Genomic DNA, 60353 nt, shown 5'->3' on the forward strand with positions numbered 1-60353 from the left:
CATATTACATCAGCTACCTGCCAATAAAAGTCCCGTCAAAATCGGACCAACCATTTCAGAGATTAGCCGAACCAAACAAACAGACAAGTTTTAAAAATGTTATTTTGGCATATGTACCGTATTTATATTCATATGCATGTAGTAAAAAACGGTTATTTGAATATTACAAACAGACACTACAATTTTATTTATATGTAAAGATAATGCTGTTCTTGTATAAATTCTAAACTTATAATGAAAAGTTTAGATACCATAGAATTTAGAGCCTCATAAAATAATCTATTATTTTTATAATATTGACAATGACACGAGTCATATCCGTGCATGACGTCCAAGTCATTCGAGTGTCAATTCGAGTCTCGATCGAATTGGTAGAAATGGTCATTTTTAAGTCTTTTATATAGGATCAAGAAACTTCTATAGTAATAGGATTTTTTGATCACAAAAAATGTCGTGTGGAGGGTTGGTGACTATGGAGAGAGAATAGAGAGAGCCCCGCGTGTATATTTCATATTTTAAAAAATAAGACCAGAATCAATTATTTTGGACTGAAAGATAGACTGGCGTGCACGTAAAATAGACATAGAAGATGCCGAGGTCGCTGTCCACGCCGGCGAGGACGGTGTCGAGTGTTTCTGTGTGATAGTGAGTAAGATGGAAATAATGTTGATTTGTCTGATGTGTGAAATGTGAAAGTGAAACGTATGGGTTTTGATCTTTAATATTTAAGGGTGTTTTTTTTTCTGATTTCTTATATTGAAGTCAAACCCTATATGGGTTTGACTTCAATATAAGAATCATACATCATACAGTAATGATACTTTATCATCATCATACAGTAATGATACTTTATCTAGTCTATCTAGTAAACCTCTTTACTAGGGTCATATAAAATTTAGAAGGTAAGATATATTGGGAGGGACCTGGTGATCCAAGACGCAGGAATCTCTGGATACCTAGAACAGTTACCATTTCCCCACAGGTTTGTATTTTATCATTACCTTTTTATGCCCAAATAGCTCTGTTACACTGTAAATCCTATAAATAGAGAATCCTCCTTAGTGGAGAAAAATAAATATGATTATTATTATTATTCTCTCTCATTGGCATTGGGTATAATTTGATTAACCATTTTCTTAATTGTAGGCTATGTTCTAATTAATATAAATCTTAATAATAAACTTATATTATCTTATATATATTTAAATAATATGATAAGTCAGCCTGTGACCATTAACTTAATTATTAACAGATCATAATTATTATCACACATTAGTTAAAAAAAATTAAAATCCAATATGACTAGAAATGTAAATAACCATTAAATAAAATAAAAAAGGATGTATTGTCAATAAATAAACATTTTAAATTATAAAGCAATTCAATAGATTCATTTCAATATACATATAATTATTCTGTATGTTACCCAACTGAAAGGGATGGTTCGATTTTGATAAAATTTTGTGTACATAATCAATATATCCAGATAGATGACAGCAGAATTGTACCTGGTAGGTAAGTAGTGACTTTAACATCAATTCTTGATACTGACGGTTCTAGGTAGCAAACTTTGAATATAGGTGAGCACAACAGATTTCAATTCAGACAATAGCCCAAAACCCTGAATAAAAAAAAATTACTAAACAATTAATATAGCGCCATGTAGTCCCACGGTAAGCAGAGCTTGTGTTACGGGTACTAGACAACTGATATAAATACTAAATTTTTTTTTTAAAACATAAGTTACATAGAAAACATCAAGATAGATACAAACAATCATACTCATGAATACAAATGTTTGCACCATGTGAGGAATCAAACCCGCAACTATCAGAAGCAAAGTGGTGTGCTAAACCTCTAGACCACCGAAGCTATCAATGGTATGAGTGTATTAATTTAATAGTAGTATATTTACAGATGAGTGAATTTGTGTCATTTACTGTTACAATGATTATTTACATTTTTAGATTTTACTGTAAATAAATATAACTATTAGTAAGATACGGGTGGCACCTGAGGCATCATATTAGTATATACACACTGGTTTTCCAACGGTTTCATTTGCTGCATCTGCGGATGGGGCATCACATTTGGTACGGGCTGTACAGGCACAGGATTCGGCTCTGGAGGCTTCTTATTCTTCTTCTCACACTTCTTGAACTTAATACCAAGCTTATTCAATAAAATCAACCGTAGAGATTCTTTACCACCTCTATAATTCAATTCGTGTTTTGCAGCTGCTAATATTTTCCCTAATGTAGGAACCTCTTTTCTTAATGAGTAACTATTCACGATACCCCTTAAAGCACATAATTGGAAATAGTCAAGTTGAACTTTAGTTTTTCTTATCCGTTTCTTCTTGGGGCCAGCCATTTTTGTTTGTGTCTCTTCAGCGCGGAGACCGTCCCTCTTTATACGTTTTATAGTACTTTCTGAGAGGCCTGTCGCCGCGCAGGCCCTTTTCACAACATTTTCCACGGGAAACGCGTAACCTCTACTTTGTTTCTCACTTTCGAAGAATTTTATAACCTTAAAAATTATTTCCCGCGCTTGGCCCTCTATTGCCTCTTTCTTTTTTTTCTCCAATTTTGGTTTTCTATCATTACCAGGCAACGGCGGTGGCTCCGAATGATGAGTTGTGTTTACTGTTTGCACGGCTGCATTTGTGTTCGTTATTATATGTTGTTGTTGTTGTTGTTGTTGTGGTTGCTGGGGTTGCTGGGGTTGTTGTGGTTGCTGCGGCTGATGCATAGGAACTAATAGATTCAAAACTGGCACCTCTACCTCATGAAGTTGTTGATGGCTAATGGGAACTCCATGGGTCGTCATTATGCCGTTTTATAACAGTATAAACCGCTACTGGTTACGTGACACTCGCACAATTCATTTAAAACACAGTCTCTGTACTCGATTCTTCAAACAATTCATTGAAATAACTAAGAATTAGCAACAAAAATATATTCTTGAAAGAAGATCAACAGATCAGACGCCATTTGTCGTACATGTCGTATTTTTTTTTAAAGTATTAGAGCACAGATTACTAATATCCGTGAATATCCAGAGACGCTATATACGTATAGGAGTGTGATGATAATGAGGGTCGGATAAGAAATGTTTTTTTATATTTAATTTTATCACAGAATTTTACTTTAATAAAAATTTTGAATATAGTATAAACATAAGATTTAAGAGCAGTGATATGAAATATATACTAAAGTAATAATATACATAACCTTCACATAAAAATTGCTTATGCAATGTGTAAAAGTTCTTAAATAATAATACGTATATAAATAAATAAAATAATACATATATATATATAATATTACAGCATTACAAAAAAAAATGTCTGGCTATGATAGCTCATGTTATAAGATATTAGGTATCGGTTAGTAAAAATTTAATTTATTTTAGAAATTCTATAAAAAAAAATTAAAATCAACGCAAACGCCGAAAAACAGCGAAAAATAGCCGGTAATAGAGAGTAATTAATAATAATACGAAATGTTCGCAGTATAAAAATAGTATTTTCCTTATAGTTTTAATATCCAATTTTTAAAAAAAAGTATATGGTCATGTCATTACTACAGTGACAATGACAAAGTGTTTTTGTTTTGTTTTGTTATAAATTATTTTATTGTCCAGGAGCTAACCGAACGTATTTTCTTACTATATTCTCATTACAATTATAAATATTTATTTTATTATAATGTTAGCACCGATAGATAAGTACTATGAATTATTAAAAAATAATTTAGGTCCGGATTTGAAACAAAACTACACGAATGAAAATAGGGTATGAGAATGTTTTAAAATTATAATATTTTATCTATTCATTATTATTGTATTGATTAAATTTGTAATTATTGTTTCAATACCATATAATAATGAGTGTTAGAATTGTTTATTTTTTGTTTATAATTGATATATTTATTAAATTAAATGTATGAAAACTTATTATTATAAATGGTATAGTCAAGTATTTGCTTTTAATTTCTTTTTCTAATCTCAAGTTGACAGTAACTTTCTGCTTTAATAATTAAAAGAAAAATTAAAACATCAAATATGCTTCTTAAACTTTAAATGACTTTTTTCACATTATTATTATTCCTTTTAGAACCTCCTCATATGTTGGGAATGTCAGATTATATTTAAAAAATTTAAGGATTTCTTGTCAAAACTGAAAAAAGCGCAAATCTTCTTTAAAAAAAAATTGAATGAAAATAGACAGTGTTGAAAGAAAATGAGGTAAGTTAAATAAATCCTATAATTTTCTTATATTTACATTTACCACAATATTGGCAATCAAACATACAGCTAACCTTATGGTTAGAGGAGCCTATTTCAATTACTCATCTTTCTATTTCAGTGTATAAGTTTGCCAACTTTAACAGCAACAACCAAACTTAATTTTGATTATTCCTACATGTATGAATTAGACGCGATAAAAATAGAAAAAGCAGAAACAGTATCAAATAAATTTGTAAGTGATATTGAAATAATTGTTGAATGTAAAGCAGAAATTGATAAATTAGAGAATTACAACAACACTGGTAATGCTCTGGAGGATGGCCAACATTCAAATATAGAAAATGACAATTTCAATGATTGGATTGATACTGAATTAGTAAATTATGATAATGACATTACTAGTAATAAAAACATTGTTGATGATGTAAATAGAGAAAATACTACAATTAAAGAGGAAATTAGTGGTACAGACAAAACTGAAGACAAAGATTTTATTAAAGTATTACAAACTGAGGTGATTGATGTAAATATAAAAAGGAAAAAATCTCATCTTAAAATACCCGAACCACAAAGATATAAAACTGTATGTATATCAAATTATAATATTAATGAGAGTAGAATGAGATTTTATAATAGAATTCCTATTAATCATGATGAAGTTCAGTTTTGCCTAGATAAGGAAAAGAATAGTAAAGGTATTAAAGGCAAAAGGAAGTTTAATTGTGAAACATGTGTTGGTTTTGAGGTGGAAAAACAACTTTTACAGCATAATGAAGAGTTTCATTCAGTAAGTTTAAAATTTTTTAGAATAACCTGAGTTTGTGTTATTGCACTAGACAACTGATAGATTTTTTTGTATATACATGTATAATACATGTTGACTAAGGGGGAAAGAGATTATAAGTAATGTGGAGTAATAACCCCATTGCTAACAATGTATTGTGTCAGGTTGATCTCCATGTGGTTCCCCCTGGAACTCATGGTAAATGGTGATTTGCCAAGATAGGTTAACTGACCTAACTTCATGTTTATTTCATTATCCTCCACTGCTGCCACGCCTGTGTAAACCGTTACCATCATTGTCTATATAAAGAGCATCCAGACAAATACCAACAATCCTACATTTGTTGTTTGTTATTGAGTTCTTTTGTTGTTAAATATTAAATTTAATTACTTATCTTTTTTAAAACTTGTAAATCATTGTTTGTTCTATACTGATTTCAGGATAAAAAGCATTATGCGACATGTGTGGTATGAGACTGGCGACGAATTCAGTAATGGCTACACACTGCAGTGAACATTACTCGAAATTAAAATGCGTACTTTGTAACTACACAGCTTGCAGAATGTCGGAGTTTGATGATCACATAATAAGCGTTCACCATACTGTTACCAAATGCTTGATTTGCAGAGCGATATTTCCGTAAGTTAAAACTTAATATTTCATAGTAACTAAAATGATGATGATGATGATAATGATGATGGTGGTGATGATGACAATGGTGATTCTTCACGAGGTACTTCATGGAGACAATTGTTTATTATAGTACTGTCAGTGGCACTCAATGAGGAAGTAGCCATTATTATTGCTAAAAGTTGCATATAGATGGCGTGATTGGTATCGATGGAATTCTTCATAGTTTTGCAAACGTTTTAAAAAACAAAACTGTGTTTTCAAAAATGTTTAATCAATTTTTAAAAAGTTATATATACATGTTAAAATGAAATAATGCGTTTAGAAAAGTAATTTTCATATATTTCCTCATTTTGTTATTTTCCAGTACTTAATTACACTTTAATCAGTGCTAATATGGGGCTCAATGTTTTCAAAATGCTTTCATAGATGGCATTGTCGTCATTTGTATCGGCCTAATTAAATGTCTTTTTTATATTTTCCAATAATAAGCACTTAATATATTATTATTGTAAATTAAACATATAAAAAATTTTTAAGTAAATTATAAATAGCCGAACAAGCAAGTAATACTATTTCCAATAATACTTATGTATGAAGTGTTGTCATATTAAAAATAAATACATGTATTATCGATTTTTTTGAATAATCGATAACAGGATTTTATTACAGCGCATTATTCGATGATGCTTTTAATGAGTCGTTGTGAACAGTAAATTTTCATTATTTTGTATTATAGCAGTGTTCCGTTTCAAAGAACGGAATATAGTAGTACATTATTAGTGTCGTTGGTTATTTACATTTATACTGAAAAATCGATTACATAATAATTTAAAATATCGAGTACGAATCGTAGCTGTCTTCGAATACTGGCAACTGGTAAGATTAAAATAGTATTTAAAAAAAAGAGAGATATCGACCCTAACTCGAATACCATAAAGTTGATTTTCCTTTCTCATTAATATCATAGCAGTTTGTTTTTAACTTGCGTATGACTCTGTGGTATGATATTTAACGTGTATTGTTATTGTACGGTGCATACATTTCAAAAATTATATTTTAATGTAGGTACATACATTTCTTTCATACATTTCATACATGTCAAAAATTATCTTTTAATGTAGGTAAACACATTTCTTTCATACATTTCATACATGTCAAAAATTATCTTTTAATGTAGGTACATACATTTCTTTCATACATTTCAAAAATGAACTTTTTATGTAGGTACATACATTTCTTTCATACATCTCATACATGTCAAAAATTATCTTCTAATGTAGGTACATACATACATTTCTTTCATACATTTCATACATTTCAAAAATGAACTTTTTATGTAGGTACATACATTTCTTTCATACATCTCATACATTTCAAAAATTATATTTTAATGTAGGTACATACATTTCATACATGTCAAAAATTATCTTTTAATGTAGGCACATACATTTCTTTCATACATTTCATACATTTCAAAAATGAACTTTTTATGTAGGTACATACATTTCTTTCATACATCTCATATATTTCAAAAATTATATTTTAATGTAGGTACATACATTTCATACATGTCAAAAATTATCTTTTAGTGTAGGTACATACATTACTTTCATACATTTCAAAAATTACATTTTAATGTAGGTACATACATTTCTTTCATACATTTCATACATTCCAAAAATTTCATACATTTCAAAAATTATCATTTAATGTAGGTCCTTACATTTCATACATTTCAAAAATTTCATACAATACATTTCTTTCATACATTTCAAAAATTATCTTTTAATGTAGGTACATACATTTCACACATTTCAAAAATTTCATACAATACGTTTCTTTCATACATTTCAAAAATTATATTTTAATGTAGGTACATACATTTCGTACATACATTTCTTTCATACATTCCAAAAATTTCATACATTTCAAAAATTATCTTCTAATGTAGGTCCTTACATTTCATACATTTCAAAAATTTCATACAATACATTTCTTTCATACATTTCAAAAATTATCTTTTAATGTAGGTACATACATTTCACACATTTCAAAAATTTCATACAATACGTTTCTTTCATACATTTCAAAAATTATCTTTTAATGTAGGTACATACATTTCATACATTTCAAAAAGTATCTTTTAATGTAGGTACATAACACCCCATGTCAGACCCCTTGTATTTGGAAGAAACTTAAAAATAATGCCAAAAATATTAGATGAATATATTTTTAATACGAATATTGTTTTATTTTTGTTCATCAACTTTATCCCTCACTAACAATACTAGTAGTAGTACATAACCTGGTTTATACCGCTAAAGATATTGAAAGATATACGAGTAATTCAGAATGTTATCAAGTTCAAAATAAGCACACATTACTTGCTTAGATAACAGAGTAATATTACTCGTAATAAAAACATTTGTAACACCCATATGTATACTACGTATGTATAGTAAGTACTTACGCTGCGGCGCCGTGAGACTCGTCTACCTCATCTACTCATCTACATATATTTTCAATGTAACATTATAAATAAATAAAAAATTGTCCATAATACAAAAAAATATTTTTTCGGGGTAGGCCACCCCTATGACTTAGGGGTATAAAAAATAGATAACAACCCTACCTCAGACCTGGCAAGTATACATATCAAATTTCATCAAAATGTGGGAGAAATATGGCAACTAACACTGTGATACAAAATTTATATATAAGATATAGCGGAATTCTCATTAGGTAAAAGAGGGGTACATCGTAGAATACATGAGGTATATACCAGTAAATTAATTGTAGCTAAAATCAGTCTCATACATATAACGATTGAAATAAAAAATCGTATAGCCCGATTTTGATACGTACGAGTATAAACGTATCAAAATCAGGCTATACGTATAGCGCAGACGCGTTACAACATATCAAAAAAATAGGCATGGAATGTAAAATAAACCATAACATAATAGGTATATACATTGGCACATAAGCCATATCTGCAGAGTGTCGGCTAACGATATTATACCTACACATTTACATTGAATCTTGAATCGTCCCTAATGAGGTACACGATACAGTTACCTACATATCTATTATATACATATCTTTGCAAAACAGATGTCATGTAGACTGAATTGACTGCCATCTATTTTCATGCTTTGTTACTAAGCACCCACTAGTAATCCGAACTGCTTCAGATCTAGCGACATCTAGCGGCTACGGTGGCGAAATAAAATAGCCCGAGTTAGGAAGGAACCATTTTCTTGTATGGGATGGGGTATCTGTATGTAATATTATGTTATCTGTGGTACTGTATATTTTTTATGCAACTGATGATAAACAATTATTGTGCCTATGGATGCCTGAAATACTAGGAGCGTCACATGCACATTGGAGACCCTTAAGAAACCGTAATATACCAATGCTGTAGTCTCTAAAAGAAAACATTGCACCATGCGAAGAATCGAACCCGCTACCATCGGAGGTAAAGCATTGTGAACTTACACAAAGGTATATCTGCGATTACTGCGGAAAGAAATGCACCAAGAAAAGTTTTATTGAGAGGCACATGTAGTACGTATTCCTGTATTTTTTAATTATTGAATCTTTAGTGTATTCCACGGAATTAATAGGAATTTTATGATTTTGCGCCCCCTCCCTCGTCCTCATCATAGCCGGTCACGTTTGTAAAACTCCCCGCTTGCAAGAGATGGCATGTATTATCACACTAATACAAATACAAAATGTGTGACGTCACAGGGGAACGTCATGTGGGGGAGAGTTTTACAAATCTGCCCAGCTGTGTTAAAAAAAAAGGGGATCGGGTAGGAAACTAATAATTATTATAATCCTAGCAAAATTCACACAGCGCCATCTAGTCTCAAACTAAGCAGAGCTTGGGTTGTGTACTAGATAACTGATATAAATATATAAATAAGTTTAAAAAATACATACTATGTATAGAAAACACCCAGACCTTATCCACATTAGGACAGGATAATATCTGTCGGGTTGGTTACTTACCAAATAAAATTTGTATAGTTTTCTCTTGCTTTTCAATTATTATAATGAATAGACAAAATCAAAATTTTTGTAAGTAGCCAACCCAACAGACATTATCCTGTCCTAATTATGGATATGGTCTGGGTAATCTATTCATGTAGGATATATTAGCCGCTTATGAACATATTTTTTTTCTATTAAGGCAAGAAATTCAACTGAATTTCTTTTTTTTAAAAGGCAGTTTATTTACATTATAAACTTATATGGTCTATATATCTAACATTAAATGAAAATCCCGTTCAGGAATAATGATTGCCATGTGCAATTTATTATATAAATAATTTAAAAAGCGCAGTATAACATAACTTTACATGTTTCTAGTATTTCCTGAACGGGCACGGCCTTCGACGGCATACCGAGATTACACATAAGAAATCAAAATCGAAGAATAAAATCTGCTATTTATGTGGTCGGGGATTTAATGTAAGTACACACTACATTTCATTACATAGTATAAAACAAAGTCACTGTCGCTGTCTGTCCGTCTCTACATATGCTTAACTCTTTAAAACTACGCAACGGATTTTGAAGTGTTTTTCTAATAAATAGAGTGATTCAAGAGGAAGGTTTATATGGTATAATACATGTACAACCGGGCGAAGCCGGGGCGGGTATCTAGTTTTGAATAAACCTTAGCTTATTATCATTAGTTCTTATGTGTTATAATTGGTGAAAACAAGTTGACGGCCAACCTGATGGTAAGTGGTAACGGTCAACTATATACATGAACAGCATGAAGGTGAACAGGTGAATACACAGAATTCTGATGGAGATCTGCACGTACTTGCGCACTTTCCAACTTAAACCTGGTCGTAAGTTCAGATCTAGCTGAAAACTGGGAATATGTATTTATAAAAAAATGAGATGTAGTATAACTTTGTTGCAGACCAATCGGATATTGAATAATCATATACGCACGTACACAGGGGAGCGCCCATTTCTGTGCACGCAGTGCCCAGCAGCATTCGGACAGAAAACGGCACTGGTGGCACACACGCGGGCCATACACAAGGAAGGACGCTGGAATTGATTATTATTTTTCAAGCGACTTCAAATAAAGGAGCAAGCTATCAATTCAATTGTGTTTTTTTCACCAGTCCCAGCTGCCAAGCAGCATGCTGTAAGCTGTGTTTTAGCTATAGGGAGCAGATTAGGCAATGAAATTACAGAATAAAAGGCATGTGCGATGGTAGGGCAAAGGCCCCACCATGCCCCATTGTCGCTATGCCCATGGGCATAGGCTATTTTATTATAAACACATCCTATGTGGTTGTAGCCCACTCTGGCATAAACGAAATATCTTTGAGAAGTTTACACTATCCTGAGGAGATAAAAACCATCGCTTCTAAAAATATGCTCCATGCGATTCTCCCAGGAAAATATCGATAAATTCATTGCGAATTTACCACGATGGGTTTACTGACATGTTCATCGTATAATTCTCCACTGGCCCCGCCAGCGTAAACAGTTAGCGCAGACGGTTGTACCATTTTATTATATTCATAATCTTAAAAATCTTAATGTAATACAATTATTACACCAGTACACTCACTACCTATATAGTACAAATATTAATAAAGAAAACAAAGAAGCGACACCTCATCACATAATACATAACGCTAAAGTGATGAGGTGATACCCATCATGCTACACCGCATATTTAATAATTGGTTCTTTTTACATAAAAAATCTAATAAAATTGTCTATCTATTTGTTCTTGCTAATCTTTTTAACGGCTGGACTAATTTTGATGACACTCGTTCACCGATAGCTAATGTTTTAAGGTACGCCTTAAGATATTAGTTGTTGGGGAGTGAAAATTACTTAGGTTAGGTTACTTTAAAACTTATATTTATTTTAATAAAAACAGTTAAACTCCACCCGTAGGGAATTACGGGTAATACGCTAATAGCTAGTAATTAACAATAGTGAAAAGCACAAAATATCCGCCATGTAGAAATGATCTATGGTTTATTTCGACATTGTTTATGGTGCTGTCATTGTCATTTTGACAGTGGCAAAACATAATGATGTTTCGTATATTTTATTGTCCAAGAGCTGACACCACATCTATCCATTGCATTATTTTCATTAAAATTACAAATATTTTCTTCATTCCAATGTTCTGTAATAAGCTGGAAGACATGAAAGTATGCCAGGGTTGTTTGTGTACAAATCGGAGATTAGCACCGATAGATAAGTACTATGAAATATTAAAAAAGAATTTAGGTCCGGACTTAAAACAAAGTTACAGGAACGAAAATAGGGTAAGAGACAATGTTTTAAAAGTATTTGCTTGTTTAATCTATGAATTTTTATTATTATAATATTAATTACTACTTAATCAAAAACTAATAAGTTAATACCATTTAGTGATGCGTGGGAGAATTTATTTATTTGTGACCACACTGTCAATATTCTTTATAAACAGAATCTATGTAAAACGTTTAGTTATTTATAAGGTACATACAAACAAATTCTCAACTTTTAATTATTATTTTACAATCTCAAGTTAATAATAACTTTTGTCTCCTTTTAATATTCTAATAATAAAACATATATATATAGTGTATATGTTTGATAGTGTATTTGTTTGAGAGATACTTTTTTTATTAAGTATAATCCATTTTTTAATTATTCCTTTTAGAACCTGCTCATATGTTGGGAATGTCAGATGGTATTAAAAAAATTTGACGATTTATTGCTGAAAGTAAAAAAAGCGCAATATTTTTTCAAAAAGAGAACAAAAATAAACAAAGTATTAAAAGAAGATGAGGTAAGTTAATGGAAATATAATAAAAATAAAGCCTTTGGTTTTACTTATATTTACCACAATATTGGCTAACATGTGGCCAGCCTTATAGTTAGAGGTGTCTATAGGAAATAAATATAATATAATCTAAATTTACTTAAATGACTGTGTATTATTGTTAACAAGTACAACATTTTTTTTAAAAGAATATAAACTGGGTTTTTTTCTCAGTTTTTCTCATCTCGAAATCATTCCGAACTCACAGTAGATTTGACATATTATAAGAGTCTGTAATAAACCTACATGCATAAAGATATTTTGAATTTACATATTTTTATGTACCTACCAGGTGTTCAAGTACTCATTTTGAAATAGTTTTATATATCTGTTAAGTTACAATTTGGTGAATTATTATGAATATTAATATGTTTTTATTACCAAAATAATATTGGGAAGAATATATGTTTTTTAAATGCATATATTTATTTTCTATAGACATCTCTTACTATAAGGCTGGCCACATGTTTGCCAATATTGTGGTATTAGTGGGACCACCAGCAACATAATAATGTGATATTCATTGTACTGTAAATATACACACATATATACATTGTTTTGCCATGTAAATTAAGAAAAAAAATATTTGTCAAAATAATGTTAAATCACTTAGGGCTGTGAAAAATACATAGTAGCCGTTTCTCTGATCTACTTATTTAGTAGATGATTTTTATATAAAAATCAGTCAAGCCGTTTCGAAGGAGTAATAACTAATATTGTGATAGGATTTTATATGTAAGATAGTAATTTTTTATTTACATTAATAGATACATCATTATAATAATGGTCTAGGATACAGATATAATATTGTTATAGTTATACATAGAGTTTCCTTTGAGTGAGCTTACAGATCTATGGGTCCTATGATCACTAGGATCGAAGAAGATAGAATAGAAGATAGACGATAGAAGTGTGTGTACTTCTACTAAAAAGTAATATTGTAATATATTAAAATGAAAAAAAAATTGTCTCCTATTACAGTGTATAAGTTTGTCAACTTTAAGAGCAACAACCAAACTTGATTTTGATTATTCCTACATGTATGAATTAGACGGGATAAAAATAGAAAAAACAGAAACAGTATCAAATAAATTTGAAAGTGATATTGAAATAATTGTTGAATGTAAAGCAGAAATTGATAAATTAGAGAATTACGACGACACTGGTAATGCTCTGGAGGATGGCCAACATTCAAATATAGAAAATGACAATTTCAATGATTGGATTGATACTGAATTAGTAAATTATGATAATGACATTGCTAGTAATAAAAACATTGCTGATGATGTAAATAGAGAAAATACTACAATTAAAGAGGAAATTAGTGGTACAGACAAAACTGAAGACAAAGAATTTATTAAGGTATTACAAAATGAGGTAAATATAAAAAGGAAAAAATCTCATCTTAAAATACCCGAACCACAGAGATATAAAACTGTACGTATATCAAATTATAATATTAATGAGAGTAGAATGAGATTTTATAATAGAATTCCTATTACTTCTGATGAAGTTCTGTCTTGGATGAATAAAGAAAAAAATAGTAAAGATTTCAGCAAAACGAAGTTCTATTGTGAAACATGTGTAGCTGGTTTTGACGTGGAAAAACAACTTTTACAGCACAATGAAGAGTTTCATTCAGTAAGTTTAGCTAAACATTTTTTTTATTATATCCATAGACTATTCACACAGCCATCTAGCCCTAAGATAAGCTAAGCCAAGTACCCATAGCATATGTTAATACTTCTAAAAGATCTAGGCCTGTCTAGAACAGTGATTTCTACACAGAACGTGTATCTAAATCTGCACTAACAGGCTACTGCTAGATTTGTCTGGGCAGGGAAAGAAACAAGGGAGATGAAGGTGATTGTTGATGTCGGCAAAAGGTCCACTTAAATCTACATCCGAGTCATAAGTTCCGTGATCTGCTCGGAGTTTCCCTCACTGCCACACAATGGACCCGGCACCCGCACTGTAAATTTATGCATGAGTTCATCACACAAAACACCCAGACCAATACCAACAATCCTATATTATGTTGAGATTTATTGTTATTAAATATTATTACTATCTATTATCTTTTTGTTTGAAATGTTATATGCTTATTTCAGGATAAAATGCATTATGAATGCGACATGTGTGGTATAAAACTGTCGACGAATTCAGAAATGGCGACACACTGCAGTGAACATTACACGAAATTAAAATGCGTACTTTGTAACTACACCGCCTACAGAATGTCGGAGTTTGATGATCACATAATAAGCGTTCACCGTACCGTTACCAAATGCTTAATTTGCAAAGCGAAATTTCCGTAAGTTACCTTGTCTATTGTAATATATGTGGAAAAGAGAAGGAAGCATTATGTCGTCTCTAGCGCAAACTGCTGGCATCATGTGACCATTATGTTGTAACCGGCGATCAAGAACAGTGGTGTGTGCCAACCATACTGACGTTGCCGGCCTGGGTGGTCTAGCAAGTTGACAAACCGTTTTCTGTCCTATGATTGTGCTTAAAATTATCGTCAAAGTTGCCAACCTTATAATGTTAGCGTATAATGTTAACTTATAATGTTAGCGTTAGTTACTGTGATGTGGCTTAGAACAAAAAAAAATGTGATATTTATTGAGTGTATGATGATTTTTTTAAATTATTTCAAATTTTGCTTGATTGCAGGAGAATGTTCGAGTACGTCAAACATCACAAATATTTTCACAAGAAGTATATCTGCGATTACTGCGGAAAGAAATTCACCAAGAAAAGTTTTATTGAGAGGCACATGTAGTACGTATTTCTGTATTTTTTATTAATTGAAGTTTCTAGGCATCCATTACGTACAAAATTAAAGTAGGTACATATAAGAATTTCATAATTTTTAAACACGGAGAGTGTTGAGCATTCTTGTCACAGTCGGTCACAATTTGAAAGATTACCCCCTCTCTAATATGATGTCTTGTATTTTGCATTTTTATACTGGTATATATACTTTATTTTTATTGAGGTCTCGATATTTCGGCAGTGTTTTTTCGACAACCGCCATGATCAAGGGTAAACTGAAGCGCAGCGGGTAGATGGTAAAAAAAATCTTTTATGGGCAGACATATTCGTTTACTTTCACACGCCTTCGTTTGTTGCTATTATTGAAACTCGATATTCATCTCGGCAAACTATACTCACCTTTTTCATATCTATTTTTCTTTTTGTTTAATTAAATTTGTAATATGTTGTTTTTATATTTGGTTACATTTATGTTATTGTTATTTTATTTCCTTGCAGTAGTCGACACTCGGATTATAAATGCAAAATATGTGGAATACAATTAAAAACATATGTAAACCATAGAGCACATATGAGAAGGCAACATGTGAAGAATCCGACCGAGGAAACATTCTGCGTTGAGTGTAACATACAGTTCGACAATATAGATAAATATAAGGACCATTTCAAAGCAGTTGTTAGACATCGGCCGCCGGTTAAGAAAAGGTAAATATCATATCCAACTCAAGAACATAAATAATCATATTCATAATCATAATTAAATATTCTTTATTGCACTTAAATACATTTGTAAGTATATTAATTACAACTAATGTTAACAAAGGAGGACTTATCTCTAAAAGAAATCTCTTCCAGTCAACCCAATAGAGCGTGGTATAGGAAGTGTGAGTGGGACAAAATGTGCAAATAATTATTTTTATAAAAATGTCATAATTAGGAAAACATAAATGCATGTAGCGCGGTCGTTATCCTCATCACTGTAGCGATACATATATATGTTGTGATGAGGTGGCGCTACAAAATAAATTATTTATTGTAGTATGTTGGTATAGTATACCGGTAAAATGATTGTACTAATTATTAGACATTGTTAAGTTTATTGGTAGTGTGCTACATGGCTTATTAGTAACGCGTCCAGTCGACGCGGAGTCGGGCCGTGGACTCATTTTACACTTAACTTAAATCTATGTTAGTGGAGACGTAAATTAATGGAAGGGTGTCAAGTGTCGACAGAAATATTACAAGTGTAGGCACATGCATTTACTAATTATTGAAAGCCCAAGGTCAGTGGTTTAGCACACCGCTTTACTATCCGATGGTCGTTGGTTCGATTCCTAGCACGGTACAAACATTTGTATTCATGAGTATGATTGTTTGTATAAACAACAGTATAAACAGCTAGATCATGGAGACCGTCAGTTACTTTCTGGTATCATGTAATGTGCTAATGTTTTATCGCAGCTTCCCTTGCCCAGAGTGCGGGAAGACCTACAACAAGAAGATCACAATGAAGTACCACTACAATTATGAACATCTGAAGAAGACGCAGTTCTACTGCACCAAGTGTGATCGGGTATGTATTTTTTTTTATTTTTTAGGAGGTTTGGGCTATTGTCAGGTGCTTTGGATCTGTAGCACTGCGACCTACATAGATCTATTGCTCGCTACCTAGACCCGTCAGGGAGAAGAATTGAAGGATATTCTTAGAAACGATGTTTATGTCCAGATATAACGATGATTCGGTTCAGATATGTAAATTCAAATTCAAAATATCTTTATTCATGGAGGTCTATTACAGACTCTTATGATATGTCAAATTTACCGTCAGTTCGGAATGATTTCGAGATGAGAAGAACTGACAAGAAACTCAGCTCGTATTTTTTTCAAATTATAGTGGAACATGTTTATAATAATATACAGTCATTAAAATTCAAATTTGGGAGAATAGAGTGACCACCAGCATATGCTATCGCAAAGAACAAAAAATTTAATCAGTGTTCACAACCTGAACAGACCAGTTCCCACAAGCAACACCCGTTCACGAGTATGACGTATGAGTCAGCCATCATTGCAGTAATTATTAGCCACAAATTCACACAGCGCCATTTAGGCTTATGCTGAGCAGAGCTTGTGTTATGGGTACTAGTTAACTGATATAATACATAGATAAGTTTGTTTTGAAACGTATTATACTTAGAAAAGACCCAAACTTATACAAACAAATTTTCCAAAAAATTTCAGGAATACAAATGTTTGTACCGTACTAGGAATCGAACCCATGACCGTGAATATGTCATATCTCGGTGTATAGAATAGTTTTGTCTGTTTCCAGTATTTCCTGAACGGGTTCGGTCTTCGACAGCATACAGCTAATATACATGATAAGATAACAAAACCGAAGAATAAAATCTGTTATTTATGTGGTCGGGGATTTAATGTAAGTACATACTGTATTTTTTATTCATATATATATATATATATAGTAGGGCCCACCCCAAATAATGGGATAAAGGCAAGGCAATCATGATATATATATATTAGCCGTACACGCGACTTCGTCCGCGTGGAATTTAATAAAAGAGGTAATTAGAGAATTCTTCTAAAGCCTAAGTTACATCAGCTACCTGCTAAAAAAAAGTCCCGTCAAAATCGGTCCAGCCATTTCAGAGATTAGCCGGAACAAACAAACAAACAGACAAAATTTGTAAAAAATGTTATTTTGGTGTACGTACCGTATTTATATTCATATGCGTGTAGTGAAAAACGGTTATTTCAATATTACAAACATACACTCCAATTTTATTTATATGTATAGTTTTAAATCAGGCTACAAATACCTTATATATTATCATACATATGAATAATAATCTTATATATAAAATTCTCGTGTTACAATGTTGGTTACCATACTCCTCCAAAACGGCTTGACCGATTTATATGAAATATGCATATTCAGTAGGTATGAAAATCGGCTACTATCTATTTTTCATACCACTAAGTGATTCCTTATCACTTGTCCACACAACATTAACACATACTAGTAAAACTGTTTTAATAGTGATTTTAATTTATATGGCAATGTTTACGGGATGAACTAGTATATAGTATATTCAAATGACAATGTTTTTCATTATATCGTTTTTTCGTGGGTTGGGTCGCTAGTTATGTAGTGTCCAACCTTTAACCATGAAAAATCGGGACGACTCGCCATAATATAATTTTGTTGCAGACCAATCGGATATTGAATAATCATATACGCACACACACAGGCGAGCGCCCATTTCTGTGCACGCAGTGCCCAGCAGCATTCGGACAGAAAACGGCACTGGTGGCACACACGCGGGCCATACACAAGGAAGGACGCCGGAATTGATGCTGTTGTCTATGGTCTAGCGATTTAACACACCGTCCTAATTCCGATGGTCGCGGGTCAGAGTCCTCGTACAATACAAACAAAAATTGTATGTACTCGTCTGGATCTAACCTATGTATGTAAGAGGGTAAATGGAATTGTTAGTAATGTGAATTGATGATCTCATTGGTAGTAGGTACCATGTCAGGTTGACCTCCACGCGGTCCCCTCTGGAAACCATCGTGATAAATTCCTAGTGAATTAACCACGATGGGCTAACTGACCTGACCTCATGCTCATCTTATCATCCTCCACTGTTGCCTCACCAGTGTAAACCATTAGCGCAGGCGAGTGTAGCATTCCATTATCATCCATTAAAAAAAACCTATGTATGTATATTTACAAAAAATGTATTTGAGTCTTTCTATCAGTTGTCAATTACCATTGTATTATTACTCAGCTTGGGACTAGATGGCACTGTGTTAATTGTGTAAGGTGAAACAAAAATATATATTTTTTAAAAATGCTATGTCATTGAATACCTGCATATATTACCATCATTTGATTTTAATTTATTATTATTATTAAAAATAATTGGTAATTATTATTTCATTATAATTATTGTGTTAATTTATTATGTAATTTTTACCTTCATATATTCGTTTGTTCGTTTTAAAGTATGTTTTAATAGTTGATTATATGAAACTTATACTTTGTGAATATCTGTACATATATACCTAAGATGTTTATAATAATTGTAAGTTATATGAAATATATTGTTTTTACCGATACTATTTATTTTTATTCAATTCAGACTACTATAATATAGTGCCTCTTATTACAAATATCATAGAGACGAATATATATGTCCTACTGGCTGTGTTGATGTAACTACCTAATTAATTTAATTTAACCGAGGTACTCTTTGTATCTTACAAAGATTACCTCGGTTAAATCTTCATGGGTAATAATATTCTACTCTATTATTACAAAAAGATATGGATGCATAGTTACATACAAAAATAGTAATGTTGAAATTATTGAAGAGCGAATAATATTAACGCAAAATTATTAATTTTAAAATGAAGAATGTTGCCAGGCAAGCCTGGCCATCAATCTAATCCGGTCATTAATGATCTGTGGTATCCATACTTAAAAAATAAACACTGTCGACATTGACATTTGAAATTCTCATCTGTGCTTTAAGAGAAACAATTGACAGCGTAAACAAAATTTATAAATAAATGTTTTGATTCTTTAACTTTATTTATTCTTAGGTTTTATTAATGTTGTAAGGAACTTGCGTATATTTAAAAGCCTTTAGCTTTTATTAAAAGTGTCCATTCATATTATATAGTAAAATGGATGATTATTGTATAAAAAAATTGTGTTGTACATGTCTATGTAAAGATCGTAAACTATATCAGCTGTGTCGAGTGTCCGACGGTGTTAATAACTTGTATTTGTTGTTATCCTTTGATTCGGAAGCTTACAGAGTAAGTATATTAAGTATAATATCTTTTGCCTCTTGCCTCTCCCTTAAGGGATGGATTTAAAAAAATAATAAAATACATATTATATATTTTTTTATAAGTGCTCTTGGAATATTTACTTAAATTAGGGTTTCCATACAAACTATGAATTATTTTTACGGTATTTTAGGTGTTGAATTTCTAAAACGGCACAACCAATTCTAGGTTCTAGGTTAAGACCTACACAAAAAAGTGTATAATAATTAAAATATATGTTTCATTCTCCAAGTGATTAGGAGGGTTCACTTAACATTTTGTTTTTAATTTTTGCCATAATTTTTCTTTTTTAATTTTGTTGATTTTCATCAACTTTTATTTTTTTTATAAGGACTTTAATATTTTTCTACTGTCTTCTTATATGCCTAAACAATGTTTGGCAGCTCAGCTAGTAGATATAGTGTATATTATAATATTGAAATGTGTGTTTTTTCCTCTTTGATTTGATTCTTTAATTTAAATGTGTTCTAGGAAGGGTTCTACAAGGACACAGCTAATTTGTTTGTCTGTTGGGAATGCAAAGCCATTATGTGTAGGATCACTAAGTTTCGAGAGCAAGCATGCATTGCACAGAAAGAACTTTCCGGAATAACAGATGGTCGCCAAAATGTGAGTTCAATTAGTATTTTGTTGTTATAAAGTCATAATCAAATTAATTTAATAAATTACATGAGGTTTTCTAGGGGAAACAATCACTGTAGAAATATTTGTATTCATAAGTATGATTGTTTGTATCAGTCTGTATGTTTTCTATGTATAACTAGCTACCCACCCAGGCTTCGCACAGGTGTACATGTATTATACATATAAATATTCCTCTTAAATCACTCTATCTATTTAAAAAAACTGCCTCAAAATCTGTTGCATAGTTTTAAAGATTTAAGCATACATAGGAACGGACAGACAGTAACAGCAACTTTGTTTTATAATATATTTGCTCCCATAAGACAAACTCTAGCTCGCTTCACTTAGGTCTAGATGGCGCTGTGTGAATTGTACTGAGATTATTATTACTATTAACTTATATTATTTATTAAAAACGGGGTATGCCCCTGGCACTACTCATATTATATTTTTTTTACAGTTAAAACTGGATGGCCTATCAAATCTAACTTTCACATTTAAACATGGCTATGATAAAATTATCACTGAGACCAAATTAATAACAGATAATTTTATAGACTGTGGTCCTACCACAGATATTAAAACAGAAAGTGAGGAAGACATTCCATTATCTGAGTTACATAATAATTATATATCTGATACCCTAAGTGATATTGTAACTGGCCCCATAAAGTCAAAAGTTTATCAGAAACGGAAGAAAAAAATAAAAAGTACCAAAAATAATGGAATCTACTGTGATAGTAATAAGAAGTATTTTACAATGAATGAGATGAATGAAGTTAATATGATGGAGAGTAGAGAGAAAAGAAAGATGGCGGCAATGTTTGCAGATGCTGCATTTAAATGTGATAGCTGTATTGAAGGGTTTAAGAGTGATATTGATTTGCTGACACACAATTTAGATTTACATACTGAGGTAGGTGCATTCCTAACCAAATTCTATTATTCTTATATTAATTTACATTATTACATATTTAAGATTTTGTTTGACAAAGAAATTAACCATTAGGTTACAATTATTATCACTTGCAAAAAGTTCAGGTATACAGTGTTCACTTAATTACTGCTTGCCACGACGCGAATGTTTATATTTATCTTATTATTTTATTTTACTTTGTTTATAAAAAAAAATTAATTAAGTTATTTTAACAGTGAAATGTAACATACATTTTCCAAAATATTTGTTACTTTTGGCTTTTATTGTGTCTGAGATAGAATTAGGACAAATACACTAAAAAAAACATGTATTTGAATTATACACATAGAGGTATAGTCTTTGAGTTTTTCTTTTTTAAAAGGGCTACAGGTCATAACACCTGTCAATAGTCCAAACACTCAATTAAAAAAATTGTTTTGATACAAACTTTTTTTATTTTTTTATTTCAATTGACGGCCTCAGTAGTCTAGCGGTGTAGCACACCGCCTTACTTCCGATGGTTGCGGGTTCGGTTCTTCGTATGGCACAAATATTCATATTCATGAGTATGATTGTTTGTATTGATCTGGGTATTTCCTATCTATAATATGTATGTATTTACGTAAAAAAATTATGTATTTGTATCAGTTACCCATGACACAAGCTTTAGATAGCTTAAATTGGATCTAGATGGCCTGAAAAAAAATTATCTATATATCGGTATCAGTCTTAAGTATTTGTATCAATTATCTAGTACAGGGATGTTATGGATATGAAATTTCGGATACGGATAGGTTTCGGATATAGGAAAGATTATTATACCGGATACGGATGGGGATATGAAATTATTTCGGAATATCTGTTAGTTTCGGATAATTTCGGTTACGGATATTAATATTTTAAGGAACTTCAAAAGTAAAATACAAATAGCTAATAAAACGGTTACATAACGTGTCTCAATTAGATATTGTCCGAATCTTTTATTTCGGATTCGGTTACGGTTACGGAGCTCCTTAACATCCCTGATCTAGTACCCATAAGCTTTAGCTAGCTTAACTTGGGTCTAGAGGACGCTGTGTGAATTGTTCTGAGATAATTATTGAATAAAAAAAATGTGGTTGAATTTAGACCACTAGTGACATCTATTGCTTATTATTCGTTTTTTTCTTTCAGAAACCCAACCACATACAATGTAACATATGTCTATCTTACATAGATGAGACCTCAATCACAGATCATAAGAAAGCCCATTATTATAGTTATACTTGTCAATTTTGTGATTATATGACATACAGTCAATTCGAGATATCGAGGCATCTGAGGTGTGGGCATGCTATGAAGAATGTTGTGGTCTCTGGGAAGAGGAAGAAGGTGAGGTACAGTCTGTATATATATTACTCAATGACTCATGACCACTCTATCTATCCCCAATAATAATAATATATTTATTTTATTTATTATTGTAAATATGTACAACATTTATTTGAAAAAAATACAATCTGAGTTTCTTGTCAGTTCTACTCATCTCGAAATCATTCCGAACTGACGGTAGATTTGACATATCATAAGAGTCTGTAATAGACCTACATGAATAAAGATATTTTGAATTTGAATTTATTGAAATAACTTTAATGCACGTTATACATAAGTAAAAAGTACATACGGCGGTCTTAACACCTGTCTAACCATGAGTTGTACAGAGATAAGTTGTTGGCGGTGAAAATAATATTATAATATTTTTATAAAACAAACACAAGTAAATATATATATACTAGCTGTCCCGGCAAACGTTGTTTTGCCTTAAAATAAAATAAAAATTAGGGTGGTCTACCCTTAACATTTAGGGGGATGAAAAATAGATGTTGGCTGATTCTCAGACCTACTCAATACGCTCACAAAATTTCATGAGAATCGGTCAAGCCGTTTCGGAGGAGTATGGGAACGAAAACTGTGACACGAGAATTTTATATATAAGATATATATAAATATCCCTACAAATATACAAATACATATAATATACACTTTATAGTGCTTGTAATATTAATAAATAAGGATAATTAATTTAAAAATGTGTGCAAGGGTGAGCTTTTCTCTGAAAGAGATCTCTTCCAGCCAACACAATGTGACAGAGGAACTACTACCTCTGCGAGCGGGCAACGATGGTGATCGAGTTGTTGTAATAACATTAATATATATTCAATGTATTTAATTAATAAATAATAGGGGTTAAAGTATGAAATAACGATTCCAGACAATTCACACAGCGCCATCTAGTCTCAATCTAAACATAGCTTGTGTTATGCGTACTTACAACTGATATATTCAAATACACAACCTTACATATTACTGATTTTTTTTTATTATATTTGTTTTTATTGTTCCTTTTTTGTATTTTTTCATACCGTTCTTATCCAAATTTGGTTGTAGCATTACTGTTTTGGATATTGATATAGATTTTATCTGTCTATCTATCTATCTATTAAATTTGATAATGAAAAAGTGTTCATTCCTAAGCTAACGTTTTTTTTTTGTCATCAGGGTCAAAGAAAAACGTCTGTAGTGCTACGGCCAGGGACGAAGCCCCGTAGGAACCAAGCGATGATGGACAAACGGACTCCGTACGGTTATCTATGTACAGAATGTAATAAATATTTCGAGTGAGTTAATGAAATTAATAGGCCAAAGAAGACTGTCGTAGTCTAGTGACTTATTGGATGTAAGTCGGTGTAGTTACTACAGCGACTTACATACAATAGGTCGTGAGTTCAAACTTAATAAATAACCCTGGACAATTCACACGACAGCATCTACTCCCACGGTTAAAAGTCCTTGTGTTATGAATACTAGACAATTGATATCAGTACTTAGATATTTTTTTATAAATATTTACATAATATACATAGAAATCACCCAGACTGATACAAACAGACATACTCATGAAATGTTTGCATCGTGCAAGGAATCGAACCTGCAACCATCAGAAGTAAAGGTATGTGCTAAACAGCTAGACTACCGAGGTTGTCAACTGAAGCGTTATTTTAAAATTAATTTCATATTAGATACTAAATTACTATAATTATATATTTCTAAATAAATTATTATTGTTTGTCAGTAACAAGAACCAGCGATGGAAACACGTGCAGCGACACCACCGCGAGGGTTATAAATGCTCAACTTTAAAATTAATTTCATATTAGATATTAAATTACTATAATTATATATTTCTAAATAAATTATTATTGTTTGTCAGTAATAAGAACCAGCGATGGAAACACGTGCAGCGACACCACCGCGAGGGTTATAAATGCTCAACGTGTGGGAAGAGATTCGCCTTCAAGAATAATCTGAGCAGACACGAACAGTGAGTGTTACTAATCCTACTTCATTACATAGTATAAAACAAAGTCGCTGTCGCTGTCTGTCCGTCCCTATGTGTGCTCAAATCTTTAAAACTACGTAACGGATTTTGAAGCGGTTTTTTTAAATAGAGTGATTCAAGAGGAAGATTTATATATATAATACATGTAAACCCGTGCGAAGTCGGGGCGGGTAGCTAGACTATATATATATAACTCAAAGGTGACTGACTGACTGACATAGTGATCTATCAACGCACAGCCCAAACCACTGGACGGATCGAGCTGAAATTTGGCATACAGGTAGATATAATGACGTAGGCATCCGCTAAGAAACGATTTTGATTAATTCTACCCTCACGGGGATAAAATGGGGGATGAAAGTTTGTATGAAACTTCGCCAATTTCAAACCGATCGAGCTGAGACTTTGCATGCATGAAGCTACTATGACGTAGGCATCCCCCAAGAAAGGATTTTGATAAATTCCACCCCTGAGAGTATAAATTAACGCGAGCGAAGCCGTGGGCAAAAGCTAGTATATAATAAAATGCAATATAGTTATAAAAAATGTGTTATTATATGATATTCTTATTTCAGGCTACACCAAGGCCCGCCGCCCCGAGAGGAATGCACCGTCTGCCACAAGATGATCAGGGTGGACCTGGTGAAGATCCACGCGAGGATCCACTCCGACCGGCAGCAGTTCACCTGCGCAGAGTGCGACAAGTGCTTCGTTAGTCGCGCCTCGTACGAGCATCATTTGAAGTATACTCAAGCACACGCCGCTGTTGATATCCTCAAGTAGGTTAATTTTTTTATGTAATAGTCTATACTAGTATTAGCGGCCTCGGTGGTTTAGTGGTTTAGCACACCGCTTTACATCCTTTGGTCGCGGGTTCGATTCCACGCACAGTATGTATTAATGAGTATGATTGTTTGTATCGGTCTGGGTGTTTTCTATGTATGTTATGGATGTATTTACAAAAAATATATATAAGTATTTATATCAGTTGTCTAGTACCCATAACACAAGCTCTGCTTACCGTGGGACTAGATGGCGCTGTGTTAATTGTCCAGCGTTATTTATTTGATATTAATTTAATGTTATAAAGCTGAAGAGTTTGTTTGAACACTCTAATCTAAGGAACTACTGATTCGAATTGAAAAGATATTTTTGTGTTGGATAGTCCATTTGTCGAGGCTTTAAGCTATATAACATTACGCCACGACCAATATAAGCACCAGTGAAAAATGTTGCAAAAATGGAGAAATGTTTCATGTTTGAGGGCTTCTGTTTGCGTAAACGGTTCAAATTATGTATGAAAATACCCAAAAAAATGAATGAAAGAATTATTCCTTTAAATGATCTAAAAAATGTCCGCGACTAATTATGATAATGTTTTGATAACGCGAACGAAGTCGCGGGCACAGCTAAATCTTATATATAAAATTCTCGTGTCACAGTTTTCATTCCCATACTCCTCCGAAACGGCTTGACCGATTCTCATGAAATTTTGTGAGCGTATTGAGTAGGTCTGATAATCAGCCAACATCTAGTTTTCATCCCCCTAAATGTTAAGGGTAGTCCACCCCTAAATTTTATTTTTTTATTTTAAGGGAAACAACGTTTGCCAGGACAGCTAGTATAATATATATATAAATGATTTTTGAATTTGTATTAGACTTAGAATTTATAAAATTGTAGTGTCTGTTTGTAATATTGAAATAACCACTTTTTACTACATCCATATGAATATAAATACGTTACATACACCAAAACAGCAGTTTTTACAATTTTACGTCTGTCTGTCTGTCTGTTCCGGCTAATCTTTGAAAAGGCTGGATGGATTTTGACGGGACTTTTATTAGCAGGTAGCTGATGTGGAGTAACTTAGGCTCTAGAAAAATTCTCTAATTAACTCTTTTGTTAAATTCCACGCGGCCGAAGTCGCGAGTACAGCTAGTAGCACTTAAAATAAACAAGAACAATATGTGTCATTAAATTCCAGGTACAAATGTTCAATGTGCGACAAGGGGTACAGATCTCGCGGCGAGCTGCGGGACCACGTCAACTACCAACACATGGGGAAGACGCAGCACAAGTGTCCGATCTGCGGAAAGGTAGTTATATACATTGTACAGCTCATACACGGGATTATCATTATGAATCCCGCCACACGACGCCCACAGCCGGCTGCTGAAAAGTAACCGGCTTCCGGCCGGCCGGTAAACAACGTTGGGGTGCTTTTTTTTGTGTATGATAATGGAATGGTGCACCCGGCTGCGCTTGCGTGGAAGAGTAACAAACATCCATACAACAAACTCACAAACTTTCGCGATTAGGTGTCTATGTAGATGTCTAACATTAAAATGATCATCTTTCTTACCGGGTCGTAATCTGGTGGTTGTGGACAGCTGGGTAGGGGTCTGGAGCGTACGTTCCATGCCCGCGCACTCTGCTGGGGTGAACCACCCCAGCGTCGAACCCCAGAATGGGGGGAAGGGGATTGTTAGTAATGTGGATGATAACCCCATTGCTAGCAATGTACCATGTCAGGTTGAACTCCACGCGCTTCCCCCTGGAACACATCGTGTTAAATTCATGGTGAATTTGTCACGATGGGCTAACTAACCTGGTCTCATGCATCTTATCGTCAGCGTATACCGTTAGCGCAGGTGCACTATTTCATTATAATTTCAAAAAACAAAATTAATTGTGTTTCAGGCGCTAGCGACGCGTCGTTGCATCACAAGACACGTGCGCCGTGCTCACCACGGTCTCAAAGAGAGTGCGCGAGATAAGATCTGCCAGCAGTGCGGGAAAGCGTTCCGGGTTCGTATCCCGGCTGACTATCGTACTTTTATTTGGCCTCAGTGGTCTAGTAATTTAGTACATAGCTTTACTTCGGTTAGATGTGGGTTCTGATCAAATTATGCAAACATTTGTATTCATGAGTATGATGGTTTGTATTTATTTATTTATTTAACTTCAATGCACACAATATACAAAATATAGTAAAGTACATTTGGCGGACTTAACACCATGCGGAATTTTCTACCAGTCAACCATAGGTGGTGCAGAGAATAAATGTTGGCGGTGCAAATATAATAAAATTGTTTTGGTCTGGGTGTTTTCTATATATATTATGCGTTTTAAAAAAATGTATATAATTCACGTTTTACAGGACAAAAAAGGTCTGAGGGAGCACGAGTTCATACATACAGGGGAGAGGCCGCTCTCCTGCGAGATATGCGGATGTACGTTCAGACAAAGCGCCTCTTTATATACACACAGGTCAGTTTAACGTACATTAGTAGGAGTATACTTTACTAGATGTGCCCGCGACTTCGTCCGCGTGAAATAGTGACCTTAATCAAATAAAGAAAACATATTCAATAATTTAACCCAAAGAAAAATTGATTAGTTCTAGCTTCCAAAATATCGATTTTCTATAAAAAATTTCATCCCCTATTTTATTTTACCCCTTTAAGGGTAACATTTTTACAAACATTAAATGTAATATTTATTTATATTCAAACAACAGCCTAAAAAATAAGTATCAAACTTCTAGCTTTAAAAATGACGATTCAATCTCCCTTTTCAACCCCTTACAACCCTTATTTCGAATTAAAAAGTAGTCTATGTCCTTTCTCAGGGTCTAGACTATCTGTGTATCAAATTTCATTAAAGTCGGTTTAGTAGTTTTGGCGTGAACTCGAGACAGACAGACAGAGTTACTTTCGCATTTATAATATTAGTAAGTACTGATGAAGATCGTCTAAGCTCAGCGATTGTGTAATGTATGAAATATAATAGCCAGACCAATACAAATATTGGTCTAGGTAAGGTACATACAAGATGCCCAGACCAATACAAACATTGGTCTAAATAAGGTACATACAAGATGTCCAGACCAATACAAATATTGGTCTAGGTAAGGTACATACAAAATACCCAGACAAATACAAATATTGGTCTAGGTAAGGTACATACAAGATGCCCAGACCAATACAAATATTGGTCTAGGTAAGGTACATACAAAATACCCAGACCAATACAGATATTGGTTTGGATATTTTGTATGTACATTATATACAAGATGGCGGTATGGAAGATACTTTATGAATTATCTTGTGTTATTATTCGCATTTATAATATTAGTAAGTACTGATGAAGATCGTCTAAGCTCAGCGATTGTGTAATGTATGAAATATAATAGCCAGACCAATACAAATATTGGTCTAGGTAAGGTACATACAAGATGCCCAGACCAATACAAATATTGGTCTAGGTAAGGTACATACAAGATGCCCAGACCAATACAAACATTGGTCTAGGTAAGGTACATACAAGATGTCCAGACCAATACAAATATTGGTCTAGGTAAGGTACATACAAAATACCCAGACAAATACAAATATTGGTCTAGGTAAGGTACATACAAGATGCCCAGACCAATACAAATATTGGTTTAGGTAAGGTACATACAAAATACCCAGACCAATACAGATATTGGTTTGGATATTTTGTATGTACATTATATACAAGATGGCGGTATGGAAGATACTTTATGAATTATCTTGTGTTATTATTTGTAACCAATTTTATTTTTTATTTACAGAAAACGAGTACACAAAATATATCCACAAAAGAAAAGTGTGGAATTGCTAGAGAGCACACCCGCAAGCGGCAGTTGATCGCCTCATCATTAAATTGTGAAAGGTTGCTAATATAATCCGAAGACGCCGCCGCCAAGCAGATTTGTACGCTGTGTTATGTTCATAGAGTGCAGATTAGACTGTCAACTTAGCATAAGAGGTATGATATCTTAGGCCTCAGGTATGGCAAAATGTGAGGGCGAAGTATGATAAGGTGATGTCAGTGATATGTACATATATATACAAAAGATTAGATCTTACCGTCATGTGGGCCCTCAGTTTTTTTTTCTATTTATACCTTTAATGCACATAATTTCAAAGTACATATGGCGGTCTTAACACCATGCGGCATTATCTACCAGTCAACCAACCAACCAGGCGGTGCAAATATAAATAAATGATATAATGAATAATACACATACATATATATGAATAAATACCTATATATATATACACATACATATCTAATAATCTGCCAATGAAAAAACATGTACATAATGAAAAAAACTTTAAAAAAATATAATGGGCATATTAGGCTGTCAAATTATAGGATAAGAGGCATGACATCTTAGTACTCAGGCATAGCAAAGCGTGAAGAGAGAAATATGATAACGTGATGTCCGTGATACTTACTGTTCATGTAATGCCACTTACCATCAGGTGCGCCGTTAGCTTTTTTTTCTGTTAAAGTTACACAAAACTGAACCTAATAGTTACCACATAATAAAATGTAGGTAGGGACACAATAATGTATTTAAATAAAAGATTATGTAGAAATAATAAATTATTTATTTATTGAACACGTATTTTTTTATTCCTGATCATCCCAGAAATTATTAGAAACTAGCTGTACCCGCGGATTCACCTACATGAACCTACCTGATGTATAAGCTATATTACTGTAAACTTTCATCAAAATTCGTTAAGTAGTTTTTGCGTAAAAGAGTAACAAACACCTATCCATTTATTTATATACACAAACTTTCGTGTTTATAATATTAATAATAATAATAATTTAGAGATCGGGTGGAAAATTTTATTCAAATCGCATATGCAGTGTTCATGATTATACCCAGTATCAGCATCAGATTTATGAACATTCTAGCTGCATGCAAATAAAATAAACCCATTTCTAACAATTTACCATGTCAGGTCCACCAAACATAGATCATCCGGCATAGATCTCATCCATCCACCCATCCCTAACAATGATTGTAGTTACGATGAGATATATACCTTCAGATGATCAGTTGGCCTAGTGGTGGATAGTTAATAGTGGGACCTAGAGGTCCCATTGTTATCCTTTTTATTACACCTTCACGCTGTGTAGTGCTGCGGCAGCGTATACCGTTAGCGTATGCATACTATATTCATCCAACAAAAAACTTCATATTGTAATTGGTTATTTGAACTGCGTCAAATCGCGTAGTATGTATGTATATAAGTGCCCTGGTCTTGATACCTTGTAACTGGACTATAAGTCCCATCGGCATGTCTTTTAATTAGACTATAAGTCCGTGATAATGTCGCTTTAAACGTGGATTATAAGTACATTGATAATGTCTCTTTGAATTAGAATATAAATCCGTGATAAAGTCGATTTATAAGTGGACTATAAGTCCCGGTGCAGTAGTCGATTGTGGGTGTAAAGCGCGGCGGAGTGCGCGAAGGTGGCCGGACAGTGCGAACACTGTAGCGGCCTCTCACCAGTGTGCGTCCGGATGTGAGACTGCAGGATCGTCAGCGTCTGAAATATTTAAATAAAAAAAAAGAACTCAGAACAATTCACACAGCGCCATCTAGACCCAAGTTAAGCTAGCTGAAGCTTGTGTTATGGGTACTCGATATATGATACATATACATAGAATATGTAATAATAATACTCACAGTAAATCCTCGGCCGCAGTAATCACAGATTTTATTCCGCGGCGGTCGTATCTTCTCGTGTACAAAACTGATATGCTTCTTCAGTGCTGATCCATTTTTGAACACCTTTAACACAATAACAGTAGCTATTTATATCAGAATTGTTAAAACAACTGATTTACTAAACATGTATTTATTATTATTATTATTATTTTTATCCAAAAATTCTCATCTCCCCTCTTAAGGAGAGGAGATGAGAATTATTATTATTATTATTATTCTCAACAGTCGTCAAATGAAAATGAGAAATGTTTATTTCATTAGAAATAATTTAAATACTAATATGATTAGCAACGGGGATGTCTTTTTTTAGGGTAAAATAAATAATTGATTCACCAATAGTTTTCGTACACGTATGTATGAGTATTCTATTTAACACACTATCCTATAACATTTTCTAGGTTTACTGGAAGAAATCTCTTTTTAGAGATAAGCTCGCCCTTGTACATTACATTTATTCTATATCATTTCATTTGTATTAAATATATTGATATAATAATACTGAATAACGCCGAACAAACAGCTTTAAAAATCTCATGTAGGTGCTAGAGTCATGGACCACAGTTGCAGTAGAAGGAAAAATAGCTTCAAGGATCATTAATGTTGGTGTCGGCACGGCTCAGTCCCGGACAGATTAAAGTGTGCCAAAGCCTCAAAAAACCATCAATTTATAGTGTATAAAGGAAAAGGAGAAAACCTACTTCTACACAAATATTTAATACAATATTTTCGTGGAGAACTGGAAAGAAAAATTATCTAAAACAAAACGCAAAAAGGGCATGGACTTAATGGTATATGGAAAGCAGGAGCGTAATATATATATAAAGGTATCTTTTGGTATATTTGACACAACTATAGAACTAAACAAAAATATAAATATAAAAATATAGTTCAAATTAAGAAAAGAAATATAAAAGGAGGTCTGTAACCAACAAATACAACAATACATTGTTGGGACCTAGTTAGTATAGCAACGGCTGTGTCAGGTACATCCCGCTCTTCCATATCCATTGTCATATGTTTTAAAAAGAGAATTTTGTAAAACATTAGTATCTGAAGTTCTAGCAATGGGCCGACTATATGGTCTCTATTATCAGAAGGGAGGTTTTTTTATGCAATTTGAATGCCAAAGAATGGCAAACAAACTTATGGCGCACCTTACGGTTATCGTAGCCTATAGATGCCTGGGACACCAGGGGAGTCATGGCCGTCCGTCTCTATCTACCCCAAAAGGGATTTAGCGTAAATAGGGTTGCCAAACCCAAATTTAAAAAACAGAACGCAGTAATAGTGTTGCAATAGTTATATTAATATGTAGTAAAATTCAAGTAATTAATATAATCAGGTTTTTAATAAAAAGTATTTGATAAAATTATACTGTTGAAAATCAGTAATTAAGAGGCGCGCATATTTTAAAAACCCAGGACGCTGCCAAATAACTATTCAGGACTTCCCAGGACACTTAAAAAACTAGGACATGTCCTGGGACAACAGGACGGTTGGCAACACTAAGCGTAAAGATAAATGGTTCATGGGGTTTACCTTATAACATTTGTCGCAGACGTATTTGCTGTTCTTCAGGTGAACGAAGTCGATGTGCTGTTGGAGAGAACTCTTCGTTATGAACTTTGCGTCGCATTCCGCACATGTAAATCTGGTGAACATTTCAAAAAGGGGTCGTCAGGGGGGCATCGTAGCTCTTAAACAGATGGACCGTTTGTTATGGGTTTTTTTATTGAAACTTGATGAGATCGGGGTAATAAATGAATAACGCTGGTCAATTAACATAGCGCCATCTAGTGCTACGGTAAGCAGAGCTTGTGTTATGGGTATTAGACAACTGATATAAATCGTTAGATATATATTTTTTTTGTAAATACATACATAATATACATAGAAAACACCCAGACCGATACAAACAATCATACTCAAGAATACAAATGTTTGTAGCTCGATACGCGACCACAAGAAGTAAAGCTGTGTGCTAAATCAACATCACCACCGAGATGGTGATTAAAAAAAAAAACACTCACCTTTTATCTCTTTCTGTGATATGTTTGGAGTTCGTTCTGAGATGATGTGCCAAATTGTGCTCAGTTCTAAAATGGCGGCGGCATAGCGTGCAGTACGCTGTATTGTTTGAATGTGCGGACGCAGTGTGAGCTATGAGTCCTGATTTAGCATTGTAGACCTTATTGCAAGCGCCACAAGAGTACACTCGGCTTGATTGTTTATGGACCGTGCTGAAAGATATGAATATCTGTATATTATACTAGCTTAACTGCGCAACTTCGTCTGCATACCACTTAGGTACTCAAATTACATTGTATGTTTTTAAATTATAACCTATGTGCTTTTCTGATGTATAAGCTATATTACTGTAAAGTTTTATCAAAATGCGTTCAGTAGTTTTTGCGTGAAAGAGTAACAAACATCCATCCATACTCACAAACTTTAGCGTTTACAATATTAATAAGATATAGGTTTAGTTTTTTTTATACCAAACCAGTTAGACTGCATGTGAAATTGAACCATTTCAATCAAGAAATAAAGTCCAATTTTTAAAATTATTCTACTAAATTGATCACGTGACCCCATGGTTTGTATGAAGGTTTTTAAAATCATTTATAATTATAATATGAGACAAAAGCCTTTCCTTCACATTACAAGCCATCAAACATTGGAATGAGTTACCCCTTGACATTAAATCCAGCGCTTCCAAATTCTCATTTAAATCAAAATTGCGTAAACACCTTTCCTTGAACTAGAGTAATTCCTTTTATCCCAAATTTCAATACTATTTAATCTTCCTCTACCTCTCCTCCTTCAGGAATCTGACTTTCATTGTTGATTTGTATATATATTGTATGTATATGTATTGGTATGTATTTATATATATATATATATATATATATATATATATATATATATATATATATATATATATATTACGTTATGTAAGTATTATGTTAATCATAATGTACCGCCCACGTGAATCTCTGTTTGCTCTATGGTTGACTGGGAGAAAATGCCTCTAGGTGTTAAGTCCGCCATGTGCACCTTTATTAATGTATATGTGCATTAAAGTTTAATAAATAAATAAATAAATAAAAAGGATGGTACACATTTATACAAAAATTACGCTGACGGTGGAGTATTAAATTTCGTACACTTATCCTTACTAATATTATAATTGCGAAAGTAACTCTGTCTGTCTGTCTCGCTTTCACGCCGAAACCACTGAACCGATTTAAATGAAATTTGGTACACAGAGTCTAGACCCTGACAAAGGACATAGGCTACTTTAGGTTTCCAAGGGGTTGAAAGGTTATGTGGAAGTATCTTCATTTTACGCGGACGAAGTCGCGGGCGTAGCTAGTAGTTTTATACATAGAAAGAGTATAGCATACATTTTTTTTATTATCCATATAAATCCTTCCTCCATGCGACGGTACCGCTTTTTCGTGACCGAAAAATCCTAATACACACTGTCTATATAAAAGTTCACTTTAAAAATAAAAACTCACTACATATGCACTCTGAGGCCGGCGTTGTTAACAAACGTACTATCGCACAATGTACAATGCTGCTTCTGTTTGTGTTTATCTCGGTGGTATCTGTAGCCGCGGTGCGATCTGTAACACAAACAATCATACTCATGAATACAACGGACGGACTGTGTTCTGAGGAATTGTTCGACATGATGCCTACGCAGGGGCGGATCGTGAACTTGTGGGGCCCTGGGCTAAATCTACTTAGGAGTCTACCTAATTACTCAACTAAAAAAATACACCGACCAAAAACAAGCGATTAGAAATTCCCCATTCCTTTCGATAGACTACATTTGCATGGGTTGATTGATTTTAATATATAATTTCTAAATATTTTTTCATATTGTAAATATCGTTTTAGTGGGGACTAGGGGCCCTTTGTATCCTCGGGGCCCTTGGCTGCAGCCCAAAAAGCCCTTAGGTAGATCCGCCCCTGTGCCTATGGCCACCTTTTACCATCGCCAGGGAATTTATCCCCACACGTTGGAACCTAAGTGATCTCGGACAGTGCGGTTTCAGAGGATCTTCCTACCGCGTGCACTTATATTGTGGAATGAAAATTACATATAACCCTAAATTTTATCCCTTCTATCTTATATATCCATATTTATATGGCAAATAAATATATTTTTAATAATATTTATTTGCCATATAAATATGGCAAAACAAACGTTTGCCGGGTCAGCTAGAAAAATATTAAAAAAAAATACAAACTGTGTAGTAAATCCACACTCCTGGCAGGTGAATGTGGTGCTGATGACGCCATGCTGTTCATTGTAATGCTTCACCACAGAGTATACGTTATTGTTACGTTTACCACACTCGCAGCATTCGTACCTGCATCAAAAACAATAATCTTAATCTATACTTCTAGGGATTGTTCCTACATTTGTTGATAATGATAATTGATAATTGATAATCTACGGGGTTGATAAATATGTGCCTACACTTGTAATATTTCTGTCGGCACTTGAGACCCTTCCATTAATTTACGTCTCCACTAACATAGATTTAAGTTAAGTGTAAAATGAGTCCACGGCCCGACTCCGCGTCGACTGTACGCGTTACTAATAAGCCATCTTACACACTACCAATAAACTTAATAATGTCTAATAAAATAAAATTCCACGCGGACGTAGTCGCGGGAACACCTAGTTTATATTAGTAAGGATACCTTCTTGTATGTCTTTTCGTGTGTTCCTTGTACGATATTTCAGTACTGAGTACGGATTTGCAAATATCACATATGAATCCTCCGTTTTTCTGTAATGAAAATAATTTTATATAAAAAAAATCTCTTGTCACAATGTTACCATACTCCTCCGAAACGCTTAGACCGATTTTTATGATTTTAGTAGTCCAAAAAAAATTTGTGTATTTTTTCGGACTATACAAATTAATTCTGAAATATTCTAGTGCTGTTGGCTGCTGGGCTTTACAGCTTCACCGAACGATGGGGGGCGATGGCACTTCAAACCAAAAAAAGGACTTATAAAGCGGCGGAAGGCCCATTCCCGCCTGACGGATACGACTTTAGTCTCAGGGACATCTCTAGACGTTCGAACCTTGACTCAGGGCATCGTAATTTCGATCCCCGTTTGAATTGGATCGATCGGAAGGCGACCGGAGCGTCGGTTTGAGGTTCATTGCGCTGTATGGTGCGAATGAGGTCGTCGCCTTCGCCGGCGAGGACGGTGTCGTGTGTGTGTAATGTGTCGATCAGAGAGGCAGGGTACGGCAGTGATATTACAGGGTACGGATGCATGACATCTTATTTCTAAGGAATGGTAACGCACGACCACGGGACATCAACCGTTTTATTGAGGTCTAAACGACGGTAGCTACTGTCCCGTGTCTCTTAGCAATAAAAGGTAAAATGTCTTACTTGTTTATGCCTTTTCTCCATATGGTCTTTCAAAGTTAATTCATGATCAAAACCAGTAATACAATATTCACATTTATATGGCAACTTCAGGTATGCGTCTTTCCGTCTCTCCCTGTCTCTTTCACTCATCATCTCTTCGTTAGTAAGTACAACTATACGGATCTTCCCCTCGTATTTATCGTGTATACCACTCTTAACCTTCTTCTTGTCTATGCCTTTTTTTTTCTTCTTTCTAATATCTTTTTTAATTTGAGACAGCGGCAAGTCTACGTCGTCAGAACTTTCATGTTCGATTTTCACCTCCGTTGTGATTTCATCGAATAGAGGATGATTGTCTTCTTCTTTGATTGGTTCATTGTCTATGGTCTCGATATTATCCGTTAAATCAATGGCGGAAAATTGTAAATTATGTGTAATTGTTTTGTTTAATTTCAAATGTTCAACCTGTAAAATTATGTATACTTAAACGGGGCTAGACGAAGAGTTACACTATAATCAAATAATAACGTAATATGTAATAATTATTATTTTAATTAATTATATATAACAATGAATTAATTACTTTATATAATTAACTGGACTAGACGAAAAAAAAATTTTCGCCCTTTAATCACCAACCCTATTTTTTAGTAGCGATATTAATTTATGTGAGAAAACAACGATTACTAGCTTGTATGGTGGTATATATATATATACATTTTGTTTTATTTTATCTTATTCTTTTGTTTGTCTTTGTATATATAGTGACCAAAAGCACTGAATAAATATTTTTTCTTTCATCTTTCTTTTTTTTTGTATATTGCTATGTTTTAAAAACAATCGTAATTATATACCTGTTCGTTTAATATAACAAAACTCTGTTCCACTTTCCTTTTGAAGAGTTCCACTGTTTTCAATTTATGATGACACATAAAGCAGACCAGTATACCTTGTAGCGACATCTGTAAAAATATATTTATTTATACAATTTCAATATATAATGCTGCCGGCCTCGGTGGTCTAGCGGTTTAGCACACCGCTTTACTTCTGCTGATCGCGGGTTCTATTCCCAGCACATTTGCATTAATGAGCATGAATGTTTGTATCGGTCTAGGTGTATCCTATTTATATATTATATTTACAAAAATATGGTTATTGCAAAATAATAATCTCAAGCAATAAATTAAAATTAAAATTACATATCCTCTTGGCGGCCATCTTGATGCCTCCAACACCAATCTACAACGAGCTTACTATACCTATCAATTTATTATTGCTTAAAAACGCTAAAGAGTTTAAACAATTAATTGATATGAACAATGTACATACATATTTAGGGTGAAATATTAAATACTTGCCTTGAATTTGAAGACATACTCAAAAAAACCTGAATGTTTACATTTAGCCAGATTTATAAATGGAACTTCTGTAGCCAAACAACACACGCAAATGTTTTCGGCAGGTAAAGTTTTAAATATGTCTTGATTAAACTCATAGTCTGGTATATTTGACTGTATAAATTGAGACATTTTAAGCTATAAAATAAATAAAAAACAAATCCTCGTAACATCCAATCCTTTGTCGTTGAACTATGTATTTACTTGAAATGTTTCATTTCATGTAGGTAATGTTACCACTTGGCCGTTGTAAAAAATAATATTAATTAATAGAAATATTGATAAAGACCTTATTATATAACACTATTAATTTTTCTAGTTAAATATTTTATTTTGTAATGTCACATATATATTTATTGTTTTTTAAACACAATTCACAGTATATAAAATATGTTAGCTAATATTACTGCTAATATAATTTATTATCACGATATAGGAACGTATCAAATGGTGCGTTTTGCTATCACAACTTTCTCAATTCCATATACAATTCCTGAATTTATTTTAGTAAACGTTACCCTAATATTAAAAATCATATAAATTTTATTTTACAATACAGTATTACTTATATTGTATTTATTGCAGTACTAGAGTTTCTACATAAGAGAATACTATTTTCTGCATAGGAGTAATTTGTCATATCGTGAAGTGAATAAACTAAACGCACTTGACATATTATTGTTTTTCTTTTCTGTTTTAGCGTTCTTTTTTTTGTAAAATTTTAATCAATTTATTATTGTTTATTGATTATCTGAAAATGATATTTATACGCAGTTTTAATATATCTTAAATTGCAATGAACAAGAATAATGTGTGTTGCGGTTGCTTATCTGCCGAAAGAGAAATTAATAAGATTGAGGATATTTGTAAAAAGCAATGTTTTATGAAAATAATAAATGAAATACCGGTGAGTTTTTATTTTATAAATACGCTGAGGTAGTATCTGAATTTTGAGCATAGACAATTATTTTATATTTCAACGATCTAGCTGAATATACTATTATTATGGCGATTGAATATATGTAATTCGGCGGCGATGTCTTTGGCTCTTAATTTAGTTAAAAAATGTAAAAACCAAGCAAACAAACCATCAGTCTATATAACCGTATGGTAAGTGCATTTTTTAGGAATTCAAAGTGCATAAAAGAGCCATATATAGTACTTTTTTTTTCTTTCTGTTTATCCTTTAAATGAAAGGTTTAGGCAATTGTGAAACCATCTATAGTTTATAGATTCCTATTTTATGAGGGTAGATTTGTTACTCATCCTATCATCACCATCAAATACCATTAGCGCAGGAACATGCACAATATTCAACCAATAAAAATGTTTTCCTGTTCTTTTCTTTATGTTATTATAATGGCAATTAAGCTAACATTCCTGATGGTAAGTGTTTACTATCACTTATATAAATAGACAGCTTTCCTGTTCTCCTCTCTAGGATATAATATAATTAATATGATACATATATAATAAGAATAATATTATATTGTAATAAATGGAACAACTGACATACTTTTAACAAAAATGGAGGGTACAGGCAACTTTATATTTATGCTATAGTTAGGTGACTACTTGCCCTGGCTTCACATGGGTATATATTTATTTTTATTTATTTATTTATTTTCGGAAAACCAAGGCTATTTACAAACATAGTTATAAACATAATTAAATGATAACAGCCACTTATAGGTTTCCACGGATAGAAACGTAATATAAAAAAAAAAAAAAATTACAGTGCTAACACGAGAGGCGTGTTTGTGTTATAAATACTCATAAAATCAATATGTATTATACACATAAGCCTTCCATTTGAATTAATCTATCTATTGCCAAAAACTGTATTAAATTCTGTTGAGTATTAAAGCACAAATCACACTGGCCAGAATGACATCTATAGACTACTTTTTATAAAGTATCCACTTTAGTACATAACAAGTAGTTTAAAAGATCAAAGCAAACAGACAGTGGAAATTACTTCATTTTATACTATGTTAATGACTTCAAAGGTCATCATTTTAGGTTATGATATTATGAATTTGCTTTCAGATGTCCTGTATACCAGTGGACCATGCAGTCTGGCTGTGCTCGGAGTGTGAAGCACTGCTCGGCCGGTTCATCAAGTTTAAAGAACAAATTCAGCATGCTTACAAAATGCTACTCGACTGTACAAAGAAGGTAAGTTAGTAATTGTATTAAAAAAAAATATATATATATATTTTTTAATCATGTAATCAGTCTTCCACACTATAAGCAGATCAGTTGATTATCAAATCTCCTGAGACATAATCTCCATTGAGAATCCAGCCTCAGATTGCTTGATTTTATATAAAAAACATATTTATTTATTTATTTAGCCTTTGTGCTGACAATCATCAGCTTGTCCCAAGACATAGGCCTCCTCCAAAAGACTATAGAATATAAAAAACATATAGAGACTATTTTTTCCTATTTATTTTTTGCCGTGTACAACCTCAAATTCTAGTGGAAATCGCATGGGCGTGACTTGACATGGTTAACTGCTAGCAATGGTATCATTACTCAACACTAGTAACTATTCTTTTCCCTACAATGTGGCAATAAATGCCCATATACAGAAACCATAAACAGTACCATCATATGATCACAGTGATGCCTATGATAGCACTCATGCATTGATATCTGGATGACTGTGATGTCATGCCTCATATCCTATAATTTTACTGCCTAATCTCAAGAACTATAGTTTGGATTATAATCCAAACTGCTTGGCGGGTAAAGTAGGTGAGATGCAGATGACTTAGAAAATCTACCTCAGATAAAACTTGATTGTACCAATATTAATAGGCCTCCATCCCTGACATTTTCTTAAAATAGTTAAATAAAATTTCTGTATGTATTTCATATAATTAATATCTTTATTTCCAGAGTACGAAACAACTTAAGACAAATGAAGCAAAATCAGAAAAAACTCTGAATATACCCAAAGTAGATAATGATTTCTTTAATGAATCGAACGATAAAGTTATAGACAATGATAATGTAGAAAATATATGTGATATTAAAGAAGAAATTCATGAATATGATGAATTTAATAATGATGATAAAGTGGAAGATAAAATAAAAAAGAACAAAAAAGTAGGAAGGAAGAAGAGGAAGGTGTCATCAGAGTTGTATAAAGAAGTGAAGCTAACACCCAAACAATTAGAGGAGGAGAGAAGAATTATGATTATGAATGAAGAATATTTGAATGCTATGTTCAAATGTGAGAAGTGTATAGTTACATTTCCAAATATAGACGATTTGAAAGATCATGTGCATTTCAAACATGAGTTGGTGAGTTATATTACAATTATTTATTTATTTATATTTATATATAAAATTACTTGCTCTCGGTGATTATTACAGTGCAATACCAATGCACTCACCAAGGAATAAATATATGCAATACATACATTAATAATAGTAATCATAATAACAATAAGGTGACAAAAAAAATAAAACAAAAGAAATAAAATAAATATAAAATCAGCACCTATACAAATTACAATAATATTAATAATGTAGAAATATACTAACACACTACTCTCATATTGTGACTCCACAAAAATTGTTACCGCTCTGTGAAACTCTGTGGCAGTACAATTAAAGATGTCAAGTGGAAAAATAGTAGATAACTCATTAAGCAGACGGAGTGCTCTTGGGAGTGGTGCACGATCAGCATGTAAGGTTCTATACAGGGGCAGGGCAAATAATTTTATTTATTTTTATTTATTTATTTATACAGCTATTATTATAGGACTAAGCCCAATACAATAGTGTATCTAATTCTATATTATACATGTTCGTTAATATAACATATAACATACGATGTTGTTTTTGTGAATTCACACAGACTACACACAAACAAATCCGTTGTTTCTGCTATTTTATTGAGAGTGGCCAGTGCGTGTGTCATGGGCGCCTTGTTTAACAAATTAGTTCTGCCGCGAGGTACCGCTAGCAACTGGCAATTTGTACTTACGATCACGCTTTCCAAGTTCTGCGACGGGACAAAATTATAATAATTCTATTTTGCTCCATAAACAAATGGAGAGGAATACAATAGCTCTCTCTCTCTCTTCTTAGCTAAATATCCCACATTGAAGGAGGATCAGCTTTCCTTATTCCATTCATATTAAAGAAGTCTGATTTACATTATTACTTAAGTGATTACATACGTAACTGAGTCTGCAAAGGTAACAACTGTTAGTCGGAATATTTTTATTCTAGAACGCATCAAAACACAGCTGCAATGTCTGCGACTGTACATTCGCGACGGAAGTAGCGTACAACTACCACGCCGGTAGACACCTACATAGATATAAGTGCAAGGAGTGTGGTGAGATGTTCATCTGCAAGCGAGCAGTACTTAAACATTATGAGAAGGTACACAGTTACGGTTATGGGTACGTATTGTTTTTTATTGATGATAATGTAATGAAATTTTTATTTGCATATTATACAGTTACATCATAGTAATAGGTCCAGGTAATAATTTATTTATAAACTCTTTATTGCACCAATAGAATTAATACATAAGAATTATACAGAAAAGAGATATGGAAGCACAAAAGGCGGTCATATCGCTAGAAGCAATCTCTTCAAGACAACCTTTAGGTAGAGAAAATACAACAAAAAGTTGTCAATAATAATAATATTATTGACAACTGTTTAATTGCACCAATTTATGAGCATGCAAATTTTGAATATGCTATGATATGTTGTATATACATATAAGGTGCACTCGCCTGCGCTAACGGTTTCCGTTGGCGAGGCAACAGTGGAGAATGATAAGATGAGCCTGAGGTCAGGTCGGTTAGCCCATTCTGGCAAATTCACAAGGATCTTATCACAATGGTTTATAGTAGAAACCGCAAGGAGGTGACTTGACATGGTACATTGCTAGCAATAGGGTCATTCCCTTCCCACTATGAATCTGTATTCTGAACTGACCATTATGGAAATATATTAATTACAACAGTTTTAGCCGCTTATGAACATCAAGTTTGTGAAGTTCAGAAAGGTAAATGGTTTATGGTTATTGTTTTTTCAGAATCGATTTAAGATATGATCTGAATGATGACAAAGATAATGGACAATTGGAACAAACAGAAGATAGCAAGTAAGTATTTATTAGGCCTTAGTTTAACAACAATCTGCAGCTTGTGCCAAACATAAGAGAAAACGGCCCTACACATCGTAAGTGGTTGTAGCCCACTCATGCATAAACGTAATATCTCCTATGGAAAGTCTACACTCTACCCTGAGGAGATAAAAATATAAATCTAATAATAAAAAATTAAAAAATAATACATTATTCTTTATTTCTAGTGATAAAAGCATATTAGCGGGCCCGACATTATTCCCCTGCGATTACTGCGAGAAAACGTTCAGATGGAAAACTTCACTGCGCAAACACATCGAGAGGCACACGATAGAAATGGGACAGAAAAGGAAACCGTACTGCGAGGCCTGTAGGTAAGAAAGAGACTTTAGAAAACACTGTATTTAAGACGTAGGTAGTTAGGTAGGTAGGTAGAGATAGACAATCAATGCTATTGACTTAGAAATCTCTTTATTTACCATGTTAAAGACCACATGCCCACCGGTGGGTCACTCCGCAACGAAAGTAAATTTACACGTTGGGACCGGGTGATTATCTGTGAGCACTTTAATTTAAATTAATGTAGGGGTTAAATAATGTCTACCTCAATATATATAAAAAATAATAAATGCCGCTAAATAAGGTTTTTCAATGCGATTTTCAACGTGTTAAACTTAAGAAACCTTTGTAAATCTTTCTGATCATGGATGAAAAGAATGTTATTGGGCACCTTAGTATGAAATCTATACCCACGGCCTACAGAAAAAAAATAGATTGGGAAGTTATAGAGATAGTAGATAGTAGATAAACATCTCTAGTTTATGAATATGTCGCATTAATGCTATCTGCATGGGACTCAGACCAAAATATGAAAAAGAAAAAAATATATATTAAGATAAATCAGTTTTCACTCATTTTTATTATTTTAGCCGGATACGTTTTTTTTTAACTGGATAAGATTTTGCCCAACGACCTTTTGATCAAAAGTATTTCCTTGCTTTGAAATAATCTGTTTTCCAGATTAACGTTTATGACAACTTCAAACCTTCAGAAACATGTCAGGACAAGTTCCAAACACCAGGTACAGCTGAAGTTGAGGTGAGAATCTGTATGTTAATTTTATAATAAACCTGTTTAGCATTTGCTATTGGTGAATATTATATTAGTTTTAGTCTATATGATGTTGGTATTAATTGACATATAAGCAATTATATTTTTAAACCAATAATAATAATACCCCTGGACACTTCATACGACGCCATCTAGTCCCAAGGTAAGCAGAGCTTGTGTTATGGGTACTAGACAACTGATACAAAAACTTAGATTTTTTGTATATACATATTAATATATACAGAAAACTCCCTGACCGATACAAACAATAATTAAATAATTGTATTAAATTAAATAACTGTATTCATGAGTATAATTACTCATGAATACATTTTTTTGTGCGATACGAGGAATCGAATCCACGTCCATCGGAAGTAAAGCGGTGTGCTAAACTGCTACATAACCGAGGCTGTCGAAATAAATTAAAAAATGTTACATATATATTATAGTAGCAGTATAAAAACTTAAAGTAATCTTGTCATCTAGAAAACTAAACGCTTCGCTCGCCGAAGATTCAGTCACGCCAGAGAAGCAACAGGCGCACATAGAGCAAATCAAGACGCTGGTGAATAAATCAAAGCAGAAGTATCCTTGCACGCAGTGTGACAAGAGCTTCCAATGGCGAGGAAACCTACTGAGGCATCTACAAAGTCACACCGCCAAGTATGTGTACCTTTGTGAATTTTATACATAAATTATATCACTACATATACATTATTATACCTGTGAGGTTGAAGTAGACAGTGTGACATTGTCACATAGCAAGGCAGACATCGTCACATGTCAAATTTAATGTATCATTAATATAATAACCAATAAAATTTATACTTCGAACTATTAATAAAAATCCCTAATATTTTATAAATTTGCAAAATGTGTGAAAAATTAGGGGGGGGGCCGGGGGGGATTTTAATCCATAAATTACCTTATGGGGAGAAATGTAGTCCCAATATTTGTTATTGCTTGTTTTTGCATTTTTTATTATGCTCGAATTACGACCACTGAGTGACCACTACAAAATAAATAAATATTTTAACCGATCCAAACTCTGATATTGTGTATAATAATCGATTATTTTTTTATTGTATTTTCTCTAATATATAACAATTGTTTGCATGTTGTGTGCAGGGCGAACGGCGAGCTAATATGTGCGCCATGCAACCGAACGTTCTCATCGATTGCAACGTACAAACAGCACATGACGATTAGTAAGAAACATATCACAGAGGATGAATTCAAGTAAGTTTAGTTTCCAGTGAGTCACATTATGTAGAAAGAAAGAAATCTGCGGTCAATTAAAAACATGTAAGTTTACCGAACGAAATGTGGGCAACACTTGATAGTGTTTTATTTTTTAGGTACATGTGTAGCGACTGTGGCCAAAAATTCGCCAACAAAACTCAACTACGAGATCATATAAATTGGGAGCATTTGAAGAATTATGTGCATAAGTGTCCACTTTGTCAAAAGGTAAGTTGATTTTATTTATGTGACTTGATGGTAAGTGTTACCACTTACCATCAAGTGGCCCGTTATATATACACCGTCGTCTATACACCTGAACTTTATGGTCATCACGTTATCATGTGAAATGTGTGATACCACTCATATGTTGCCATTCCAAAGTACTAAGATGTTATCCTGTAATTTCAAATCAGATATAGTTTAGAAATTTAAGTCAAAATTACGCAAACACCTTAACCAGAATGAGAGTAATTACATTTGCTTCAAATTTTAAAACTATTATTCCTCTACTAATGATTAGAGGAATAGTACCTTAATTTTCGTACTAGCTGTGCTTGCGACTTCACCCGCATGAAATTTTTAGTCTATGTGTCAATCCGATGTATAAGCTAGATTATTTTAAAATTCAGTAGTTTATACGTGAAAGAGTAACAAATATCCATCCATTCACACTCACATACTTCCGCGTTTATAATATTAATTAAATTTGTGTATTGAAGTTTTAATAAATAAATTGGGTAAATCTACTATTATCTTCACCAGGTGTTCAAGACTCATACGTCACTGTACTGCCACAACCAGGTGGTGCATCAGAAAGGTCAGGCAGAGCTCTTGTGTGACCACTGCGGGAAACATTTCACGGTGAGTTGTACGCAGAGCCTATACACCTTTGTCTGTTCACGGCTATATCTATACACGGCTGTAGCCTAAATGAGGGACACGAGTGGAAACACTTCCCAAGCCATTGGCGCTGCCACTTCCCTCGATTGTTTCGTGCGCGAGTCAAAGGACTGGCAGCGCGAGTGGCAGCGTGTTTTTACATACAGCCCTCTCGCTCAGTTGTCGCCCGGCAATATTTCCGGCAGCGCGAGTGGCAGGGGAAGCGGCTGAATGTAAACGTAGCATAATGACAAGTGACAAAAGTATAATAAATGTTGAACATAAACATTTAATCTTGACATGTTTCTTTATGTAACATTGTCACTTGTACCTTTTATTTTATTAACAGGTGTTCCTCTACTTTTGTAACATTGCCGCATTCATATATTACAAATTAAATTTCATGGTTGCATTATTATATATATAAATTTATTAAACCTACATTTATTATTATTAAAAACTCTCCAAACTGCAGAACAGTTTGTTGGCAAGATATAGTTAATATTTATTAATACTAAGACTTACCTACCTACATCTCTACACCCAAATATACGTCTATATCTACTTATCTATATATTTTTTGCATTGTAAACTTAACAGTTGCATGTCTGTGACACTGTCACATTCAAATATTACACTTATTGTGACAGTTGCATATGTGTGACATTGTCACATCGCGGTTTTACAGAACAACGCGAAACTCCGCACGCACATAACCGCGATACACAGCCACCAGTCCCCGTACCGGTGCGGCACATGTTCTGCCCGGTTCAAGTGGCACTCGTGCCTGTCGCGACATGTCAAGAGAATACACGGGCCACTAGCTACTCGCCGGCGACGTGTTCGCCCAGACGATGCCGGGGGTAAGACGCCATTTATTACTTTATTGTTTATATCCTGTTAGTAGCAACATGCTCCGGCTGCCTGTCGCGACATGTCAAGAGTATATATAGGTATTTAGTTGCTTGCCCGCGAAGTGTTCGACGACGGGGGACGCACGCTAGGTGAGCCGGGGTACCGGGGGGGTACACTTAGGTGTTTGTTTTGTGTAATGATTACATGCCGAGATTTTCTCAAAAGACTACAAGGATTATGGTAGCCGTTTACCGTCATACGAGCTGTGTGCTTGTATCATACCATCATAGTATAAAAAAAACATTAATAGAACTACGTCATATTAGGCATGTTACCACTCATTGATTACCATTCCGAAGTTGCTTGGCTAAGTGGTCAAATGACATGTCAGATTGAGTGCGTAGCGGTTTCTATGTTGATTGTCGCATGCCTAATCTTTGTTAATGTGTATTTACTTCTAACAACAATTATTTAAAAGAGCAACACTCATGTCTCTTTCTCATACTTCCTGTGACGAGTCTGCGTTCCAAATGAGCGGTAGAATAAAAAATGACTATTTAAAAATACTTATATTAAGTTTATTTGCATAAAGTTATTTCTATTTGAGTTGTCACTTAATTATATCTGATGTTAAACAGGTACTGAAGACGGCGGCCTTGCTGTCGACGGTGGTTTAAGTTGATAAACGATCACGCGTTTGTTATACAGTTCAAATATATAGAATAGTAGCCTTTACCCGTGACTTTGTCTGCTTTTTTAGCCTATAACAGGCCCTGTAATCTATTTTCAGTTGTGTGGTGAAATGGTAAAACTGACGAATAGACTTGCGTTATTGTTTTTTTAAAGGACGCGATCTCATGTATTTTAATCTATAGGAAATTGTTTAATAATATCTGGTATGAATAATGTATATATTTTGCTATAAAATCTTAAGTAAATAAACAAATGTGTTATGTGATAAATGACTTTTATTTAATGATTTCCTATTTATACATTATTATGTTTATATAAAACGTTCCACAGTTTACAGATAATATTTATTCATATAGGTCTATTATAGACAGTTATATGTCAAATCTATCGTCAGTTCGTGGTGGTTTCGAAACAAGAAGTGACTCAGCTCTTAGCTCTTAATCCACTATATAAATCCATAAAGGGAAGGGAATTACTAGTATTGTGGTCTAAAACCCCATTGCTAGCAATGTGCCATGTCGGATAGACCTCAAAGCGTCGTGATAAATTTCTGGTGAATTTGTCACGATGTACTAACTGACCTGACCTCATGCTCATCTTACCATCCTCCAACGGTGCCCCGCCAGTGTTTACCGTTAGCGTAGGCGACTGCACCATTCCATTATCATCCATAAAAACCCTATTATACATCATGCCCTAGATCTTGGTTATAGGACTAGAAAGACAGGGTCAAAAGTTACAATGTTAAAATCAAAACATTAAATTACACGAACGAACAAAACACAAACGAACAAAACACAAAGTTACAATCAAAACATTAAATTATAATTAAGGGGGTCTTCCTATGTGACGGCCTGTTTTTTAGGGATATTTTAGGATTTTTTTTCTACGACCAGTAAATATTTAGAGCTTCAAGTTTTTTATCATTTATTAACACATATTTGGACAGTATAAATATAAAATTTCAGCTAAAAATATTCAGTCAAACTAGAGTTACAGCGCTCTGAACACCCCCGCCTCGAAAAAAAGAGCTCCCACTTCCTCCACGATTCCGGCTGATCGGCTTATCTGAAAAAAAAAAAAAACGGCGTTTTAATTTGTAGGCTTAAAAGCACGGAATGACCTATAATCAAATGAATATAAAAAAAATTGGATTTTTGATAGACATTTGAAATAAAAGTTGCAAATTAGGCGTTTTTTTTTTTTGTTTTTTGCTATAAAAAAATCGAAGTTTTGAAAATTTTCGATTGATAATAGTTCATTCCATGCGTTTACATATATTGAGTGTGCCCTGTAAATTTCAAGTAATTCGGTCCAGCCGTTTCTGAGATACAATGGAGGAAAGTTTGAAAAACACAGTTTTGAGAAAAACGCGTTTAAAGTTTCAAGTCCGTTAAAAACTATTAAAATATCAACTTACTCTCAATCGGCGATGCCTGGTCCATAGAGTATTCCTTCCTCTTCCTCGTGAAACTCTTTTAAAGCAGATTGTTCAGCTCTTGAGTCAATCCTGGCTTGTTTAACGACATCACTTACGCGCCGCTCAGAGCGTAAGATTCGCTTTTCATCCCGTTTCTCAACATACGCTTGGGCTTCACGACCAACAGGGCATCCCATAATCGACATAACTTTTAAAATACCTTGAAAACCTTCATTAAAGATAATAACTGCTAAGTAGCTAGCAATTTCAACAACTTTGGGACCAGAGTGAAGATGTTTAGGAGCGAAAGTCCAAATCAAAGAATTCAAAGATTCGTTATTGTTTTGTGTCTCTGCTCCTAAACAACGAATTAATAATTCGTCTTTCGATAAATCTTCGAAAACCGGTTTGATAGCTTCTTGGACTTGCGGAATTAGAGGTGGTTTATCGTGATGAAATTGGTCCAGTTCATTATTAGCTTCAGCCTTACGCCATTTACACCAACTGTCTTCGCCTTCTGGACAAAATTGATGCTGAGGGTTTTCATCAGAAGAACATTTGTGATAGTACGTTGCCCAAACTTCCTTTCTCATATCTTCAAGCGAATCTGGATGGCGTCGAATTGCTAATCCGTAGAATTTTGTAATTTCTTGGATAACTTTATCAGTAAGTTTACCTGCTCCTTTTCTGTTTAAGTCTGTAGAAAACTGTCTAAACTTGTATAAACAAATATATTAATAAAAGGGAGGCCAGGTATAAAGCCGACGGTACACAATAGGTAAATATAACTGCCAACTCACCGCTCCGAACCGCTCTTTCTTTTACCTGCTGTATCTTTAAAACGACTTCGAATTTTCTAAAATCGCTTTACTACCGTATTCTAGACATGTTAAGGGAGCAATTTATGAAAAAAAAAAATCGATTTTTTCAACCCATCACATAGGAAGACCCCCTTAATTAAAATAGACAGTTTAGGAACAGCTGTTATAGATTAATTTTAAACTTTCGTGTTTAATATACATTATTTAAAACTTTTACTTTGACATCGCTGTTACTCCAGTCAGCTCGTGACCACGGCTAGTGCAACCTAGTCGAAACGTCGAGAGGGGTAAATACCTTTATTTGCCATAAAATTATTCGTGTTAAGACCCGGTTTAATAATTTTAAAAAAAGCTGTTATAGAATATTTTATAAAAACACTATTTGTTGCCATTCTATTCATAAATTTATATAAAACTAAGAATGAAATTGTACAATATATTTTATAAATATCCTACACTTAATTAAAAGAGATACGATTATGTTTGCAGTTGGGGTCGATGCAAGCTAAAAACAAATTATGTCAGGGCTTATCTTGCTTGTGTTACTTGTGCCTAATTGCAAAATACAATTTGGGACTATATTTTTAATGACTTTCCTTATTCCGGTTTGGCAAGAAAGATATATATTTCTTATTTAACCGAAATAAGGAAAAAAGTCAGCGAAATACTGGGGGTAAGGGTATCCATAAATTTTGTTACCTTGAGGGATGAGGAAGGGTTCCCCAAAGTGTGACAAGGGATGGAAAAGGACCTAAATTCCGTGATGTCACTTCAAAATCTAATATATCTAGTAATAAAATACGAAATTTGAATTTTCATAAAAAAATTTCATAAAATAATTCATAAAAAAATAACAACCTTATTCTGAGACCTAACAAAAATGTCATAAAAATAATTCCAGCCATTTCGAAATAGTTCGGAACGGAAAGTTTATTATTACGGATATTTGTTATTCTTTCTCGGAAAAACTAAAGCTACTAAATGGACTGTAATAGTATATATTACCATATAAGTGCGTTATGATGGTTACAACACACGAAGCGGAGTTCCAGTCCAAGTCGAAGGCTACGTCGTAATAAAGCCGAATGTATACATACGCACATACATCATACGACGTATTTCAAAACGTTATGCAAAAGATTGCTTTTCCTCCGTTTTACTTTTTAGAATCAATGGCTGTTCTAAACTGTCACTTCGAAATCTCTATTTTAATTCAGCCTATATATATGTACACAACTAATACATATAAATAAAATTGGAGTGTCTGTTTGTAATATTGAAATAACTGTTTTTTACTACATGCATATGAATATAAATAGGGTGCATACACCAAAATAACATCTTTTACAATTTTTATCTGTCTCTCGGTCTGTTTGTTCCGGCTAATCTATGAAATGGCTGGACTGATTTTGACGGGGATTTTTTTTGGCAGGTATCTGATGTAATAGGGAGTAACTTAGGCTACTTTTATTTTAGAAAAATAAAAATTTAATTCAACGCGGACGAAGTCGCGTAATAAACAACTTAAATTATGGTTATATTTCACATTCAGTAAGAGCATAACGAAATAATTTTATCTATTCTCAATTTGACATGGTGTGTGTGTGTTTTTTTTATTGATTTAATGTATTTTTAGGCATAATAAGAAAAAAATAGTATATATATATTATTTATTTATTCTTTATTGCACTTAAAAATTGTACAACTTGGCGAGCTTAATGCCATATGGCATTCTCTACCAGCCAACCATTAGATAGGAACAGAAAGCGGTTGATGGGCAGTGGTGAGAAAGGACAGGACCTTTAATTTTAGCCCACATAGGTAAATAGGTAGTATAGTATTCTGCACTCCTCTGTATAAACTATAAAAAAATCTGTTAAAACTCGGACGAAACGTGGTCTAAATGGTCGTGATTTAAACCATTCCTAATGTTAATACTTGGAATAAGCCTAACATTATTAACAATCCAGATCTAACAGAGGACTACTTTACTACATTTAAATCGTTCATTATGTATTCCATACAGAAATCAGTCACTCATGTCTGTTAGCGTACAATTACCTTCCGTTTTACCAGAAAACTGAAAAGATCAAAAATAATATTACGTCAAATAAAAATGTATGAACTAAAAATAACTTTATTTCTATTTATCTATGTCTTCATTATACTATTTCATTAATATATAGTATTTATTAATGTACTATTAGGCTGAATATCAGTTTTAAATTACAAGTAGGAGTCCTATACGGAGAAAAGGAACGGAGAGATATTTTATAACAATTTTCGTAAATGTTACATTTTTTCTTCACGTATTAATATAATGATAATGTACATGAGCGTACAGCTTAACTTTTAACAATTTAATCATTATGTAAATAGGTTTTACATGTTGTAAATTACATGCACAGAGTACCTACGGACGTGGTACGGATATAATTGCTAAGAACTACATAGATAAAGCTATCAAACAACAAATAATATTAATTAATTAGTTTTATATCTGCGCCAGTATGGTACATTCGTTGACATTTATTACCTATTAATTAACTACGGGTCCCTTACATCGATCCCTCTTCCAATTCAAACGGGGATCGAAATTACGACGGCTTTTGCCGATGTTCGAACCCATATCGGTACCCTCAGACTAAAGTCGTATCAGGCGGGAGTTGGCCGGGGTTCAGCCGCTCCATAAGTCCTTTGGTTTGGAGTGCCATCTGCACTGCCCCCTACCGTCCAGTGAAGCTGTAAAGATCAACTGCATCCAATAGAATTAGAGTAGTCCGAAAAAAATATTAACTCCGACTCGTGTTTGTCTGAAATTTAAATAAATAAAAGTAATGTTATTTTATTTATTTATTAATTTTAGGAGATTATGTTACTAAGTCACAGGGGACAAAGGAGCTTGCGGCTCGCCTGATGATAAGTGATTACCGCCGCCCATATGCACACCAGCAAGCAACAACAAACAATTCAGCAACACCAACGGAATTGGAAATGCGTTGCCGACCTTTTAAGAAGAAATAAGCTCTTGTCTTGAAGGTTTTAATATCGTATCGGTTCGAAAATACCATTACTGGAAGGTGATTCCACAATGTAGTTGTGCGTGGCAAAAAGAAACGTTCTAGAAAACCGCACTGTGGAAGACCGCCATTCGTCCAGATGATCAGGATGCTATTTTAGTTTCTAGCGGGTGGTACGATGGTGAAACTCAGCAATACCTCAGAACACTCCCCGTGATATATGCGATAGAAAATGCACAGAGAAGCAATATCTCGCCAATGGGTCTAGTCTGTCACAAAGACGTTGATTACCAATGATTCTGGCTGCTCGCTTCTGAACGGTACCTAACATTGTGACACGAGAATTTTATATATAAGATTTATAAAACTACGACTCCGCCTGTACCGTACATTACGTTGCAATTGTAATAAACATTATACAAATAAGCTTAAAAGATATCTCTTCCTTTATTATTACAACATGTGTAGCAACATACATTTGAAATTAAATTAATTGTGGTTCCTAATATACCGCAGTTATTTTATAAATAGCGGAAATATAAATTACTATTTTTGAGAGATTTACGGTAAGATTTTCTTTCCCTTTTATATTTTATATAATATTGATTGTATAATGGTTATGTTTAGAGCAAGTTCAGAGTATTTTCTATAGAAATATTTCTTTTATATAACTGTTAAATCATATTATTGTGCTCGCGGGTTCACCCCTGTGAAGTTTATAGCCTGTTTTATTCTGATATATAAGCTATATTACTGTAGTTTCATCATAATCCGTTTTTTTAGTTTAGGTATGAATGAATAACAAACATCCATCCATACTCACAAACTTCCGCATTTATAATATTAGTGAAATAATTTGTAAGAATTTGTTAATTTAGTTCTTCTTAATTTGTCAATATAGCTCTTTAATATCGATCCGTTATCCATAAATTCCATATTGAAAAAAAAAACAACTTTGGCGCCAAAATGCTGATCCATAAAAAAAAAAATAATATTAATATAGATATAGATATTGATGAGAACACGAGAGCAAATATACTCTATGAAGTATATTTCGCATTAATAATTTTAAGCTTGCATAATATTGTCTAATTATTATTTTGAACCCTATAATTTCACTGTCATATGAAAAACATAAATAGAATGGTGGTAGAAATAGGTATTTAGACATTACTTCTTTCATTTGTAAATTTCAGACCAGAATTCGATTCTGTTATGGGGTAAACTGAAATCTAAAATATGGAGCCTTGTGAATATAAACAGGTGAATGCTGATGATATTCCTGACGATGGCAATGACTCTCTCAGTACTGACGATGACAAATCTTGGAGACCGTTTTTGCGACAGGTAATGAAGTAATTTCGATGGCTGTAGGGGGCAGTTCCCTTTGCCCTTCCATTAAAGGATACGAAAAAAAATTAAAATTCGATGATATAGTAATTCCTAAAATGCAAAATGTGTATGCAATTGTTCGTTATTAAGATTTTGAATTTAAGACTTTTAAAACTAATTAAGAAATAATCTTAAAACAAATTAGTTTAGTTTCTTGCCAGTTAGGTATCACTATGCTGCTGGTCACTACACTACATTCTCCCTAATTTCAAAATGAATCTGTATATTTGTAATCATATATAGCAGCTTATTTGAAAGGAATAAAAGTTAAATTTCTTATCAGTTCTTCAATTTTCGAAAGCGATGAATCGAACCCGCGACCCGGTGGACTAAGGCGGTGTGCTAAAACCGTTAGACCACCGCGGCCGTCATTTTACAATTTAAGATGCAAGATCGTTGTATCCTGTCAATTTAAATGTTTTTTACTGTGCAATATACATTATATATATATAAGTTTGTTTGTTTGTAACACTATTGTATAATATAATACTAGCTGTGCCCGCGGTTTCATCCGTATGAAAATAGCCTATGTGTTATTCTGATGTATAAGCTATATCACTGTAATGTTTCAACAAAATCCGTTCAGTAGTTTCTGCGTGACAGAGTAACAAACATCCATCCATACTCACAAACTATTGCATTTATAAATAATTCTGTAATCTCTATCCGATTTTAAATCATAAATTTGTTTAAAGTTACTAGTATCGAGTGGTACATGGAACGTGTACTTCATATGTGGACTGTACATGAGCGCGCCGACGGTGTACCTACCACAGCTGCGAAAGGAGACCAATGGTACAGTCATCACCGACGAGATGGCGTCTTGGATCTGTAAGTATCATTGCATAGTATAAAATAAAGTCGCTGTCGCTGTCTATCCCTATGTACGCTTAAGTCTTTAAAACTACGCAACGGATTTTGAAGCGGTTTTCTTTAATAGATAGAGTGATTCAAGAGGAAGATTTATATATATAATACATGTACCCGGGCGAAGCCAGGGCGAGTAGGTAGTATTTGTATGTCAATATTTTTTTTTATACTACTATGGTGGCAAGCAAGCATACGGCCCATCTGATGGTAAATGGTTACCGTAGCCTATAGACGCCTGAAACACCAGGGGTGTCAAATGCGCGTTGCCGACCCTTAAGAAACCTTAATATACCCTTCTTGAAAAACCCCATGCTGTAGTCTCGTGAGAAAACCTCGGCAGGAAATTCTTTCCACAATAGAAGTGTACGCGGCCAATTTACAAAGGCCGCGGCGGTCTAGCGATTGAACACACCGCTTCACATCCGATGGTCTCGGGTTCGATTCCTCGCACAGTACCAAAAATTTATAAAAAATGCCGGTTTCTATGTGAGAAATAAGATTATTGAATGCAGTCTTCAATGTGTTATTATAGTTTGATTAATATTATAGATATATATTAACATAAACAAATATTTACAGCTTCAGGATGCAGTTACGGAGCTCTACCGTGGGTCTTCGTTCACTCAGCCGCTTTAACGCTGTTCGGTCGCAAATACACATCAGCCGTTACCTACTTATATATAACCATAATATCAATTGTTTTCTACTGCAGCAACACACCAAATCAATTGTTAATATTCCAAATATCATTAGGCGTTCCTTATTCAGCTGCTTTAACTGTATCAATTACAATTTTAGCAGAATATGCATCACCTTCATTTAGAGGTATAAGCTTGTCAATGAAAGCGGCTACGTTGTATTGGGGTATATGGGTATCTAATGCTATAGGAACATTTTTTCATTGGAAATATATATCTGTATTTGGATTTGTATGTTCGCTGTATAATTTAACAGTATTTCTATGGCCCGAGTCTCCTTTATGGTTGGTCAGTAAAGGTAGATTTGAAGAGTGCAAAAAATGCCATCGATGGTTGAAGGGCAGTGGAAGAACAGCGGAAAGGGAATTACAGAATTTGATAAAATCCTACAGCGCGGTCGATGCGTCGAATCAGAAGCGAAATGGGAACGTTGTTACGTCCTTCTTTAGAACTTTAGTTTCCAAAGATTTCTATCGGCCGATGTTAATTTGTTTTCTTTCTATAACCATGTACAATTTGTCCGGCAAAATCGTATGTAGTATATATGCAATTGAAATATTGAAGAAGATATGCGATAGTGAATCTACGGCTTATATAGCGATGTTACTGTTGGACGGTGTCACAGTATTTAGCATGTATTTCGGCTGTTATTTAGTGAAAATACTGAAAAGACGAACGTTATTATTCTGGGCGTCGGCTATAGCTATAGTATTTTTGTTTAGTTTATCAATATATCTGTATTTGATAAAATTAACAATTATAAATGAAAACAAAATTATGTCTATATTTTTACTGATAGGGTTCTCGTTATCTGTAAGCTGCGGCCCGGTAATAATGTCTGTATCGTTGTATGGTGAATTAATACCAATGAAATATAAACAAGAGTCTATAATAATTATTTCGTTATTCTTCATATTCCTACAGTCCAGTCTATTGAAATTTGCACCGTTAATATTTAAATATTTTAAAATGCATGGTATGTTTGTCTTCTTCGGTGTCTCCATGTCTATATGTTGGTTGTTCTTGTACAAGTATCTTCCCGAAACGAAAGATAAGACGTTGCAAGAAATCGAAGACTATTTTAAGTATGAGAAACGGAGGAAATTAATATTGTTACGTTAGTGTTATTTATTTTATTTTTTTATACTCTTTATTGCAACAATTACAGAACAAAAAAAAATATTAGTTTTATTTTAGTGTAAGATGCAATTAAATATTACAAGTTACTCCAGGCCCATCTTTACCTAAGGATTCAAAAGCCTTTATCCGAATAGAATAAAATAGAAAATCATTTATTCAAATAAACTTAATTTAAGCACTTTTGAATAGTCAACATTTTTTTAAATCTACCGCTTATTCGGAAAGCTGTCTCATCACAAGAAGAATAAGCAAGAAACTTGTGTGTTGCTCTTTTAAACAATCCTTGTAAGTTCACATTTTACAAGTCGAAACATGTGAATACAAACTACCAACCAGCACTAATTTATTTAGGCTCAAATATAAAAACACAATAAGATTAAATCAGTCGTAGTGATAAGAGCAGACCAGTCCCTACAAGCAGCACTCGTTCACGAGTATGACGGATGAGCCAGCCATCACTGCGCTCGACCATATTTTAGGGAGCCCAATGACCCGGCCCACCACGCCGCCACATGTCTGGACATTTTAGTGAGCATGACTACTTATTCCACTCGACCACGTCACAGCTACAAAAATTACTATATGGTAGTTACAGTATTCGCACTTTACATGAGGATGCATGCGGCAATCAATACAAAAGCCGCTACGCTATCATATATCAAGAAAGCAGTATGAAAAATAAATTATAACGTTGTCCGCAAATAAACTTATACTTGCTATATATTGCTATCATCTATAAATTCATCTATCCTATAATAGGCTTTTAGCCGAATAAGACATAGCTAAGATAAAAGTCTTGTGATATAGTCCCAGAGACAGAGACAAATTTCGTCAACCATTGCTAAACTGCTAGTCCAAAAATTGTCAAAGTTAAGAAAAACACATTTACTTTAATAAATATTTATTGCACGATACATTATACAATTTGTTTTTATATTGTCTTAAATTTATTTGAGAGTATTTTGTTAACAACAAAATAATGTTGCGTTATTTGAGAGCGTTATGGGTTAATGATTTATTAACCCGTTTTACAACAAAGTGGTCGTGAGTTCAAATTTGGCAGACACAAAAAAAAATATGTTTGAAACTAATATATTAAGTACTATCGACCAACTTCAATATGTGAACTTTAACATGTACAACATTTATTTGAAAAGAATACGAGCTGAGTTTCTTATCAGTTTTTTTCATCTCGAAATCATTCTGAACTAACGGTAGATTTGACATATCATAAGAGTCAGTAATAGACCTGAATAAATATATTTTGAATATGAATTTGATATGAGATCGTTAAATTTATAAAATACTTTTAAAATAATACATACTATTAATTAATACATGAGATTGCAACGTAGCCGACCGACTCAATTGTGTGTAAGAAAACTGTAATAATGCCCGATATTGGTATTGCCATTAAATTCAATAATAATTATTATTATATATTTATATGTATGATGGTATCCGCAGAATACCAGAGTCGTGGCACCCCGTCACGACATTTGCTGAGACCTATTTGGTACCATAATAATCCAAATCGTAATTAAATATTATTTTTATTGTATACTAGACGTGCCCACGACTTCGTCCTCGTAAATTATCAATTCTTCCCTGAAACCTTCCATCTCCCCATTCAACCCCTAACAACACAATTCGGATTATAAAGTAGCCTATGTCCTTTCTCAGGTATTAGACTATATGTGTACTAAATTTCATTTAAATCGGTTCTATAGTTTTGGCGTGAAAGCGAGACAGACAGACAGACAGTTACTTTCACATTTATAATATTAGTAAGGATTTCGTGTGTACCATATAAACGTATTTTTTCTTTCTTCTTTCTTTCTTTCTATTTTCTTTCTTCTTTCTTAATTTTTTACTTGAATACTTATAACTAAATTATAATTAATTTTATTAAAATACTAGTGGCAAGCCCCAAATACGACTCTATGTACTTAATTATGTAACGATGGTATTTTTATTGGGTGTTTTGCGTTATTATCAGGTGCTAAGACCTGTAGCACTTCGACCTGCATAGATGTGCTCGTCCATTTCAAAGTTCGCTACCTAGACCCGTGAGAGACATAACACAATGTTTGCTTGGGACTAAATGGCGCTAGGTGAAATGTTCTGAGATATTACGTATAATATAAAATTGTTAATAACATTGTTACAGAATTAGACTAACATTAGTCTGACTTTTTAAAGTCAAAAATTTTGTAGTTTCTGGGTTTGCTTGATAGAGTCGCGTAATACTAGTTTTTCTCATACATCTTCCATGTACACAGCAATAATTTACATTTTATTGTATATATAGTTTAAACACATATACAAATCTAATATAGCAATATATTTACATTTTAAAATCAGATTCACATTTTACTTCAGTCTTTTATAGATAATGGCAACCCAATTGTTCTATTTATTTAATTAGAATTGCGAACAAGCTGACAGTCCACTTGATGGTAAGCGGTAACTAGTGTTGCCAGACGCACCATATTTCCCGCGACGTCCCGGCTTAGTTTAAAATGTCCCGGCGGGACTGACTCTGTCCCGTATTCGAATCGTGCTCCGTTTTTTATTATTAAATTGATCTATCTAC

The 60353-nt window shown here is 33.4% G+C and overlaps 7 protein-coding genes across 7 annotated transcripts; 5 read left to right on the forward strand and 2 right to left on the reverse strand.

Annotated features, from left to right (window-relative positions):
• Window positions 1-1929: 1929 nt before the first annotated feature.
• On the reverse strand, window positions 1930-3001 carry LOC131842987 (uncharacterized). The gene has a single exon (XM_059191582.1). The coding sequence runs from the start codon at window positions 2827-2829 to the stop codon at window positions 1993-1995; it is 837 nt and encodes a 278-aa protein (XP_059047565.1). The 5' UTR covers window positions 2830-3001; the 3' UTR covers window positions 1930-1992.
• Window positions 3002-4275: 1274 nt separating this feature from the next.
• LOC131843019 (zinc finger protein 236-like) lies at window positions 4276-10757 on the forward strand. The gene is made up of 2 exons (XM_059191611.1): window positions 4276-5038; window positions 10614-10757. Exons 1-2 carry the CDS (start codon window positions 4427-4429, stop codon window positions 10755-10757), a joined length of 756 nt encoding a protein of 251 aa, XP_059047594.1. The 5' UTR covers window positions 4276-4426.
• Window positions 10758-11792: 1035 nt separating this feature from the next.
• Window positions 11793-19004, forward strand: LOC131842990 (myoneurin-like). The gene is made up of 9 exons (XM_059191584.1): window positions 11793-11994; window positions 12375-12503; window positions 13518-14177; window positions 14648-14850; window positions 15213-15320; window positions 15813-16019; window positions 16776-16887; window positions 17647-17751; window positions 18544-19004. The coding sequence occupies exons 1-9, from the start codon at window positions 11848-11850 to the stop codon at window positions 18685-18687; spliced, it is 1815 nt and encodes a 604-aa protein (XP_059047567.1). The 5' UTR covers window positions 11793-11847; the 3' UTR covers window positions 18688-19004.
• An 886-nt stretch (window positions 19005-19890) lies between these two features.
• LOC131842994 (zinc finger protein 93-like) lies at window positions 19891-30033 on the forward strand. The gene is made up of 11 exons (XM_059191589.1): window positions 19891-20162; window positions 20667-20804; window positions 21280-21735; window positions 22909-23106; window positions 24274-24392; window positions 24986-25096; window positions 25690-25893; window positions 27102-27213; window positions 27818-27925; window positions 28278-28387; window positions 29715-30033. The coding sequence occupies exons 1-11, from the start codon at window positions 20028-20030 to the stop codon at window positions 29788-29790; spliced, it is 1767 nt and encodes a 588-aa protein (XP_059047572.1). The 5' UTR covers window positions 19891-20027; the 3' UTR covers window positions 29791-30033.
• A 1081-nt stretch (window positions 30034-31114) lies between these two features.
• LOC131842993 (zinc finger protein 62 homolog) lies at window positions 31115-38670 on the reverse strand. Its single transcript, XM_059191588.1, has 10 exons — window positions 38451-38670; window positions 37947-38054; window positions 37114-37557; window positions 36403-36491; window positions 35943-36065; window positions 35205-35312; window positions 33711-33920; window positions 33220-33331; window positions 31639-31743; window positions 31115-31498 (listed from the first exon to the last, which is right to left on the reverse strand). Exons 1-10 carry the CDS (start codon window positions 38619-38621, stop codon window positions 31364-31366), a joined length of 1605 nt encoding a protein of 534 aa, XP_059047571.1. The 5' UTR covers window positions 38622-38670; the 3' UTR covers window positions 31115-31363.
• A 518-nt stretch (window positions 38671-39188) lies between these two features.
• LOC131842984 (zinc finger protein 595-like) lies at window positions 39189-48595 on the forward strand. Its single transcript, XM_059191578.1, has 13 exons — window positions 39189-39396; window positions 40539-40667; window positions 41397-41804; window positions 42741-42916; window positions 43564-43632; window positions 43842-43988; window positions 44635-44712; window positions 45211-45387; window positions 45853-45963; window positions 46083-46194; window positions 46732-46830; window positions 47537-47711; window positions 48342-48595. The coding sequence occupies exons 1-13, from the start codon at window positions 39286-39288 to the stop codon at window positions 48383-48385; spliced, it is 1836 nt and encodes a 611-aa protein (XP_059047561.1). The 5' UTR covers window positions 39189-39285; the 3' UTR covers window positions 48386-48595.
• A 6216-nt stretch (window positions 48596-54811) lies between these two features.
• Window positions 54812-57739, forward strand: LOC131843020 (facilitated trehalose transporter Tret1-like). The gene is made up of 3 exons (XM_059191612.1): window positions 54812-55004; window positions 55745-55880; window positions 56499-57739. Exons 1-3 carry the CDS (start codon window positions 54897-54899, stop codon window positions 57737-57739), a joined length of 1485 nt encoding a protein of 494 aa, XP_059047595.1. The 5' UTR covers window positions 54812-54896.
• The last annotated feature ends 2614 nt before the right edge of the window (window positions 57740-60353 follow it).

This window comes from Achroia grisella, unplaced genomic scaffold (genome assembly GCF_030625045.1).
Source record: "Achroia grisella isolate CSIRO2021 unplaced genomic scaffold, CSIRO_AGI_Agris_v1 utg2716, whole genome shotgun sequence".
In the NCBI taxonomy this organism is placed as follows: Eukaryota; Metazoa; Arthropoda; class Insecta; order Lepidoptera; family Pyralidae; genus Achroia; species Achroia grisella.

Bases quoted from the DNA above. Each gene is read 5' to 3' on its own strand.
- LOC131842987 (XM_059191582.1), bottom strand. From the start codon at position 2,829: ATGACGACCCATGGAGTTCCCATTAGCCATCAACAACTTCATGAGGTA.
- LOC131843019 (XM_059191611.1), top strand. From the start codon at position 4,427: ATGTATGAATTAGACGCGATAAAAATAGAAAAAGCAGAAACAGTATCA. The intron at 5,039-10,613 runs GTAAGTTTAAAA...ACTTTGTTGCAG, and splicing joins ATAATGAAGAGTTTCATTCA to ACCAATCGGATATTGAATAA.
- LOC131842990 (XM_059191584.1), top strand. From the start codon at position 11,848: ATGTTCTGTAATAAGCTGGAAGACATGAAAGTATGCCAGGGTTGTTTG. The intron at 14,851-15,212 runs GTAAGTTACCTT...GCTTGATTGCAG, and splicing joins ATTTGCAAAGCGAAATTTCC to GAGAATGTTCGAGTACGTCA. The intron at 16,020-16,775 runs GTAAATATCATA...GTTTTATCGCAG, and splicing joins CGGCCGCCGGTTAAGAAAAG to CTTCCCTTGCCCAGAGTGCG.
- LOC131842994 (XM_059191589.1), top strand. From the start codon at position 20,028: ATGGATGATTATTGTATAAAAAAATTGTGTTGTACATGTCTATGTAAA. The intron at 20,163-20,666 runs GTAAGTATATTA...AATGTGTTCTAG, and splicing joins TTGATTCGGAAGCTTACAGA to GAAGGGTTCTACAAGGACAC. The intron at 23,107-24,273 runs GTGAGGTACAGT...TTTTGTCATCAG, and splicing joins TCTCTGGGAAGAGGAAGAAG to GGTCAAAGAAAAACGTCTGT.
- LOC131842993 (XM_059191588.1), bottom strand. From the start codon at position 38,621: ATGTCTCAATTTATACAGTCAAATATACCAGACTATGAGTTTAATCAA. The intron at 37,558-37,946 runs GTATATAATTAC...ATAATTTTACAG, and splicing joins TTGTTATATTAAACGAACAG to GTTGAACATTTGAAATTAAA. The intron at 36,066-36,402 runs GTATCCTTACTA...TTTTTGATGCAG, and splicing joins ACGAAAAGACATACAAGAAG to GTACGAATGCTGCGAGTGTG.
- LOC131842984 (XM_059191578.1), top strand. From the start codon at position 39,286: ATGAACAAGAATAATGTGTGTTGCGGTTGCTTATCTGCCGAAAGAGAA. The intron at 45,388-45,852 runs GTATGTGTACCT...TGTTGTGTGCAG, and splicing joins CTACAAAGTCACACCGCCAA to GGCGAACGGCGAGCTAATAT. The intron at 45,964-46,082 runs GTAAGTTTAGTT...TTTATTTTTTAG, and splicing joins ATCACAGAGGATGAATTCAA to GTACATGTGTAGCGACTGTG.
- LOC131843020 (XM_059191612.1), top strand. From the start codon at position 54,897: ATGGAGCCTTGTGAATATAAACAGGTGAATGCTGATGATATTCCTGAC. The intron at 55,005-55,744 runs GTAATGAAGTAA...ATTTGTTTAAAG, and splicing joins GGAGACCGTTTTTGCGACAG to TTACTAGTATCGAGTGGTAC. The intron at 55,881-56,498 runs GTAAGTATCATT...AAATATTTACAG, and splicing joins CGAGATGGCGTCTTGGATCT to CTTCAGGATGCAGTTACGGA.